The sequence below is a fragment of the Manis pentadactyla genome, chromosome X (genome assembly GCF_030020395.1).
Source record: "Manis pentadactyla isolate mManPen7 chromosome X, mManPen7.hap1, whole genome shotgun sequence".
NCBI classification, from domain to species: domain Eukaryota; kingdom Metazoa; phylum Chordata; class Mammalia; order Pholidota; family Manidae; genus Manis; species Manis pentadactyla.
In genome coordinates, this window is record NC_080038.1 from 49,321,664 (window position 1) to 49,393,752 (window position 72,089).

Sequence of the window (72,089 nt, forward strand, 5' to 3'; positions counted from 1 at the left end):
TGCCAAAACTATTCAGTAGGGGAAAAGAAGAGTCTTTGCAATAAATGGTGTATAAGAACTGGATATCCACATGCAGAGAATGAAACTGGACTGCTACCTTACACCATATGCAAAAATTAACTCAAAATGGATCAAAGACCTAAAATTAAGAGCTAAACCTATAAAACTCTTAGAAGAAAACAGTCAGAAATCTCTGTATCCTTGGGTTAGGCAATGGTTTCTGGCATATGATACATGAAGCACAAGGACCAGAAGAAAAAATTGGTTAACTGGACTTCATAAAAATTAAAAACTTTTGTGCTTTAAAGGAAATTATGAAGAAAATTAAAACACAACCCATAGAATGGGAGTAAATATTTGCAAATCATATATCTGATAAGAGTCTAGTTTCCAGAATATATAAGGGACTCTTACAAATTAACAAAATATGAAGACAGTAACCCAACTTAAAAATGTGCAATTTGAGGAGACATTTCTCCAAAGAACATATACAAATGGCCAATAAGTAAATGAAGAGATGCTCAACATCATTAGTCATTAGTGAAATGTAAATAGGAATCACAATGAAATGTCATTTCATACTCAGGATGGCTATAATAAAAAAATGGATTAATAAATGTTAGCAAGGATACAGAGAAATTGGAATCCTCATATGTTGCTTTTGGGAATATACAATGATTAAGCCACTTTGTAAAACAGTTGGGCAGTTCCTTAAGGCTTTATAGACACAGTTACCAAAATACTCAGCAATTCCACTCCTAGGTATACAGGTATCCAAAGGAAATGAAAATATTCGTATACAAAAACTTGTACAAGAATGTTCATGACGTGATTAATAATAGCCCAAAGTGGAAACAACCCAAATGTCTACCAATTCATGAATGGATAAACAAAATGTAGAAAATCTATACAACAGAATATTATTCTGCTGTACAAGGAATGAAGTACTTACACATGCTACAACATAGGTTAACCTTGAAAATATGTGTGATGAAAGAAGCTAGATACAAAAAGCCACATATTGTACGATTCCATTTATATGAAATATCAAGAACAGGCAAACTAGAGGCCATAAAGTGGTTTCCAGGGGCTGTGTGGATGGGGGAATCTGGAATGACTCTAAAGTATATGAAGTTTCTGTCGGGCATGATGAAAATGTTCTGGAATTAGCGGTGATGGTACACGACCAGGTGAGTATACTAAAAACCAAATAAGTCGTATACTTTATATGATGAATGTTATGGTATGTTAATTATATCTTTATCAAAAACAATTTTTTCCAAAGTATAGGAACGGATACACCAGGCAAATATTAAGCTAAATAAAGCTAATGTGTGTATACTTCACATCAGGACAAATTTGATTTTAGGGCAAAATGCCAATGACACTAGATTACCATAAATAAATAAATTTCCTTACACATAGATAAAACGTTCAATTCACCAGGAAAATATAGAAATTCTAAGTTTGTAACTACTTACAAAGCTTCAAATTTGACATAGTTACAAGGAGATTAACAAATTTCCCCTATCAATGAGCAGACAAAACACCATAAGAATGTAGAGCATTTGAATCAAATTAACAAATTGACTTAATTGAAAGATACACTACACTGAACACATTTTTTCAAGGACTTATGGAGCATTTACTAAAATGGCCATATGTTGGTCCATAAAGCAAATCTCAGAAGATTTCAAATAATTGTAATCATATAAATTTGGTTCTGTAACAAGTACGGAGTCAACCTGGAAATACAAGGGCACTGATCTGTCAAAACAGAAGCTGGCCCAAGAGCTGGCACCAATTATGGAGGCCTCCTGCTTTGCGAGGTATGAACTTAGTTGCTAGATAATAATCAATAGGTCTCAGCAGTCATGGGAAAGAGACTGAGGTGGTCAGGACAACTGGGTATGTGGTGGAAAAACTAAGAAAGCTCAGAGTAGTGCCTGTTCACCAGATAGTCTGGAAATATTTTAAAAATGTATATGCCCATAAAATTGTGCATCTGTGGAATATCAGCCCTGTTTGGTAGGTCAATTATAGCATTGGATGCTTATATTCAAAAAGAAGAAAGTCTGAAAACTAATGAGCTGAGAATCCAACTCCGGAAGTTAAAAAAGAACAACAGAACAAATCCAAAGAAAGTGAAAGAAACAAAATAATGATAAGGAAAAATTAAACAGAATATTATCTGGAAAAAAATAGTTAAAAAGCAAACAAAGACATAACAGAAAGAATCAAAAGCCAAAAATTGACTATTTTAAAAAACCTATAAACGTGACAAACTTCTGGAAAGAGAAGACACCAGGTTCAGATGGTTTTACCTGGAACTTGTGCCAATGCTATAATTGACCTACTAAACAGGGCTGATATTCCACAGATGCACAATTTTATGGGCATATACATTTTTAAAGAGAATAAAGAGATGATAGAAATAACCAGTAGGAGAATGAAAGACAGGATATAACTGCAAACGCAACACAGTTTTAAAATTTCAAGACCTTCATGCAAATAAATTTAAAAAGTGATGTGAAATAGAAAATTCCCAGAAAACAACAACTTAACAAAACTGACAAGTAGAAATAGCAAACTGGAATGATTCTCAACTATATATAAAAGATTGTATCAGTTAAAATTTTTCTTTTTAGAGAAGACACCAGGTTCAGATGGTTTTATCTGGAACTTGTGCCAAATATTTAAAGACTAGATAGTTCCTTAGACAACCTCTGTCAAAAAATAGAATGAAAGAAAAAAGTTCTCACTGTATTTTATGACTCCAAAATCAAACAGGGAAACATGAGAATGGAAAAATTACAGGCCAATCTTATTCATGCTAAATCTCAAAATGCCAAATTACTAAACAAAATATTAATGAACTAAAACCAATAGTTTTTATTTATCCTAGGACTGCAAGATTAGTTCAACACAATAAAAATTTCTAATGTAATTCACATTAACAGATTAAAATACAAATACAACATGTCACAGTGGATACAGAAAACATACTTAATCAAAGTCAACATCTATCCACCTCTTTAAAAATCCTACTGGTAAAATAAGAATAAACTGGAACTTCCTGAAATTGTTAAATGTTATCTCCAAAAAACTGCAGCAAATTTACTCAACGGTGAAACTTTTGAAGCAGTCTTTTTCAAATTAGGATCAGTATAAGAATGCACACTAGTAATATTTCTATTCAACACTGTACTGAAGATGGTGTGTGTGTATTGGAGATGGGAGGTACTAGCAATGCAGTAAATATAAGAAAAAGAGAGAAAAATGGTAAGTATTGGAGGGGAAAAAGAACTGCCATTTACATATAAGTTTATGAGAAAGGTTATTAGGTTTCTAGTTACAAATGCAATATATAAAAATCATTGTTTATATACCTTGACAATAAACTAATTTATTGTAGTAAAACTACAATAAAATGTTATTTTCTAAAAAGGTGTTATTTACAATAGGAACAAAAAATAAGCAAAAAGGTCTTACAGTGATGTGCAAACCCTTTTAAATTATAAAACTTCATTCAAATAACATGAAAAAGTCTAAATGGATGGAGACATACCATGTTTATAGAAGATTCATTATCACAAAGATGTTAACTCTCTCAAATTGATCTACAGATTGAATGCAATTTCAATCAAAATCCTAAAAGTTTTGTCTCTGTATGTTTGTGTTATTTGAAAAGCTGATTCCAAAATTTATGGGGACAAAAATGTTGACTGCAGTATTGTTAATATCCAAAAACTAGAAACTACCTAAATGCTCATCAACAGTAAGATGGATAAATAACCTGTGACATACTCACAAAATGTGATGTTACACAGCAAGGAGAATAAAAAAGCTACAACCGCATCAACAATAATATAGATGGCACACAAAACTTAATGCTGAATGAGAAAAACAAGTCAGATTAATATACACAGGTATTCAAGTACTTTACACATACTTATGCATTTTATCCTCAGACTAATGTCATTAAGTGATTGTGTACATTCCTTACCCCACTGCCTGCTTTGGAATCAGGCAGGTCTTCTAAAGAGGATGCACCAAGCAAGATGTGATTCAGATCTTTCTGGGGTAAACTTCAGCGTGGCCTCCCCAGCCACAAAGATGAGGCAGACATTGTCCAGGATGGAACTTGGCAAACACTATTTAAGTTTACTGCATCTGTGGTCTGACATAATTCACTCACTAATGAGCAGCTGACTTGAACACACATAGCCTCATGCTTAGCTATAGTGGGTGATCAGAGTGGAAGTAGCACAGTGACCATATACTGTGCATCTGCTATGTGCCAGGCTCCAAGTGTGATGCTGGGGATAAGGCAAAAGGACCATACACTTACTTTTTTTTAAATAATAACTAACATTTACTGAGCACTTACTATGAGCTGGACACTCTTCTAAGCATTTTATATGCTTAGCTCTCTGATCTTTACATCAACACTATTTATTATTCAGCTATTTTTATGTGTGAGGAGGAAGCACCAAGAGGTTAAGAGACTCATTCAAGTCACAGAGGCAGGAGGTGGTAGAGCTGGGACACAAAGCTAGGCAGTCTGGATCTAGAACCTCTGTTTAATCAACCCAACAACATGCTGTGATAGGTATTAATTCTGTTTTACAGCTGAGCAAAGAAATGTTCAGAACTAAAATGAGCACATATTTATTTTGCACCCTGTGTGTGATGGAGACTATATTGGGTGATTTATGTGTACTATTTCTCCAACCTGAAACACAGAGTTTCCAGGAATGTAAGGGTTGGAGGACCCAGGTATGTAGACAGTGGCTTGCCTGCTTGCCAGCTAACCCCACAACCCTTGGAAAAGATGAGGAGTTGTGGGGTGGGTTGGGGGTGTAATTCTCAATCTCATCCAGGCTCCTTAATGTCCGGATGAGTGAGTTAACTGCTGGTGGAGAGGAGGAAAGAGAACAGGAGGCTGGGATTTTCCCTCCTTCCTTTCTTTTTCTTCCACCCACACCCTACCTCTTACATACTATATTTAACATCCTGTATTCCTCTGGATCCTCTAAGCAACTATCTGTCTGCTCTCACTAGCTGTGACCCTGAGCCTCCTGTAGTATTAGCATAGTGGAAACTTGGTCAGCTGGTCTTGAGACATCTGGGTGCCATGATCCTGTGCTGCCTTATGTCCACCTACTTTATGGCTACTCAGGCCATAACCCTTGTGCTGGAAGCACGTTGGTGCACAACTGTCCCATTATCTATGGGGAAATGGTATACACCATTTTTTTAAAGTCTAGGTTTTGTTTCTTCTCCTTTGCCCCTGTTCTTTCTGAATTTTTCAAAGTGAACATGTATACCAGTAGGTTGTTCCTGAGAGAATGGGTGTCTTCTCTCTCAAATTTCCACAGCAGTAAAAGTACCTGTTATGTGCCAAGAAGGCAATGCAGGAGACAGGACACTCAGCATTTCACAACTCTGTCAGGTATAGGCTTATTAGAAGAGGCTTGAGAAAAGGGAGGAGCAAAACTGACCAATGACAGTGTAGTTCTATGTACCCAGAAGCACCTGTCTTCTGAGAAACAATACCATGACCATTACTTTATTTCCCCCAAGCACTATCAAAGAAGACCAATTTCATTTCTATACACTACTGAGGTCACCAAAATGAAACATTCTAGACTAACACTGAACATTTCCAAACTACAAACAAGAAGCATTTCAAGTAAGTTCCGGATAAGATAGAAAAAGTTCCTAGTCAAAAATCTCTCTGATGATGATGTTTACCTAATCCTCATTCTGTCTTTATCTCTCTCTTTTTCTCATTCTTTCTCTACCTTTTATGACATTAGACTCTTGTTATCCCACAGCTATCCTCTACACCCACTCTACCACCACCACCTTGAAGCCCGTGAAAGCAAACCCACTTACAGCCCCTTCTCCGTTGCAGCCTGCAGCTGCTGCTGTGTGGGATCCAGATCTTCTGCAACCTGGTTTGAGTGAGCTCTCCCATCTGTTGAGACATCTTAGGCATCGCAGATAATGACACCACTGTCCACAAGGTACTGGGCCTCATTTCCTGTCTTATTAGCTGTCTCTTCTGTGCTGTGGCCACAGCAGCAGGTAGACACAGTTGGGACAGCAAAGTGAAATCAGCTTCTGAGTCCCCTGGCAGCCTGTCTCCAGTCCCCTCTTCCTCTTTCCTAGTCCTTGCCTGCCTCTGCTCCTGGATGTACCAGTGGGGGCTTAGGTACAGAGAGGGAGAAGTTGAACAGAGATCACTAGAGGCCTCTGAACTCCAAGGACTGTGTACACAGGAGATAAGCTGGAATCCAGCAAGGAAGGCACCTAGTAAGACAGCCCAGGTATGGCCAGTCACTTCTCTCCAATGAAGAAAGGGCTAGTAGAGTATGCAAATAAAAGACCAAAGATCATGTGCTTACGTTCTCTGTGAGAGAGGCATGTCTAGGAAGCTTTGCAGCTTTAAATAAAAATATGAACCCAAGGAGACTATCACATTCCAAACCAGAAACAGAGATCCACATCAGAAAGTACAAACACACAAACACAAGTTCCCTACTGAAAAATACAATATTTAGAGCTAGCAATGAAACACCTGAACTGGAAGGGGAAGGTTCACTGCTTACTGCCCCACCCTCCCGACAAATGGCATTGAAAGCCTTCTCTTCCCCTGAATTCTGCTGCCTTTCTTACTGCAGGGCCTCTCATTCTTAAAATGTGCTGCCTGAGGTACTCTTGGAGAGATGGGCACTATCTGATCATCTTTATGATCTCTCCAGCCAAGATGAAATAAATCAGACTGAACCTGACACCTTAGGAAGAGGAGTGAATGCAGCCATTGCTGGGGGCAGATATGGCAAGCACTGCCCACATGGCTGCTAGCTCAGTCAGGTGCCTTAGGGAGAAAGGCTCTGATCCAGAACCTGGCCAAACCATAGGGATGGAGGCTTAGGGTGGAGGCTGCAGCAGGAAGAACTGTGGGAGCAGGGAGCAATAGCCTCAAAGTAGGACAACTCTTTAGGCCAGAACCATCCCACACAGATGGTCTGCTTTACCATCCCTTTCCTCTTGGTTGTTTTTGAGGCTTTTATGTGTAGAATTCATCTAATAGCACAGTTTATCTGGAAGATGTCCAAGTGTGGCTCGCTCTTTATTCTTCTGCAACCTTCTCAACTCCTGATGAGCCTCCATTAATTGGCTATGAGGAAGTTCAACTTTCTTCCACTGAGCTGGACTACACAAGGGCAATCTCTTGGAGATGGAAATCTCCAATCCCCGTTCTCCAATGTTCTCAGCTCCACTCTGCCCTTTAAGAAGTTCCTTAAAATACATTCTAAGTGTCATAGTCTTCACAAGGGTTTGATTTCCTCCAGTTGCTGTGTATAAATCATACCAAACTCAATTCATTTCAGAGCCTGCTCATCTAAATAAATCTACTGAGGCAATGGATCACAGTGGTTAAATGCAATGGACTGTGAAGCCATGCTACTTAAGTCAAATCCTACCTCTGCCCCTTGCTATAAGACCCTGAGCAGAAGACTTAACCTTTCAGTGCCTCAGTTTTTTCATCTGATAAGAGTACCTATCCGCTTAGGGTTGTTGAAGATTCACATATTAATATACATAAAACAACCTGGGTAATGCTCAAAATTTATTACCTAATGCTGTGATTCTCTTTGTGAAGTAAATGACCAGTCACCTCTTTGGCCAATCTGAAACTTCTAATGTAATGCCAAGCATACAGGAAACACGCAGTAAAGGAAATTTACAACATTATGACAGGAATTAACATTTATAATAAAGAGCTCCTGCCAACCAATTAGGAAGATGAATTCACTTTTGCTTTTTTGGTTTTGTGATACAGAAGCCTCCTAGAAATTATCTCATCCAAGCTTCTCAAATAAGAAAAGGGAGGCCTAGAGATGGGAAGTATTTTCCTAAGGTCCTGCTATGGAGTACGTTACCAAGTCAGGGGTAGAACACTGGGGACCTGATTTCTCCCAGTACAAGGCTTTTCTTTGGTTAATTGACAAGTCTAGCTTGATTTAAGAATGTGCTCTTCCAGATTAGCTCAGAATCTTTACAGTCTCAGAATTAGACTTTGGAAGAGATATAACTCTCTTAATTCTAATGTCTCCTAACTAGTATCACTCTGCTGGTGCTAATAATCTGAATAATAACCCTTTACATGTATGTTTCCAATGGCTTACAAAGCAGCAACATAATCCTTATCCTACTTGCTCCTCACAAAATTCACTAGCCTCACAGGGAAACTGGTATAGGGAAGAGAAGGGCCTTGGCTAAGGTAATTGAGCCAGTCACATAAACTCCTCTTCTATGTTTACAATTTTGTCCTCATGATTCTGCCAAGAGGCAGAAAGATAATCTAGCAACAGGAAATCTGAGATAGGAGGCTAGCAGGCTTTTAGTAGGTCTAAAAGGGTAAACCTGGTCCATGTTTGAAAAACAACATAAAACTGTCTAGAACTAACTGTTGGTTTGTTTCCACTGTTATCAATTCTGATCCCAGAAGCAGGAGAACTAAACAAGCTTTATGGAAAGGCCTTAGCCTGGTTCTTCTCAGTCTAGCTGCAACCTACTTCTCTAGTCATGTCTCTCTTTAGATCCCCATGCTTAAACTGCAGCAGCTGACTCACTGAACCACCAAACATACCCCATACTTTTGTTGTTGTTGTTGCCACTGGGCTTTTGCTAAGCCTGGAATGTCTTCTCTTTCTTTCCATTCTCAATGAAACCTGACTGATTCTTCATGGCCTGGCTCAATGTCCACCTCCTCTGGGAAGCCTTTCTTGTATCCTTGGGATAGGCTTTGTCTTTGGTTCTCATACTGCCTATATGCTTCCATCTGTTTTAACAAGTATCCACCAGTGTTTTACTGTTCTACTTCTCTACTAGACTGTGAACTCCTTGAGGATGGGGACCAGATTATCTGTGATCTCGGTTTCCAGTGTCCATCTCAGGGTCTGGTACAGAGGAGACAGTTGCTCAATCAGTGTTTGTACAATCTATATATCTCTACCCAGCTGAGATGCGCATGTGGACAAATAATCCCCATTCAACAAGGTAAATGTTGTAACAGAGAGCTATGCAGGGAACTGGTCTGAAGGTAAAAGGTGGCATCTAGAAAGTTTCTCAACCTTGAATGAAGCAGAGAAGAATAAATAAAAGAATTAAGCCCCCATGAAATGGTCCAATGACCTGGTTGCAGAAAAAGAGTTGACTCAATGTCAGAGACTCAAGGTCAAGAGCTGAGGTGCAAATTCTAAACTGATTTTAACGCTAGGGAGGAAAATCATACAGTATGACTTCCAGGGGCCCATGGATCGTGACAGTCCTCCCAAAGTATGGGGTGTGTGGGAGAATCCCATTAAAAAAGTATTAAAACAGTACTGATGGGTAAACAAAATCACAAATGGGGTCTCCCTATTGGTTTTTCTTAAGTATATGGGTGTGAGTGTATTTGTGGGGGGTTAGAATGTATGTGGGAGATTGGTCACATGCTTACAGGTCACACACACACACGAGTATCAAGCCTTCTGTGGCAACAGCTTAGGATCCACTGCCTTCCAGCCACTGCTCTGGCCCACTATTCCCCTACTATTTTCAGCCCCATGCCCGGGGCCCAGGGTTCACTGGAGCCTAGTCCTAGAAGTGGCTCTCCACAGTCCATAGTCACTCAGGGAGAAGAGCACATGCAGGGGTAACTGTGGAGGCTACAGAAAAAGCAGGATCACTAATCTCAGACAGAGCATGAAGTCCTCAGATACCTCCAAAGAACTTTGGTTCCTGTTCTCTCACTCTTCTTCACCTTGAGACAGCCCTCTGAGGGAAGTGGGTGAGGGGCGTCAATTTCCATTTTAGTGAGGAGGTGACTGAAGTCCAGAGAAGCTAAAAACCTCATTCAATGTGCCACAGCAAACCAGTCCCTAATTTATATACCAGTGTGCAGATAAGAGATATAATTTCTATCATCCAGTTTATTCAAAACTTGACTAGTCCAAGTTATAGAGATTTCTAAAGGTGCTAGGACTGCCCTTTGGGACAGTGTCCCACAAAGGCAGGTCAGAATGGATGATAAATAGATATAGATACCATCTTTTCCCCAACTCCCCCATACCTTTTAATATGCACTTCAAGTTACCATCTATGCAAAGAAAACTTTCCAGAGAGCTTGAAGAATGGATTTGGATTTGTGTAACTACTATTTCTGCTTCTGTCTCACCTACCTGTTCTCCTAGAGGTTTTCTCTTCCATTGCTAATTATCCAACACACAGCTCTCTTGCATTTAGACCACAAAGCAGTTCCAGTGGGTGGCGTCAAAGAGGGAGCCTGGAGGTGTTTGTTGGTTCCCAGAGAAGGCTGGGGAAGTACCCTTAGTTTAAGAGGGACGTGTGCTCTCCTGAAGTATCAGCTGTTGTAGTTGTCAAAGAAGTTCCTGAGCCACCGGGTGCCTTTTCTCTTCAGGCCAACCATGTGTTCACCTTGTCCCAAAGGTCAGAACTAATATTAACAAGCCACTGCTGAAGGGGAAATTAAAGCCAACAATGGAGACAGCAAGACCTGCATGCATGTCCTTGGGGCCGAGTTTCAGATTGATCTTCAGTATAAATGGGCAAATCCCTTACTGGAAAGCCATTTGGCAATATGAAGCAAGAGCAATAAAAATGTTCATTTCCTTTGTCCTAGTAATCCCACTGCTGGGACTCAATCCTGAGCCAATGACCATGAAAGCATGAAGAAGTTCAAATCACCAAAATTTTTATTTTAATTGAGAGCTATTTTCTGATAGCAACAATTAGAAGGTAAACCTAAGTACTCCAGGAGAAAAAGCAGTGCTCTGGGTGTTTTCTGCAGACATTGAGGACAATGGCTTTGGCTTTTGGTCATAGGCTATGGAATTCTGGGGAAAAAATAATTATGCTGCAATTCTGGGTGAGGAACCTAAGTATGCAAAGTTATGCTTCCATGGATATTGAGCATGTCTATTATTTCTATTTTTGTGTTCTCACAAACAAGTCACTAACCTGTTGATGCTCTTGCTATTGCTCTCTGTTAATTCATTCACTCAAAAATACTTAATGACTCCTAATATATGCTTTGCCCTATATTTGAGGATGGGGATAGTAAGATTAATGAGACATGGTCATTGCTCTCAAGTTGCTGGCAGTGTACTGACAAAGAAATCAATGGTAGCTGTGCACTGTGATAAGTACTGTGACAGAATGGACTATAGGGTGCTGTGGGAGCCCAAAGCAAAAGATCTAACTGGGGAGGTGTGTGGGTGGTTAGGAAAAACTTACTCAGGAAAGTATTCCTTGAGCTGATTGAGATAGGGCTTGAATCCTGGCTCTACCACCCTTGTGAAGCTGAGGTGAATTCACTCAATTTCTCTTGCTTAGCCTTAATGCTCCTCACAGGGTTGTCCTGAGAATGAAATTAAATAATGTATACGGAAGAGCCATGGGCTACAATGGGAGACAGTGCTGCTCTGGAGCTTGGATAGTCCACTTAAATTATGGGCTTTGATTTTACTCATTTGATAAATGTAGCCAAGCAGAAATCTGTGTCAGGCCATGTTTTTACCCAAGGCAAATGGCTACAGGTCGGGCTTGAGATAGCCTCCTCCCTCTCCTATCCCCTCCCCCTGTCGTGTAAAGCCAGAGGCCCTCTCCTAAATCTTATTCCACTAGGGCGCTTCTTACGGCTCCTCCAGCCGCGAAATTCCCTTCGCGCATACCTCCTCCCCTACAAGAGAGCTGGAGTTACATCAGCTACTCCCAGGGAGCCAGTGCCACAGCCATCTGAGCACTTGGGTAGTGGTCGGTCTCACTGGGGGAGGGGCTTCAGTTGCTGCGCGGTTCCGCTGCTTCAAAAGTGGCGAAATCCTGTTTGTAAATAATCGGAAGCACCGGGAGGACTTTTAAGACGAGAAGAAATGCAGTCAGACTCAGGTGCGTGGGCCGGAGTGCAGCGGGTGGAGGAGGAGTCCAGATGGAAGCCTTTTTCTCTCCATTCATTCCTCCTACATAAGTAATAGTCGCCTTTAGCTTCCGCTTCTCCAGCCAATGGGAACCGAGGGTCTCAAAGCACCGCCTTACGTGCGTCCTTCCGTGTTCTGGCACGCACGGAAACGTCTGCGCAAATGCGCGCGGAAGGCAGGGCCTGGCGGGCTTGGGACGTCCAGTTCGCTTGACCCTAGGTTCTACGCGAGCTAAAAGGCATTGCAGTTCGCTGTCAAGATGTTGCGCGTGGTGAGCTGGAACGTCAATGGGATCCGGAGCCCCCTGCAAGGGGTGGTATACGAGGAGCCTAGCAACTGTGCCGCCATGGCTGTGGGGCGCATTTTGGAGAAGCTGGATGCTGACATCGTCTGCCTTCAGGAGACCAAAGTGACCCGTGAGCGCTCAAGAATACAGGACCTTTACCATACTTTAGCCTTTCCACTAACTTTTGCTGCCCCCCTTTCAATCCCATTTTTCTATCCTTAGCGTCCTCCCCCTAGACCCAGCCCAGAATCCTGAAAGCCTCTCCCTTAAGCCCCTGTTTCTCACTCCAGCTAGATCTCCTGTAATTCCCACTTCGTCCCTTGCCCTCAGTAAAACCTTAATCCCCTGTCCCTTGCAACCTCCATCCTCACTCAGATCCCCTAATTCCCACTCATTCTCCCACCCCAGCTCGGTCCCCAGATTTCCGGTCCTGCCAAACTCTCCATCTCCTATTCCCAAGTCAGATCCCCCAGTTACCCCTTCCTTCCCCAAGCTCACACCCTCTAACACCACACTTTTGCCCCCAGCTCAGACTTCCCAGTTTCCTCCTTTTTATTCCTTTGATCCCCAGTCCCCCTATCTCCACCCCCATCTCTTCTCCCCAGCTCAGCTTCTCATCATTCCTACCTCATGTCCCACCCCAAACTTAGATTCCCCTAATTCCCTTTCCTTCCTAGCAATCTCCCACCTATAGCTCAATTCTCCATTCCTTCCCTCTACTAGGCATCCCCTCTGAGACCCCTTAACTATTTCTCTCTCCATCCTCAGTTCAGATATTCTAATTCCCTCTTTCACCTACCTCCTAACCCCAGTTCAGATTCCCAGTTTCCCTTTCCATATACCATTTCCCACCCCCAGCTCTTCTGGTTACCTAATCACCTAGCCTCCTCCCACCTAATTTTACCCCTCCCAGTCCATAGCCTCATCCCTCTTTGTAGTTTTGATATCAATTCCCTCTCTAGCCCCCACCTTTCTAGCTACTCCTCTATTCATAGATACTTTATTTTCCCTCCCAGCCCTGGCTCTGATGTGTGCAAGGAATTAGCCTACAAGTATAATTCCAAGCCTTTGTATGTCCTCGGTTCTAGTTTTATCTCTGACATATTCTTACGTCTTTTTTCCAGGGGATGTGCTGACAGAGCCCCTGGTTATCACTGAGGGTTATAACTCTTATTTCAGCTTCAGCCGCAACCGTAGTGGCTATTCTGGTAAATGGGGCTTTCTGGGGACTTTAAATTAGTGATGGAGGCAGGTAGGGGGAAAGGGTTTCCAGTGTTTGATTGGAAGGTAATATGAAATTTAGGCTTTTAGTCCACAGAACTTAAGCCACATAAATACGTGAAAATGTTATATTTAAAATTATCCTATTGGACCTCAGAAGCACAATAGTGTGGTGGTAATTGTATGAGAGCTGGAGCTAAATAGTCTTGGTTTGAATGCTACCTCAGTCCCTAACTGTGCAACCTCTGGCAAATTACTTAACCGCTTTATGCCTCAGATTCCTCAGCTGGGAAATGTGGATAATGCTCACCTAGGGCTATTACAAAGATTGAACAAATTAGTCCATGTGATAATAATAAAAATAGCTAACACTTTTTTAGCACTTACCTTGTAAAACACTTAGAATTTATTACATGTTATTATTCTGTAGTTGTTTTAGATGAAGGAGCTCTGACTCCAGGGTTTGAGTACAGTTGCCCCAGGTAGCCATCCATAGCCCTTGAGTTGGGAGAGTGGTCAATACAGCCAATCTTGATAAAGATGACCCGGGTGACCTGTGTGGGAACAACAGGCTGAGCAGTAGGCTGTTGACTGCCAGGCCTACTAAGAGTATCCTGTCTGTCTCCAGGTGTAGCCACCTTCTGTAAGGACAGCGCTACCCCAGTAGCTGCTGAAGAAGGCCTGAGTGGTTTACTTGGCACTCAGAATAGGGACGTGGGTTGCTATGGAAACATGGATGAGTTCACCCAAGAGGAGCTTCGGGCTCTGGATAGTGAGGGCCGGGCGCTCCTCACACAGCACAGGATCCGGTAATAGCCCATATCTTTCTGTCACTGACCACTGATGGTTTCTACTCTGTGAGTTTGATGATTCTGAGGCTTGCCTTATAACATGCATTCACCATGAAAAACTTACAAAATTTGCCTTTCCTGGACTATAGTCCTGCCTGGACTATTCATCATGTGACCCTGGGCCAATCATATTCCCCTCTGAACCTTGAGTTCTCCCATGTCTACATTGGGGGTCTGGCTGGGAGGTCCAGCTCTCTTACTATCACAGGTACCTCAAAAGCAACTTAGCCAATGCTGAGCTCACTGCCCCAAGTTGCTCTCTTTCTGAGTGTCCTATCTTTGTGAATGGCAGCACTATCACCTAGTTTACCTGGGTGTCATTCTAGAAGCCTCCTCCCTGCCGTAGTCAGTCCCCAAGTCCTGTGCATGCCAGCCCATTAATGTCTCTCTACCCCCTTACTTCATGTCCATCCAGTGAACAACAATTAAGTAAGTGGAAGCCACTTGGTGTTGAGAGGGGAGCCTCGGAAACAATCCCCCTTTCTTTGGTGGGGGTGTTCTCTTCTCTCCAGCACATGGGAAGGCAAAGAGAAGACATTGACCCTAATCAATGTGTATTGCCCCCACGCGGGCCCTGAGAAGCCTGAGCGACTGGCTTTTAAGATGCGCTTCTATCGTTTGCTGCAGATTCGAGCAGAAGCCCTCATGGCGGCTGGCAGGTACTACAAGCATGAGCAGCAAGGTTTGAGTTTGTTCTGGGTGCCCAGCCCTGTGTCAAGCTCCATTGGAAGGGATATGAGATCTTTGTCTTTTGAGTTTCTTCACAACCTAGTTGCAAGACACCAGCATGTCAACCTGAATAGGCTCAGTTCTCTAAGAGCTGTGAGGACCAGGGAAAAGTGACACAAACATGAGATTTATACTTAGATACCTTTGAGCGCCTATCCTGGCTCCTCCTTTTACTCACTGTGAGCCCTGAGACTAGTCCTGTCTGTATGTTGTCTTTAATAAAATGAGTGTATGAATCCCTACCTCACAGAATAGTTTTAAGGGTGAAATGAGATGAGGAAGGTAAAGTGCCTTGGGAGCAAATGAAAAGTCTTGTCCCAGAGAGGAACAGTATAGTGAAGGTGAATTAGAGTAATCAAGGGATACTTCCTGGAGGAAGTAGTATCTGACCTCAACTTTGAAGGACCAGAAAGATGCCCTTGAGTAGAGATCAGTGAGACGATTTTGCTAAACAGGAACTGTCACCTCTGGAGATGAGAATTGGGTTAGTCAGGCATAGAGGGCAGTGAGGTTACGGTAAGATTGGAGAGGTAGGCTTCTATGAGTTGATGTTGGCTTTCACCTTGGCCTCAAAGTGGGAGGTTGTCTGTCTGAGCTCTTGGACCGAGAATAAAGTAGATGGGCCAGGACTACTGCTTTCCTTTCTTGAAATGAATGATAATCCTTTCAGTATGATAATCCCACTTTGTGTTTTTCAGCCATGTGATCATTCTGGGTGACCTGAATACCGCCCACCGCTGCATTGACCACTGGGATGCAGCCAATGTGGTAAGGCTTCCTCTGGGCCCCTGGCCTCACTCCGGACTGTGGTTCTGTTGAGCCAGTCAAGCAACACTGTTTCTTTAGCCCAGGGATAGTTTCTTTCATGGAAAAGCAAAGCTTAGTTTGAAATAGTCTCAAGGCACTGAGAATTGCTTATTCATTCAATAGACATTACTGACTATACCTTTGACCTGGCCCTGAGCCACATGCTGGGGAGTCAGTTACCAGTCAGTTCTGGCTCTTGGCCCTTCAGAGCTGTTAGTGTCGTTGTGGCTATGGACACATGACCAGCCAATTACAGAATGGTGTCTACTGGTCTGAGGCAGAGGTGGCAGCCCAGGAGGCTAGGGCAGCTTGGACATGCGATTCCTGGGTCAGCCTGGAGATCAGGAGAGGCATCTGAAAATGGCTGACTCTTCAAGATAAGTAGAAAAGAGCTTTGGGGATGGGGACCAAAGCATTCTAGCATGAACAGAGGCTACAAGGTGAAAATTTATGTGATGTGCATGGTGAACTGTAACTTATTTTCTTGTTAGGGGGTGACATGGGAAGGGAGGTGAGTGGCAGGAGATGGGGCTGAAGAGTTCTTTGGGGGCTAGATTATGAAGGCCTTGAATGCCACCTTGCCTTCATTATATCCCTAATATACTTTCTTTCCTGCTCATGAAACTTCAATATCTCCCTCTTACCTCCATGATGCAGAGAAAGTGATCTAGGGCTCACATTCAAGGCTCTTTCTGATCTGTGCCCAGTCTCTATTTTCATCCTCAGTACCCCTACACACTCCATCCACACCAGCCAGGTCTTTACTCTCTTCCCATTATAAAATTTATTCTCATTTTGAGTTTTCCCACTGCATCCTGTATTGGTGGGTATCCCCTCCCATTCTGTTGTTTTTACTTGTATGAACCTCTCACCTCGGAGTGTCTCAGGGCAATGGTTCTCAATCCCCAACAGCACATTAGAACAAGGAGCTTTTACAAAAATATCAGTATTTTGGTACTGCCCCAGACCAATAAAATCCAATCTGTTGAGTGTGGGGCCAGGGTAACAGTATGTTTTAAAAGCTTCCAGGCTGTTTTTATTGTACAGTCAGGCATGAGAACCACTGCCCTACAGTCTACACACCAGTTTTTATCTTGGCTTGCCTTATAAGGGGAGAGATCATTAACTTATGCTGGCATAGTCCAACTCAGCATTGTGTGGCTCAAAGGAGGGGTTGCAGGAAGATTCCTTGATGAGTTTTCAGAAGAACCACATAAACATAGATGTAGCTCCTAGCTAGGAAAATAAGCAGAAATGAAAAGGAGAAAATGGTGATGGTGTGGTGATGGGGAAGGGAGTGTACCTACAAAGTGCAAACCTTCAGTCCCTTTCCACCTTATTCATCATAAGGCACTTACTCAGTCTGTTTTCTTCCTTAACTGAAGTATAGTTGGCATAACATTATTTAGTTGCATATGTACAACATAGTGATTTAACATTTCTATGCATTATTTAAATGCTCACCATGATAAGTGTAGATACTGTCTGTCACTATACAAAGCTATTGTATTATTGACTATATTCCCCATGCATACTTTCATCCCTGACTTATTATTTTGTAATTGGAAGTTTGTATTTCCTCATCTCCTTCAGCTGTTTTTCCCACTCCCCCCACCTCCCTTCCCCTCTGGCAACCACCAGCTTATTCTCTGTACTTATGAGTTTGTTTCTGGGTTTTTGATTGTTGTTTGTATGTTCATTTGTTTTGCTTTTTAAATTCCACTGAAGCTCCTCAGATCAGGATAGAGGGATGGTCAGCGAGAGCTTTGACACACACAAGTGTAACCATGTGGTATTTGCTTTCTCTATCTGACTTTGTTTACTTAGCAAAATACCCTCTAGGTCCATCCATGTTGTTGCAAATGGCAAGATTTTATTCTTTTTTATGGCTGCCTCTTTATCCATTCATCTATCAGTGGACCCTTAGGTTGCTTTCATATCTCGGCTATGGTAAGTAATGCTGTGATAAACATAGGAGTGCATATATCTTTTTGAATTAGTGTTTTTGTTTTCTTTGAGTAATTATCCAGAAGTGGAATTACTGTATCATACTATATTTCTATTTTTAGTTTTTTGAGGAATCTCCATACTGTTTTCCATAGCCTAGTAGCAAAATGACAATAAATAACAAGTGTTAGCAAGCATGTAGAGAAAATGGAACCCTGGTGCACTGTTGGTGGGAATGTAAACTGGTGCATCCACTATGGAAAACAGCATACTTAGTCTGTTTTTCTGCTTCCTGTGATAGCATCGTTTACCTTTATGCCTTCTCTCCTTAGTTTAGAAGTGTGTTAGATCTCTCAAGTGCACCTCTAACATTCTTCCTTCCCGGAAAAGGGAATTAATACCAGGTCACATGATAAACAGAGCCTTTCCAAAATAGCAAAATATGTCCACTTCCCACAAGACTGGCTCTTTCAGTCTTCTCATCTCCCTAAGGAGAGCCATCATCACCTTGGTTGCCCCAACCAGAAGCCTGGGAATTATGTTATTATTGTCCTTCTTTTCTACTCCACCTTCCCACATTCACTTTGTCAACAAGTTCTGTTGATTCTAGTTCAAAATCATCTCTTAATGTCATTTTTCTCTGTCTCCACTCGCACCACCCTATTCTAACCATCATCTCTTGCTTGCATGGACTATGATAGTCATCTCCCACTGGTATTCTGGCACCTAGTCTGCCTCCCCACAAGTCTTTTGGTTATGGTGCTCCCTTCCTCTACAGTCCCATCGCAGAGGCTGTTCTTTCAATTTGTGACACACTGCCTGTTTTACCCCTGCTCAGCCTTCACTTCCTGAAAGAAAGCCTCGTTGGTCCCTCTTTAGATCAGGTTCTCACTTTGTCCTTAGCATCAATCCTGACACATACTTAGTGTCCTTTGGACATCTGTTGCATTGAATAAGTGGGTGGGTGGATTGGATGGATAGATGAATTAGAGATCAAAGGAATCCCTGATCTCTTTGGATCCCTGAAGCCTCTAAGCTCATGGATCCCTGAAGCCTCTAAGCTCAGGATAGAGGGATGGTCATGGAGGGATTTGACACACACAAGATAAATTAAGTAGTGCCAAAGAGTTTAAATGAAAAGGTAAACAGTCTTTTTAACTCCTAACCCCACCATGACTTACTAGGTAACTACTTTTAGCTTCCTATTTTCCATTCCTTTGGTGGGCAATTCTGAGAATTGGTTCGATTAAGGAAACAACAAGCTTTCAGATTTGGCATTATGGACCAGTACAAGGCAAATGTAGCCTGATGCAGGTACAAGCATGGGCTTTTAAATCAGTAAGGATGAAAATTGAATCCCAGTTCTGCCAGTCTGTACTGTGTGATCTTGAGTAGCAGTCTTCTTTGGAGCAACCAGATTTTCTTGTCTGTAAAATTCTTGTCTGGTCTAAATCCCTTACAGTTCTAGGCATCTAGTTCTGCCTCTCTCTCATCCCCCTCCCCCTTTCGCAGGAATGCTTTGAAGAGGACCCAGGGCGCAAGTGGATGAACAGCTTGCTCAGTAACCTGGGATGCCAAGATGTGTCCCATAGAGGGCCTTTCATTGATAGCTACCGCTGCTTCCAACCAAATCAGGAGGGGGCCTTCACCTGCTGGTCGGTAGTCAGTGGTGCCCGTCATCTGAACTATGGCTCCCGGCTTGACTATGTGCTTGGGGACAGGACCCTGGTTATAGACACATTCCAGGCCTCCTTCCTGCTGCCTGAGGTAATGGGCTCTGATCATTGCCCTGTGGGTGCAGTCTTGAGTGTGTCCTCTGTGTCAGCAAAACAGTGCCCACCTCTGTGTACCCGCTTCTTCCCTGAGTTTGCAGGCACCCAGCTCAAGATCCTTCATTTCCTAGTACACCTCGAAGAAGATCCTGTGTTCAAGCGGTCGGCACTGCATCTCAGTCATCAAACTCAGGTACAGTTGCACCAAAACAAAGCCCGTGTGCGCTCAGCCAGGCCTCGGCCAAGTCAGACTGGCTCAAGAAGAGGCCAAAAATACCTGACTAGCTATTTCCAGCTCTCCTCCAGCCGTCCTCAAGCATCTCCTGACTTGGACCTTCCTAGCCTTGGCACCCTTGTGACCCCAAAAACCCCAGAAGACGAGGTGATGGCCAAAGTGGTGGAGGAGCAGGCCAAGGCTTCAGAGGCCAAGGATGAGAGGGACATACAGACCTCATTCTGGAAGTCTGTGCTGGGGGGGCCTTTGCCCATACCCCTCTGTGGGGGCCACAGAGAGCCATGTGTGATGCGAACTGTGAAGAAGCCAGGACCCAACCTGGGCCGCAACTTCTACATGTGTGCCAGGCCCCAGGGTCCTCCCACTGACCCCTTTTCCCGCTGCAACTTCTTCCTCTGGAGCAGGCCCAATTGAACCAACCCAGGCCTAGGCATGGTCAACCCTATACGTGATCTGAGGCCAGCTCCCACCTAAGTTGCCTCTTCCTCTCTCAAGGCCTCCTTTTTCTCCTCCTCTTGGTCCAGCTTCAAGGACCCTTCCCTTTCCTCTTTATCTTCCTTCTCTATGGCCTCTCTTCCTCTCTTCTTCCTGTCTAGCTCCTCCTCACTTGTGGACTTCTTATGCTTTAATGCTGTGACCCAGTCCACCCTACATCCCACCTTACCATCAGAAGTCCACTGAAACCAGTTGCCCCAAGTTGTGATAATAAATCCCTTCCTTCCTTACTTGGAAGTGTATCTGTACCTAAATAGAGTCTGTGTCTTTGTTTTAGCATACTACGTCATGGAAATTTTGATGTGCTCCATGAAGTTGAGTCAGAGATGCTATCTTAATACTGGGTTTGTCAACTGCCTGTAGCCTGATGACATAACTAACTCCCTGGGAGAGGGGAGGAAGGAGCAGTGATGCTCACCATAAAGGTGCTCTGCTTAGTTGTAGGAGTTCCCTGTACTGGTGATATTTGATCAGCAAGGGAGATCGGTGTGGTGTGGCAAAAAGCTCTGGTAGGCTGTACAGCCTTAAATCAGCACTTACCAACTGGTACGTCCCACAGCTGCCACAAATGAGTTATAGGGTGGAAAGAAATGGATCCCTTAGGCTTAGAGTTGCCAGACAGGGCCAACAATTACACAAATGTCAGGAAACATTGCCTCCTAGGCAAGTGGTATTGCTTCACCCAAGTGTCCCATGCAAATATTCTCTGTGTGTTGTGACCTGGAAAGGCCAGGAACATTGCCTTGAACAAATTGCTTGCTATAGCCAAGCCTCTTTTATACCTTGAAAATGGAACTGGTGAGTGGTATTCGATAAGGTATTGTGGGAAGGAAAGAGGACATCCATTTTCTCTGCTGGAAAATACTTCTGAAGTCTTGGGGAACCATTTATCTCCCCCAAGCAGTTTAGTTAGAGCTGACTCCTTACAGAGGTTACATGGGCCCTGGTTTCCAAGTCTACCAGTGAAGAGTCAATCCCTAGATTTTTATTGAAACCATTGGGAAAGAGCCATTTCAAGTAAACCTGCCAAATATCCTGGATCTTTGTGCAAATCATTGTATAGTTTTTGGCTATCTTCCTCTTTCTGGATCTTGGTTTCCCTATCAGTAAACGAGGATGGTCAGACCAACAAGTGATTTGTGGTTTCCTCATGTCTCTGCCACTTGTCTGAGGGAGTCAGGTGTAGTGCAGTTGCCTGTTCTCTAACAAAGGGCTACAGATGCTGTAGTTTGCTCTTTATTTTCAGACTCAAGTCAGCTAGAGGCATACAACAAAGCAGAGGACAGGAGGAGGCCCAGTCATAGGTGAAGTGCAAGTGGGGTGGGGATGTAAGGCAGCTGGCTTCTCAGGCATAGGTGGTGACATACTGGGGCCCCATGTTCCCAAAGTAGGAACGTTCCCACTCACTCATAAGCTCAAAGTGCACAGGACGGTGACAAAAATTGCAGGCAGCCATAGACACATCCTGGAGGGGCAGCCCCACTTCAGTCCAGGCTACCAGGAGCTTCTCTGAAGGTGGGGAAGGGGAAGGAAAGAATTGGTTAGATTCAGTCTTAATTCCTGTATGACAGGACAGATTTGCCAAGATACTGATCCCCTCAACCCTTCAAGATATCTCAGAACCTGAAGTAGCTTCCTGTGTTTGCTCTACTGTGTGCTGTAAATGTTACTATTTTTGTATGAGTGCTATGATGTATAAAAGTTTGGAAAGTACTCATTCCACACAATTTGAAACTCTACTGGCTTGGCCTGGACCACTTCCTAAGTATAGAGCAAGCTGTGCCCAAGAATGAATCCATTTGCTTGGAAGCTCAGCCTGGTGAAGATGTCAGTAACCATAGCCACACAGTGTCATCACTGTTGTGACCTGGGAGCCTGTGTGTGTTCCTGGAGTGTGTGGAAAATTGATCCGACTGTTGGAAATGCCTCAGGCTATGTGCTGAGACTCTGTCTTGGCTCACTCCTTAGGTGGTCTCGTGTCATGGCTTTAAACACTGTTATATGTTGATGATTCTGAACTTTTCATCTCATCCCAGACCTCTCTCCTGAATTCTAGACCCATAAGTCTAATTGCCTTTCTATATCTCCACCTGGATGTCTAATAGGCATCTCTAACTAAACATGACCACAACTGTGCTGATTTCCCTACCTTCTACCTACTCTGCTTTCAGCCTTACCCATCTTAGTTGATGGCCATTCCAGGTGCTCAATCCAAAAGTTTTAGAAGCATCCTTTATTTTTCTCTTTTTCTCCTATCACACATCCAGTCTATCAGCAGATACTATTGGCTACCAACTTCTCATCACTTACAATATGTCATCAGATCTGAGCTTACCATCAACTTTTACCTGGAATATTACAGAAGCCACTAATGGATCTCCCTGCTTCCACTCTTTATCCCTTTCAGTCTATTCTCAACATAGAATTTAAAGCAGTTCTGTTACCTGAGTCATATGTCACTCTTCAAATCCTTCACAAGGCTCTCAATTTCAGAGTTAAAGAGAAAATCCTTCCAGTGGCCTACAGTACCCTATGCAGTCTGGCCTCACATTGCCCCTCCTCAATTTTCTATTATTTTCCCCCTATTGCTTATACCATTCAATCCACTCTCATCTCATTTTTCCTCAAATATGGAAGGAATTTCCTGTGTTAAGGTCTTCCCTGCTTTAAACTGTTCATTCTGCCTGGGATGCCCTTCCCTTAGGTATCTGCCCACCTAAGTCCTTCAGTTCCTTCATATCTGCTCAAGAGTCACCTCAATGGTCCCTACCCTTAACACTTCATTTAATGTTACAATCCTACAAACTAGCCCCTTCCCCCACTGCCAACACTTCCTATTCTTACCCTGCTTGATTTTTTTCCATAGCTCTCAGAACTAACATGCTATATAATTTGGGTATTTATTAAAGTTTTATTTATTTAATTTTTTACTATTTCCTTCCACTAGAATGTAAGCTCCAGAAGGATAGGGATTTTGAGTCTGTTTTGTTTACTATTGGCTCTCCAGCACTTAGAACAGTGTCTAGCACACAGTATATACTCAATAAATATTTATTGAAAGTATTAATGAAAGGATGCCTGATTAAGTCTGAAAGATGAAGTAAGCCAGAGGAAGTGGTGAGGGAGAGCATTCCAGTCAGAAGGGACCATGATTAGCAAGGTCCTAGAGATAAAGAGTAGAGCAAAATGTGGGAACTGCAAGTCATTCCATTTAGCTGGAAAAATAAATTGAATGTCAGCAAGAGATGAGAACATAGAGATCACCACGTTGAAGGCACTGAATGCCATGCCAAGGAACTTTGACTGTTCTGCAGGCCAACGGTCTCCAAATTTTGGACTATACATTATCAGCACAAATGTTTTAGCATGTACCTCCACATCTATGTATATTTGTATATATACTGAATATGTGTATCATATATTAAGGATCAACATCAATAATGCTTAATATCCTATTTTAAGAAAAGAAGTAAACAAAATTCCAAGAAACCCCCTCAGCCTATGATCATTTTGCATACCTTACCTTGGAGGCCACTGCTCTAGCCTAGACTTTAAGGAATCATGAAGAGGTTAAAGAAAAATCCCTCTGGTGGTCAGTATAGAGAAGGGATTAAAACAAAGCAAGAGAGGAGCTGGAAAACTAGGAAGAAATCACATTGACGTGGATTAAAACGTGGAAATGGAGAAAAGAGCAGTTTTGAAAGAGATTGTAGAGAACATTTGCAGAATTTCAAGATGGTTTAGCTGTGAGGTTTGAAGGATTAGTGGAGTCATGGTGGATGCCTCTCATATTTCTTTCTTGCAAAAGCCCAACATAAATGGACACTCAGAGAACTGAGAGTATTGAGAGCTCTATAATTGAAGAACAGAGCAATTGAGAGGACTAAGCAAAAGGTCCAGAAGTCTGAACCATCAGCTCAGAGAGGTAATAGTCCTAGTGATTATAACTATGGACAGACTTCCCAGTTCAAATTTAGGAGCTGTATGACTCTGGATCAGTTACTATATATTTGAATGACTCAGTTTCCACATATATAAAATGGAAAAGCTAATAATAGTATCTCTATGCCATGAGGATTAGATGAGTTAATAAAGTGTTTGAAATAGTGCTTGGCACATGGTAAGTACTTAATAAATGTTAGCATTATTCAATATTCTTGAATGAATGAGTGAATGAATGGTACCTATCTATCTTGTCTTCCTTGAACTCTCATATTGCCCATGGTCCAGAGAAACAGAATGACTATTGCCAAATAGAAAATTTTCTGCTTTCCTATCTCTAGGTCCTTGCTCATAGAATTCCCTTATTCTGGAATGTCCTTACACCATACGAGATATACATCAAGGTGCAGCATAAGGATTTTCTCACTCACAAATCTGCCTTAATTTCATCCTTCCTATCCTCTCCAGCTATAAATGTATACTGTCCCTTCAGTTCCCACAGCACTGGAGCTCATCACACTGGACCAGTATCATCCATGTGTATGTCTGTCTCCTCTGCTAGACCATGAACTTCATACATGTCTTTTATCCAACTGACCTGGAATGAGCACCTGCTTTATGCCAGGCCCTAAGCTAAAAATTTCACCCAACAGGAGTCCAGTTAATAGGTGAGTTGACTAAACTGGAATGTTTCAGGATAAAAGCCGCACTACTCAGTCAGCTCTACAAGCTTCTAAATCCAGCCCATCTTGTGTTATCTTTGCAGACTCATAGATATTCCTCTACCCTACTCCATTCCTACTACACTACCATCCAGTAACACCTGCTTATTTTTCTTGATATATTCTAGGCTGCTTCTCACCCTCCTCCTTGCCTTTCTTCCTCTTTCCTTGTAAGGAATACCCCTTCCACACTCTCTTTCTTCTCTTGATGCAATACCACTCACCTTGCAAGATTCAGGTGTCACCTCCACTAGGAATCCTGCCAGGAATCCCACAAGTTGTGTTAGGCCCCTCTTCTCTGCTCCAACAGCTACCCCCTGCACTGTCTTTGTTTAACTTTGATCATCTCTTGAAGTCATTGTGTTTGCTATGTCCTTCTGAACCAAATTAGAGCTCTACAAGTCTAAGGACTGTTTCTTATTCATTTATGACCCTAATATAGGGTCTGGCACAGAATTGATGTTCCAGAAATATATATTTAAACTGAATAGCATCTACTCTCTCAACTTCTTCAGATCCTGGAGTTGAAGGGAGGGACGGTGCTATAGGCACCCATGTTGAGGACTTACCCACAAAGTCTTCCATCATCTGAGGGCTGTGGTGGGGGGAGGGTGCCAGGCGCAGCAGCTCCTCACCCCGAGGGACAGTTGGGTAGTTGATGGCCTGCACATAGATGCCATGCTTGGAGAGCAGGAGATCACATATCTTGCTATTCAGAGCTGCATCACTCACCTAGGCTCAGGAGAAAGGCCTATCAGTATCTGTCACCCTGGCCCCATTATTACCAGCTCTATTAAGCACCAAATCAAGGAATGCTACTGAATTATGGAACAGATGTTTTCATAAGAGGCTTAGTGGAAACTCCAGAAATTCTGTTAGGAAGTTGCTCAGAGGTAGCAGTCAAATTTAAAGGGGGTGGGATGGAGGCGGTGCTAGGGACCTTGTCTTAAAGCTGTTTGTAGAGCATGCACAGTGGTTTTACTTAGCTAGTATGTTAACTTGAGGTAGTTCTGGGCAAGAGGATAACCCCCCCCAAGTCACCTCTGGGGTACTGTCACTGGGTTAATACAAGAAAATAGATATTAACAAAAGCATTCTTTCAAGGGAATATTGGGTTAGCCTAAGGAGCAGTGACTATTTTATGTCTGTAAAACTCAAAAAAGGCGTCCTTCCCACATCTAGGTTTACCAACACACACAAATAGATGTCACTTAAGAAAGATGTAACATTTCATTTTTAAAGGTAATAGATACTCAAATGCAATTGGGAATCCAAAATAGCATCTAGTTCCATGGCTTTTGATTTTATATGTTCTGACTTCAATTCTCAGTAAGAAATATATTTCATACCATGACCATCCTATACATATATACATACACACATACATGTACATATACAAATATACAAAACTGAAATTTCTCATAAAATGGTACCTTTACAATGTGTCATGTACTCTAACACTTTCTATTCTCTTCAATTTTTTAATGCTAATCATAACCCCCTAAACTGATATCATGACTCCCTAATGGTCAATCCCCAATTTGAAAAACAATGAATTATAGGTCATGCATACTCAGTATTGTCAGGGTCAGGACTGTTTAATAAGCATGAGATAATAGCTAAGGGAAAATTTTTCTTCAATAACTGATTAATACAGAATAGCTGATAATTTTTCAAAGAAGATAACAAAGCTGGGAATAACAGGAAAACAGAATTAATGACAGGAGCAGGTGTCAGTTTCCTGGGTCTGGGAATACTGAGAAAAGAGAGGTGGGGAGGGCAATGGGCTGGGTGGGGCTCTCACCCGGATGGGGATGATGTGGCTGGGGCAGGGGATGACAGGAAGGCCCCTGTCCATTAGTAGCTGGCGCATATGCTTGACATTACGCTGGTGGGCTCGCCTCAAGGCTTGACCCTCCTCTCCCTTGAGCAGCCGCACAGATTCCAGAGCCCCAGAGAGCACCATAGGAGGCAAGGAAGTGGTGAAGATGAAGCCAGCAGCATAGGAGCGCACCATGTCCACCAAGTCACGAGTGCTGGCAATGTAGCCACCCACACAGCCAAAGGCCTTGCCTGGATACAGGGAGAAGAAAGATGTGTACAGACCCCATTATGAATCCCCAGAAGAATAGGATCATGCCCCAGGTAACACAAGGAAGTGCACCAAAAGCTGGAACTCTAGACTCCCTTCCCAGGCCTCTGCTCATCTCTTCTATCCATGACAAGACAGACAGAGCTGATAACTCTGCTGCTGAGATAGGGCTTTTAAGGTTTGCCGTATGCAAAGACTAGATAGGCAGGAGCTGGGTGGGGACCTTCCAGCTGGTTAGGCCCCAAAGTGGAGCTAAGATGAAGCTTGGGGCTAAGGTGAGGTAGGATTTTAGAACCACAACTCTCTACTTACTGAGTTGAACCTGGCTATTTGGCCCAGCTCAAAGGTCTTCTCAAGAAAACCTTTTCAGATTTTCTCAGTAGCTCTACAGTGGAATGAAAATGAATTAAGGAATCCAGGAGTTCTGCAGACTGTGGCTGTTAATTCTACCCAAATAGCTACTGCAACTTTGGGGAAGAGGAAGAAAAGGGTCTTGTAGGGGGCCTCCTTTCTGTATTTGTGTATAAGGGCAGTCTAAGGCACTCACCAAGAGTTCCAGAAATGATGTCTATCTTGTGCATAATTCCATCACGCTCCCCGATCCCAGCACCCCGGGACCCATACAGTCCTACAGCATGAACCTCATCCACAAAGGTCAGAGCTCCATACTGGTGGGCCACATCACACAACTCCTCAAGGGGACAGATGGCACCTGAGCAAAAAGCCAAGGAATAGAGGTAGATCATAACCCTTTTCCAGCTCCATCTCCAGTATGGAACTGTGTGTGTGTGTTTCCCAGCTTGAGATCAAGGCTTGCCTGTCTATCTTTCTATTTTAACTTTATTCTGACAATATCTGTCTTCTTGTTTATGCCATTTTCCAGCCTCTCTTTGCTTCCCTTGTTTTTTTCCTTACAAGTCTGCGTATTTTCATCTAGGGTTGGCACTAGCCTATATGATGACTTTGTTTAAATAAATTGAAAAAAGTCACCTCTTGCTCCAAGTTAATGCAGTCCTGATTTCAGATCCCACTCACTCATTGAGCCAGGTGCTGTTGATAATGCTGTCAATATCTTCATTCTTCACTGGTACCCTGTATCTGTCTTTTTGGCTTTCCATCCCTGTCTCGCTTTTTGTGGCCATTTCCATCTTTGTTTCTATGTGTATTTTTCTGTCTCTTTGTTTTTATATTTTCTCTCCCCTTCTCCCCTCTTGTCTCTCACCCTCTGCTTCTCTGTTTCTCACTCTTCATGTCCCTTTCTGTCTTCCTATCTGTCTCTCTGCTTCAGATTCTTTCCCTGTTCCTTTGTGTCTTTTTCTGAGTTTCTTTCTGCCTTTGTCTCTGTCTTTTCTGTGTCTCTGTGGGAGTGTATTTCTCATCTCTGTCAATGTTGTTATCTGAGGGCACCCTCCCACAGTCTCAGTCTTAATCTATCAAATTAAAGGGAATTATAAATAATATGTATGTTCCTCTCCATTTTCCATACAGATTTACCATTTTCCCATGTTATTCTAAGCATCTTCTATGCTGATAGTTATAAGGTCTTCACATGGCTGTGAATCTCATATATAGACTTTATGGCCACTCTGCATAGTCAAGAATCACACCTTCTGCCAGTCCCCGTCCCTGGAAACTGCTGAGGTGCAGAGAGTTGAATACAGAAGAAACTTCTTCAGGTGGGAATAGGAGCTCCAGTTTAGGACTAAAGAATGTGAGCAACTGATCGGACAACATGAGGTGGAGACAACTACAGGAAGTAGAGTCCAAGACAAAAAGAACAGTATGATAGCTCAAGCATCATTTCAATGGGAGAAATTCAGCCCTAGGATTGACAGTTTAGGTAGAGTTTCCACCAACAAAATAAGGAACTATTCATTTGCAAATGTAAGGAAGTAGAATATTCCCAACATGGTTTCTACTAGAAAAATAATGAATTAGAGTAGTCTCAGTTGTAGAAATATAATCATGGGATGGTTTTACTTTTTTGCTATTTACAGAAATGTGGGAGTGCACACGAGTCCTTCACATATATTAATTCTCACAGCTACTGTCTTATAACCACCTCCATTTTTCAAATAAGGCAACTGATACAGAGCAATTAAGAAACCTACCCACACTAGTAAGCTGTCATGCTGGGATATGAACATGCATAGTCTGGTTCCAAAGCCTGTGCATCACCATTATATGATGCTGGTGGCACTTATATTGACTAAACCAGGGAATATTATGGACTCTCCTTTGTTTTAGTTGGAAAAGTGACAAATCGAAATGAAGTAAGGACCTCTTCCCTTAATAAATCTAGAAATTGATGCCTAAAAGCACAGGATTTCTGCTCAAGAGGGGAAACAATAGAATGATTTAGACATTGTTTCAGTTGGAAGAAAAGAAGTAGGAAGACAAGGGTCATTTATTTCTATTTAGATCATAATAAATGGAATGGCTTTCATCATTTCTAATTCTTAAAGCCAGATACTTTACCCTGGGGAAAATTGAGGCTCAGAGTTAAAGAGTAACCTAAGGTCATAGAGCAAGTAACTTCCAGGGTGGGATTTGAACCCAGGTTCGTTTGACTTGAATACCTCTTTTGATTCTAATGCTTCATACTAGACCTTGAAAAAACTCTGAGGCAATGGTTTGTGAAATTTTCCATTGCAGAAACCAGACACTAGGGTAATTGATTTGCATGTCATTTCTAATTGGGGCTGTGTCATGTGAAGGAATTGGAGCCATACATCCTCGGGTGCAAATACTCACTTTGGCATCAGTTTATTGAGTGACCAAAACAAATTGGGTGCTGTCTTTGACCTTTAATTCCTTAACCTATAAGATCAGAATAGTAGCTGGCTTCATCCTTTGTCATTTGCTGGCTGTGTGACCTTGGGCAAGTTACTTCACTTATTTATGTTTCAGTTTCCTCATGTAAATAAAAAAATAATAATAGCACCCACCTTATAGAATTGTGAAGATTAAGTGAATCAATACATGTAAAATACTAGTAATATGCACTCTATAAACACTGTTATCATTATCATCATGGTTTTTGTGTTATCAATAGTAAATATACAGTCATACATTTACGTACCATCCATGGAATGAACAGTCTCAAAGGCCACAATTTTGGGTGTCTCAGGGTTGGACTTCTTTAGAAGTTTCTTCAGGTGGTCAGGATCATTGTGCCTAAAGACAAACTTGGCTGCTCCACTGTTGCGGATACCTTGGATCATTGACGCATGGTTGCCTGCATCTGAGTAAATCTCACACCCTGAGGAACCAGATACATAGCTGTTAAGCTTTTGTCCCAATATTCGCTTTTCAACCTCTGGACTGATCCTAGCCCCCCAAATTGCACTAACATCAAGGAACTGTGCCCTTTCATTAGAGTAAGTGATCACTTCTATCTGATGAAATCAGACATGACTTCCTGGAAGACCTTCTGTGAAGGACAAATAGACTGGAAGTTTTTTGAGAGCAGGAACCACATCTTTTTATCTTTCTGTCTCTGGAAAGGTTAAGTATACAGTAGAGGCTAAACAAACATTTCTGAATGGATAGATGAATAAATAACTGATTTATAAGTGAGTAAATTTGTATGTCAGTGAATATATTACTGAATGAAAGAGTGAGAGGAGGAGTGTCAAAAGGTAAGGATGAAGAAGTAGGTAGGGGCCAGATTATTGAGGCCCTTAAAATGCATGATAAGAATATGCAATTGGTTCTAAGGCACTGGGGATATATTAAAGTTTTGGGCAGGAGAGTAACAAAGATAAGTTTGTATTTAAAAATATTCTGACTGCTGTGAAGAATAGGATGTAGGAAGGAAAAGGTGAAATCAGAAAATGATATTCCTCTAGGCTAGGATGGTGGCAATGGAAATGGAAAGAAGTTGAATTCTAATGGTTGAGAAGGGGGTGTGGTTTACTGAAAAAATTCCCAAAGATGTCTGTTATAGGGAGGAGAGAGAGCAGTAGCTAGAGAGTGATGAAGGGAAATGGTTTTTTGAGATGCAAGAGACTTCAACATGTTTAAGGAGAGGGAGAGAGGGAATTTTAATATTAAACTTCCTGAGCAGATAGAAGGAAATGGGACATAGAGCATCAGCAGAAGGATTAGTTAACATGAAAAGGGCTATGACAGGAGCGAAGGACTGAAGAGGGAACATGTGGAGATGCTTGTGAATTTGTGAGTAGTTTGTGGCAAGGAGTTGAAGAAATTGCTCTCTGAGGTCTTCTGTTCAGTGCAGTAGGAGGTGAGGTCATCTGTTGTGGGTGCGGATTAGGTGGAGATTTGAGAAAGCTGAGAAAGTTGGGGGTTTGGCAAAGCTACCTTGGAGACTAGGACAGATGACCATGGAAACTGGATCGCCAGACAGCATAGAGGACCTGGTAGAGATTAGGAACAATCTAAGCAATTATATAAGCCCAAGATTGACATAGATGTGGTAGAGAGTTTTATCCTACAGGGTTTGGACTGTGATGGAAGGACAACAGGCATATGAGTTGAGAGCATCACTGCCTGTAGAAAGTGGAAAGATGGGATTCAATGTACAATTAAAGGTATTGGGTTTAGGAATAGGACAGATATGCCTTCAAATTGTAAAATTAAAGAAAGAAAGAAATGTGGATGTACAGTCTGATAAATTTGTAAGTTTGGTGGGCTATAAATTAAAGAAAGTCAGGCAAGATGTGGTGTTATTTACTAAGAGTAAATAAGGAGGTAGTCACAGGTTTTAGAAGCTGATGTAGGACATTAGAGGACTGTTAATGAATGTTAAGAGCCCAATTAAGTCAGGAGGTGAAAAATTTATGGTGTTACCCTTTTGTGATGTTGGGTGATATTCCTCAGTAGTGTTCTAAAACCTAATTGCAGAAATGGAGGAAGGAGAAGAATATATTGATCATTGCTGAGTAATACAAGGTGAGTAATAAGGAAGGGCAATAGGAAAAAGTGAACTCAGAATAGAGGGAAGGAATGATGGAGGGAGTGAGACCATATGCTGTAGTGCAGGATACCAACTCCAACTCTGAACAAAGCTCAGGCCCCAGGCTTACCTGGCAGGATCTTGGCTAAGGTGAAAAGAGTAGAGTCATTGGCCACAAAGCAGGAAGAAAAGAGCAGGGCTGAGTCCTTCTGGTGCAGCTTAGCCAGCTCCTCCTCCAGCTCCACATGAAACTTACTGGTACCCGAGATGTTGCGAGTACCACCAGCTCCAGCTCCATGACGCTGCAGGGTCTCCCTGGCCAGTGGAAAACAGAAGGGATTCAAGGAGAAGCAGAAACCTGTGTCAGACACTGAAGAACTGAACAGATTTGTCTTCCTTGCTGGGAGTCAGTATTGATTGAGTGAACCTATATAAGCTGGGTTCTATGTGACAAAGTAGAGGACATGATGGGAATAATGGGGAGACATGGACCCTCTTTCTCAGGCTGAAGGCACCCAAGGTTGTGGGGAGAAGCTAGGTTGGACTTGAAGAGCTTGGAAGACCTTCTAGAAGAGGTCACATACCATCCCTGCCAATATTCATTCCACAGCCAGAGTAAGAGCTCATGGAGAGTGAGCCTTACTTGGTCTCCCATCTTCTGCTCCATAGCTCTGGAGACCCAAGAGTTTGGAAAACATGGTTCATTGACTGACTTAATTAATATCTGAGGAATTGAAATGCTGGAGAACCTTGGACAAAAAGGGTAGTGGGTGGAGTCCAGGTTTCCACTGCCATCTCTGCCTTTTCCATCCATGTGTGGCTTTGACTCTTCCTTGGATCTGTCCCACAGCTCACGGCCCAGACCCTACTACTCACTGTGTGGCTTGCAAAACCTGAGGGTGCCGGCTCATGCCCAGGTAGTCATTACTGCACCAGACAGACACATCTTTTGAAGCCATAGATGCCTCAGAGAAGTGTTGGGCAAAGGGGTATGCATCTGCCCAGCGGTTCACAGTCTTGAACACACGATAGGTGTGGTCCTGTTTCTTCTCCATGATCTTGTCCCTAAAAAACTGGTCATAACCAAATACATGGTTTCCTACAGAAGTAAGATGGGGCAAAAAGAATTAATTTTAAATCACTTCCTGGCTAGTCCATATTTTATTCATACTGTTGTTTTGAGTTCTCCAGTTTCTGTTTATTCATTTATTTGATCAGTTTTTAACTTCTTGGGCCACATTAACTCACCACTACTTCATTCAACCATCCTGTTGCTTACTCTCTGGCTCATTCACTCAGTAATTTATTCATATATTCACTCAGGTTTCCTATGCCATGCAAGTCCTCATCTCTTGCAAGGTTAGTGTGGCAGCATCCTTACTGGAATCACTATGTTCAGTTTCAGTGGAAAGAGTATTGACAAATCTAGTTTCTAGTCTTTACTCTGCCACTTTCTGATTTTGTGACCTTGAACAAGTCATGAATCCTGTCTTAGTTTTAATTTCCTCATCTGTACAATGAGGCTAATAATACATTCCTTGCAGAATTGGGAGCATCTGATGACTAACAGAATGTATTACATCCAAACTGGTATATGTTTTGTGCTTAGTATTATCATTATGACTATAGCAATAGTAGAAGTAGTAGTAATAGTAATAATAATAGCATTTAATTATATCATTATGGCCAACATTTAATGAGTGCCTGTTACATGTAATGCCTTCTCTTAGGAACTTTATAAATATTATTTCATTTATTATTAGTATCTCCATTTTGTAGATGAGGAAACCAAAGCATAGAGAGGTTAGTTAACTTGCCCAAGGTCATGCTACAAGTAAGTGACTTAGAGTCCACTTCTTTAACCAGTAGTACTACAAAATGGAGCAACCCTATTTTCACAATAAATTGAAATATTGTATGCCAAAGGGCTTGTCATACTCTAGGATTCTATACATAAGATAGAAATCATGATTGTTGCAGATGGCAATTTATGTGGTAGAGGTGTGAGTTGGTTACATCTTTGCTGTAGGGATGTTTGGAAATATGTCTCAATAATTTTTAAAATGCACACACTGATATACCTATAGAAGTATTTGTAGCACACTAACAAAAAATGATTGATATCCAGAATTAATTTTTTTAAACTCTGAAGAATTACTATTAAAAAATTTAAATCCAGTAGAAAAATGGGCAAAGAAAGTAAATTCAGTAAGTGTAGGAAAAGATGCTTAATAAAGGAAAAATCAAACTTTAGAAAACAAATTTTCACCCATCAGTTACTAAAGACTTTAATTTTGATAATATCAAGTGTTGGAGAGGATATGAGCATATGGATACTCTCCTTGATAACTGATGCACCACTTTGCCACTTTGGAGAATCAATTGGCAGTATTTCTTAATATTGAAAATATACATACCCTGACACTCTGAGAATTCCCACCTCTTAGTGTCTATCCTACAGAAACACCTATGTGCGTGAAGAGGTACATTCAAGGATGTTTGTTGCACCATTGTTTGTAATAGGAAACATTGGAAACAACCCAGTACAGGAATAGCTAAATAATCTCTAGTATATCCATACTAAATCTAAGATAATACTATATTTTATCTTGGGTACATTTATATGTATATAAAGCCAACATACAATATAAACTGGAAGAATACACACACAAAATTAGAAATAATAACCTGAATTATAGTTCTTGAATAACTGAATGATGTTGCATCTATGCTACAGAACACACTTCAACCATTCATAATTATTATGCAGCTCTAAGTTTAGGGACATGGAATGATGCTCATGACATACTCACAAGTGAACAAAACAAAATAACAAATTCTGAATAAAATAAGATCACATTTTTATTAAAATGTGTGGAGGAGAGTGTAAGGAGGTGTGTGTGTGTGTGTGTGTGTGTGTGTGTGTGTGTGTGTGTGTGTGTGATTGTGTTTAGTCATAGGAAAATATCTGGAAGAAAATATAACAAAAAGTTAATGGTGGATAGTGGAACTCTGAATGATTTGAATTTCTCTCTGTACTTTTCTGTATCTGTTGAAAAATATTTTACAATGTATTTCTCATATTTAGAAAATAAAACATTCTATTATGAAAAATGAATATTAATAAACACATACAAGAGAGGGGAAAAGGCTCTCTATGAAAAATGAGAGTTTTTGAGGGAAGCATGGAGAAGAAATAAGAGGAATAAGCCTAATATTTAATGAGGCCTCATAACAAGCTAGAAACACTTCCATAGATGTACTTTTATTTCCTCCTCATGATAAACTGTTGAGACAGGTATTAAAATCCCACTGAAGGGGAGTAATTTACTTGCCAAAGCACACAGAGCCAGCAAGTGCCAGCATTATACTCCCTTTGGTTCCAAAGTGCTTTCTTGCCATTTCCTCTACTGTGTTAGATGCCCTTTCAGCACAACTTCCAAATTTCTTAACCCCTTTATTTCTACTTGAGCAAACTCACCAGCCATGTTGTTTTGAATCAGATGTATGACCTTTTCTGAAATTTGTTCTGACTCCTGGGGACTGGAGAATGTCTTCCTCAGGTTGGTTGAGGCCAGAGAGATGGGAAGGTCTGAGAGAGAGTGTGAGATTCATTGGCCATGAATGGGGGCGGGGGGGAAAGAAAGCGTGTGCTGTCCTTTTAAAACTCAATACAACATATGAAAATTCAAGTTTATGAAGTAGGGAAGCTTCTGGGAGAACAAAGACATATCCTGCTGGAGATTCCTATGTCAGGAAACCTTCCATTAGGTGAATCACACTTCTCCCCGCAGGACTTCCCCTTGGATGTGGTAACTGTAGTAGTCACCCTAGGTCTTGCACTTGGGAAGTAGATGCAGGGCAGTGTACCTCACTCTTCTCTGAATGTCATTAAAGTTCAGTTTTGGAATTTTTACCCTTAATGATATACCAAAAGCACCTATGAAAGATGTCAACAGTGTGGTCATCTCTAAGTGTGATTATCTTGAGTGGTATGCACCAGCTGAATTGACCTGGGGCTCCATACCCTTCTAAAGGATGTACCTGCTTCTAATACTTACTCTTTCACGCAAATCCAGATTGTCATAGAATGGTACTGCTTAAATGTGGGAACTCGGCCTGCTGAGATCTATTTAGCCACTTGGGAGGGAGGAGGAGGAAGAACTCTAGAGGGCTCATTTTAGACTAATGGTTAAAAAGTTACAGGAGCTAATGCATGTATATGTGTTGGATAGGGTGCATTTCAGTGTACAGTGTAAGCTATTGCCTACCATGGTTCCCCTAGAAAAGACTGGACTTTCCATGACAATTTGTACTAGCTTCCCTTAGATTAGCCTAGCTCGGGACTATGATGAAGTGAGTTCAAGCATTAGGAGTAGAGGTTGGGTGAGGTAGAACCTGAATCCAACCTGTCTTCACATCTTCCTGGACTTCTGGAGTTGCCCACTGCACAATCTTGCTCTTCCCATCCTGGAGTTCTGACAGCATGAAGGGACAGTGGCTCTTGGCCCAAGATAGTGAGTCTATACAAAGGTAAGAGAGTAAATGGCATTGCATTCCTGGCCATAAATTTAGTTTAACAATGATTACTGAGATTTACTGTATCCCAAAGTTCTGTCTCAGGCTATGGTAGAAGACACAGAGATGGATGAGTCTGGTCCCTGCACTTAGGGGGCCTCCAAGGCTGGCAGAAATGGCATACACTGGAAATATATTATGAACAGTGCTGGGATGGGAGGGAGGAATGTGCTGTAGAAGTCTAGAAGAGGGAGGGTATATCACCCAGAATTGGAATTGCACAGGCTAGAGGTCTAGGTAGGCTTCACACCTTAAATGTCACATGAGAAATGTAAGATACTTTGGTAAAGGTTATGGGAAAGGGTCATTTCACAGGAGCAAAGACACAGAAGATCAAGACAATTCAGCTGATCCAGGCAATTTTAAGTAGTTTCAGCATGGCTGAGTCTGGAGCATGTTCACATGCTTCACATGACTGTGAAGGACATGAGAGTGAGAATCTTTTGAGAGATACTGGCAGAAGTCAGATCCCAGGTATATTTTTAGGCCAGCCCATTCTGTTTTGGTACTTTTCACATAAATCTTCCCAATTATTAGGTGAGGATGGCTAGTATGACTTGCAACTTTGTTTCCAGGACATTCTCCCCCACTTGGCAGTAACCTCTTCTTACCTCCTCCAGCCTTGGTTGCCTTAAGGTGGATTTGAGAACAGGTTGGTCCTTGGGCGGCCAGGATGGGACAGCGTCCGATACCAAACAGAAACTGGTGAGTCTTAATCACCTTGCTCAGGAAGCCTGTGGGGCCCTGGGCAAGCACCGGGCAGCACTGTAACAACATGGCTGCTGACACCATTTTGAGCCCAAAGTCCTACAAAAGACGTGGAAGAGATGAGATTCCATTATGAAAATCTTGCCAAAACCAAGGGCCATTCCTGTGTTTGATCCTTTGCCTTTAGCTTCATACCCAGTGCTTGTTGCCCTCACCAGAAATACTTTTATTGTCCTCCCAGGGTAAGAATTTTCTCAAGGTTAAAATGCACCAATAGAACATCAGAGAGAAAGAAATAGGAAACTGAACATTATATAATGGGGTGAAGGAAAGAATTCCAACTGGAAGTCAGAAAGCCTGAATTGTGATTCAGACTGCCACTGACCCCCTCAGTGATAGTGAGGATCATTGAAGTGGGATTGTGTGTGGCAGGATGAGAGTTGGTAACCCACCAACCCTTGACCAACACTTAAGGCAAGAATCTTTCTAAGAATATTAGTTTGAGCCAAGTTAAAACTCAGTCTACTAATGCAGACAGATACCATTGACCAGGACTCCTGAGGCTTTAGTCCAGAGCGTTTCCTGAGCAGGCCCAGCCAGAGAGGGAGAAGGAGCTTGAGGCTACAGGTACCAGCTTAAGTAGATTTAAATAATAATACAGAATGGCAGGCCCTAGGTCCTACCGACCATGTGTTACCAGGCTGGTATTTTACTGTCTTCGGTTTTTGGATTTGTTGCTTACTTTTGGAAAAGTACAGTTAGAGAAGGAGGTGAAAGTAAGATACAATGAGTCTAGGAAACAAGTCTACAAGTGAATGAAAAAGGTGGAGGCTAAGACAGAAGTGAGAAAGGATACAGGGAGATGATCAGAAAAGAAGAAACAAAATACACATAGTAGGCAGTCAATAAATATTTGTTGAATTTGGCAGTAAATTAATGAATGAACAGAGGCTCAAATGGGGGAAAGAGAATAGTAGGGGATGGGAGTCAGAAGAAGAAAAATTAGGAAAGATAAAAGGAGGAAAGTGAGAGGAAATAAAGTTACAGTGGTAGTAGTTGAGTAGAAAGATTAAAGTCAGAGAAAAGGGAGACAGGGTAGAGATAAGAACAGGGAGAGGAAGGCTGATACAGAAAAGCAGAGAACAAGAAGGTGATGGAAAATACGGAAAGATAGGGAAAGAGACTGAGTTGAGAGAAAGAATGAAAGAGAGGCTGAGTGACAGAGCAGGGTAGAGGCAGAGGCAGATGGACAGAAGGACACAAAAGGAAGATGAGAAGAGATCAAGGAACATAGAGAAATATACAAAGACTCAGAAAACTGAGACCAGGAGAGGAGGGAATCCAGCAGGGGCAGAGAGTCAGTCAGGCACAACTGTAAAGCAGAAATGCTGCCAGAAATTGGGGGGCTGGGGGGAAAGCAACAAGAAAAATTGGGGGAAGAGGAACTCAGCCCTATTGAGTTTCTCTTCCCTATTGAGGAAAGTGATAGAAAGACTGAGCAACAAAGAAAAGGGAGTAGAGACAAGATCAAATGATAGAGTTGTCTAAGGTGGGTTGAAGGTTGGGATGAAGGGGGAACTGAGAGATACAAAGAGAAAGAAAGAGCAAGAAAGAGAAACATCAAAAGAAAAAGGGCAAACTGGAGATCCAGTGTCAGAAGGTAAGACAAACTTGATATGGCACAGGATGACGGGAGAGATTTGGAGGAATATGCAAAGAATATAGCCCTGGCGCCACCAGGAGAGCTACTGAATAGAATTTAACAGTAACTCTAATATTTGGGGCCTTGTATTTAAGGAACAAGTGAACAGGAAAAGCCTGTGCCTCTGTCCTTATATGGCAACCTTCTTCACCCCTTCTTTCACCCTGTTACAGAGCAACACCTCTCCCTTCCAGATCCCACAGAGCAAGTACCTTCCCCTAACTCACAAAACAATCACTTCTTCTTGTTCACTCCAGAGCATCCTCCCTCCAACTCTCAACAGGTTACTGTAGGAACATAGGTTGGTATGTGGGACGGGGCATGTGGGCCCTGAAATTGGGAAAGGCAAAGGGGTGTTGAAAGGACTAAATGAAACTCATCTTGAGCGTTTAGGAGAGTGCCTGGCACATAGTATATTTTCAATAAATGTTAGATATTTTATTTCAATTGCAACTTCCCAATTCCCTGTTGGACATTTTTGGAGACTCATTTCCCCCCTCTGGGTCTCAGCTTTCATCAGCTGTCAAATGTAAGGTAATTATGCCTACCTCATATGGTAGGTAATGAATTGGATCCAATGCTTACCTTGTATCTGGAGATAAGAATTTCCCTCCCCCTGCCTGCCCGCAAAAGCTAAAGCACTTGGGGCTGAGCCTGCAGACCACAGATAAAGTTCACAGAGTTTATCACTATTGGTGTCTGACCACTCCCCATACTGAGACCAGGGTGTGGAAGAGAAGAGGAGCTCCTTTCTAGAATCACATCTGAGCATCTGGCTGGGGCTGACCCTGGCTATTGGTAGTGAGAAGGGGTGGATGGCCCAGGGAGAGACAGGCAAAGCAGATGGCCAGGTTCCAGGCTCCTGCAACTCCTTTCTCCAACGTCAACACCACCACCAATAATGACAACAACATTAGGGTGTGTAACAGAAAGCAAAGACCCCAAGATTAGAAGCAAAGTCTGGTCCTACCTTAGGATGATAGTGGATTAAGTCCTACTCCTGCCCCCAACTACAAAAGCAGAAGACTTTCACTATAATCACATCATCTCTAAGAGGCTTTTGGTCATGATATTTTCAGGGATCTGGGAAAATACAGACTATTTATTGGAATTTATTACATTATCAAGTTCTTTCAAACTTCAGTTCCAATTTCTCTATTTTAATGCTCCTTTCCTGGAATTTTTCCTGCCTCACTCTGCCTGCCCATCTTTATGACCCATAACCTCATAGTCTAGTTACCTTAGGCTCTGTTTCCATTCCATCCCACTAACTGTTATGAGATTAGAATGAGTAAAATTGAATCAAGGAAGTATTTTATGCAATTTAGGGTATCAACAGCCTCTGGAGCCAGACTACTTGGATTTGAATCCTGGCTCCACCCCTCACTAGTTCTGAGAACTTAGAAAAGATATGTATCTGCTTTATGTCTTATATATATATATAATTAGGTAATAATAAGAACAATCTACTTCACAGGGATGTTGTGAAGATTCAATAAGATAATCTATATAAAGTATATATAAAAGTGCCTATCCCAGAATAAATACTGAAAGAGTGTTAGCTATTATTTTTACTTTCTACATTTTCTATATAGTGAAAGTGAAGGTAGGGCAAAGGGAAGTCACATCATGAATAAATACACCAGACCAGGTCTGAAAAGCTGATTCTTGTCTCAGTCCTGATTTTTGCCCTTATTCTGTTACAATTTACTATGTGAACTTGGGCTCTGTACTTTCCTTCTCTGGGCCTCAGTTTCTATTCAGATATTGGACTAGATGACTTCATAGATTCCATATGGTTCTAACAGTCAAACACTCACAGAGTACTCACTGTGCCAGACCCTGTTGGAAGTGTTTCACATGAGTTGACTTATTTAAACCTCATGACAACCCTGTGAGGTAGACACTAATATCAGCCTTATTTCAAAGATGAGGAGACTGAGGCCCCAAAAGACTAAGATCTGCCTAGGTCATAAAGCTAGTAAGTAGGATAACCAGGATTCAAACCTAGGCAATCTGGTTCCAGAGTCTACTAGCTTGGCCACTATGGATTTATGATTCAAATATTGCTATATATTTTCTTGACCAAGAGCCTGACTCCAGACATCAATCCCCTCTGCTTCACTAATAGGACCTTTCCAGGACATTTGATTTGAACTGTGACCAATGCCTTTACCAAAGGAACAGATTTGTAACTGAAGTAGAATTTCAGGCACTGGTGAACATTTGCTGATTCATTCCACCATTTAACAACTTATTCACCCATTGTGTTGCAGTCCTTGCCAGGGGTCTTCTTAAAACAATGCTTTCCCTCAGAGATAATGGTGATATTTCAGACCAAATGACAGATCATTACTAGAAGATTTTTCCTGCACTTTAAATTCCTCTCTGATGCTGGCAACCAATCTGCAGTCCCAGAGATCAGAAGGACCAACCACAACTCTACCTCAACAGAATGCCAGAAACCACTCAATGTCACATTCCTTGACCTCTCTTTTCCCTTTGTGGCCTGCTTTGCAAGGTTCAGTTAGGTATGGATGGGATGTGGTCACTGCTCTTCAGGAGTTGGAAGCGTCAGACCATTCCTAGCACCCTCTACCCATCATGGAAGAATCATAGAGAATTTTAGAAACCTGAAATCAGAGAATCAGAAATCCTTAGAAACAGAACAACTTAGAAGACCACAAGATAAAAATTAGAAGAGGTTGTGGGAATCATAGGCCATGCCCTTTTTTCAGAAGGTGAACAACTTGTGTAGTGTCTCACTGTGAATTAGGGTGAGAACACAAATCTATTGACTTTCAGCAAAGGTCCTTTCAATGACATAACATTCATCTTCCAGCTTCTTCCCTTGTTTCTGCTAATTATTCATCTCTCAATTCCTTCAAATCTCTCCATACCCAATTCATCATTCCCATCATCCCCACATTCCCTCAGTTTTCTGTCCCTCCCTCTGGCCTGCTAGGCTCTTACCCATTGAGCTTCTGTCAGCCAGAGCAGAGAGAAGATGCCAAAGTGAGGGAAGAATGGAAAATTGCTGGAAGAAATACCAAGATATCTTCCTGGGAGGCAGAGACGAGAGGGGATAGAGAGACAAAAAGACAGATACTGAGAGGTACAGAGTATAAGAAAGAGATGGAAAGGTAGAGAGAGAGAGAGAGAGAGAGATTTAGAGAAAAAGACAGAGGAAGAACTCAGATAAAGGAAAAATAAGAGAAAAATAGTGTCAGAGATGAAGTCAAGTGATTGTCTTGAAAAACTAACAAAGGAGAGAAAACAGAAAAAAGAAAAGAAAGTTGGAAACAGGGAAAGACAAGGAGAGTCATGGGAGAGAAAAAAGGAAAAGGACAGAGACAGATTCTAAAAAACAAAGTCAGATCTAGTCAGTCCAGAGTCAGCATGTGGAGCCTTGAGGTGGGTAGGCAAACCAGAGAGGGCATCAGGCTGAAAGCAACTCTTACCTGTTGCCCTGCACTGAGGACGAACGAACGATGGTGGGTGTGTGGGTCAGGACGTGGCATTTATCCTTTCCCCCTTGGCTCAGCTCCACCCACTCCGCCTTCTTCTTGCCGGGCCCTGCTTTGGCCCCAAAGGTATTTCAGGCGCTTGTTAGAGATAAAACCCAGTGTATTCCCTCTCGCCTCCCGCCTCACCCAGCACTGGCTTTCCCCTCTATACATTTTTCTCCTTTCCCTCTGGAGTAGTAAAATGAGCTCGCTGGGCGTTGGAATCAGACCACCCATATATAGCCAGGGCACCTTGAGTAAAAACACCTCTCTGACCCTAAGTTTCCTCAACTATAAAAGGAGGGCAATAAAACTCAGAAACTACTGTAATACAAATGGTAAGTGCTTTCTTACAGTTAGCTTCCATACAACCAGGTGCTTGTAAACAATTCAATAACATAATGTATAGAAAACACTTTCCTTAATGCCTGGTACAAAGAAATAACAGCTAATATTAATTGACAGCTTACTGTGTACCAGACCCTTCATTAAGTGCTTTACATGGATTAATTTAGCCCATTCTAATAAGGCCCTCACAAGAGAGCTACTATTATTCCCATGTTACAGATGAAGAAACAGGTTCAGAGAGGTGAGGTAGCTAACTGATAACCTAGCTAGTATGTACAGAGCCCAACTATGAACCCAGGTAATCTGGTTCTAGAACTCACACTCTTTAAGCACTATCTCCCTTTCAAAATATCCAGTTAAATTTTTGAAGTTCCCTATCTTCTCTTTTCTATTACTCTCTCCTTATCCCTTTTTAATTTTTCTTCTCCTCTTCTTACTGTCTTCTTTTCCTTCCCTTCTCAAATCTATGGTAGCAGGACTATGTCATAACAAGGCAGTTTCATCTGTGGAGCAGATTATCATCATTAATATTATATTTACATAAATGGTATACTCTTCACATTGATCTGTAATTTCCTTTTTTTCCATTTGACCATATGCCAATATGCCATGTAAGTCTTTCCGCATAAATTATTTCTGTTTAGTGGAGTTACAATATTCCAGCACCTGAATGCTACCATAATTTATTCAAACAGACCCTTACTGATGGAAACTTAGGTTACTTCGAGGGACTTTTCCCCCTCCATTTTGAATAGTGTCACAAACATCTTTGAATATATATGAGAATATTTCTTTATAGGGTATTATCCTTTAAAAAAAGAGTTTCTGGCCAAAAGGTATATAGATATTTAAAATTTTGACACTGCTTATTTTCCCTATACATCCCTACCGTGCATAAGAGTGTGCATGTGTCTGTTCTCTCACCAGTTTACTAACACTGCTTATCACTTTAAAAAATCTTTGTTAATCTGATAGGCACTACAAGTGGTATCTCAGTGTTGCTTTGATTTGTTTTTCTTTAGTTATTAATAAGATTGAGCATCTTTTCATGTTTGCTGGTCATTTGACTACTTCCTCTTGTGAATTGCCTGATCTAATTCTTTGCCCATTTTTGGGATGGGTTGCCAGTAAAGGGTATTGGGCTAAAAGTATGAGCTCTGGAGTCAGATTCACCCAAGTTATCTTACTCAATAGCTGTGTGGTTCACTAAGCTTCAGATTCCTCTCCATAAATAGGACAATCATAGACCCTACTCCATAGGATTGTTGTGAGGATGAGATGTAGCTATTATTGTTGTTGATTATAGTCTCCTTTTGAGTTGGAGCAGATCTTTGAATAGTATGGATACTAACCCCTTTCTGTGATACCTGTTGTTCCACCTGCATTCATTAATTATTCAACAAATATTTATTGAGTGCCTACAGTGTGTCAGGCAGCTGCATAGGATTGGAGGTTATTAGTATAGCATGTCATACTTAACCATATTTTTAAATTGAAGGTTGTCTCCAGTTCTTCTGGAAGGCATTCCAAATACACCTGAAAAAAGAAACCATCAACAAAATGAAAAGGCAACCTATTGAATGGGAGAATATATTTGCAAATGATATGTCTAATTATGGGTTAATATGCAAAATATATAAAGCACTCATGCAATTCAACACCAAAAAGACAAATCACCTAATTAAAAAATGAGCAGAGGACTTGAATAGACATTTTTCCAAAGAAGACCTACAGATATCCAACAGATACATGAAAAGATGCTCAACATCATTAATCATTAGGGAAATGCAAATCAAAACCACAATAAGGTATAATCTCACGCAAGTCAGAAAAGCAAGTATCAAAAAGGCAGGAAATAGCAAGTGTTGGGGAACATGTGGAAAAAAGGGAAACCTCATAAACTGTTGGGGTGAATGTAAATTTGTTCAGCCACTATGAAAAACAGTATGTAGTTTCCTCAAAAAATTAAATAGAAATGCCATATTACCCAGTAATTCCACTTCTGGGTATTTACATGAGGGAAACAAAGACACTAATTAAAAAACATATATGTACCCCTACGTTTGTTGCAGCATTATTTACATTAGCTGAGGTATGGAAACAACCAAAATGTCCATCTATAGATGAATGGATAAAGATGTGGTATACACACACACACACACACACACACACAGGAATATTATTCAGTCATAAAAAGCATGAAATCTTGTCATTTGCAACAATATGGATTGACCTAGAGGGTACTATGCTAAGTGAAATGTCAGAGAAAGACAAATACCATATGATTTTACTTCTATGTGGAATCTAATAAACAAAACAAATGAACAAACAAAAACAAGTAAAATAGAAATAGACTCATAAATACAGGGAAAAATACTGGTGGTTGCCATAGGGGAAGGTTGGGGGAGATGACTGAAATAGGCAAATGGAATAAAGAGGTACAAACTTCCAATGGTGAAATAAATAAGTCATGGGGATGAAAGGTACAGCATAGGGGATATAGCCAATAACATTGCAATAACTATATGGTGAAAGATGATAACCACTTCTTATGGTGAGATTTCATGATACATATAATTGTCAAACCACTATGTTGTACACCTGAAACCAATATATTTATGTATATCAACTATGCTTCAATTACAAAAATAAAATCAGTGAAATAAAAAAAACAAATTACTAGCAAGGATTAAAAAAATGAATCCCATAATTATGTAATCAATAACAATTATATATCATATCTTGTAAAAAGATTGATTTATTAAGTATAAACTTTTAAAATACACTACAAAAATAGTACACCTGCAATAACTTTGACCACTAGCTCTTTAGCTGGCTAACCATTTGTTATTTTGGAAACTGAGCTCAGATACCATTCATCACCTCTAGGAAGTCTTCCCTAACTCCCACAGTGGATCTGGTCCTTCTTCAGGCCTCTCACACCCCACTGCCATCATTTATTACACTATATTATCAGTGTCTAGTTTTATGTCTTCTCCAGCAGACCTTGAGCAATTTGATGATAGGATCTGGAACCATTGGTAGGAGGGGCTGTCAGAAATATTTGGTGCATTCGGTTGCATTTTCTATGATCCCTCCTCCTATTCTGCCCATACCCAGGAATGGAATTGGGTACCAACCAAGGGTGGTGGCAGACCCCCGAGCTATTCTAAAGAAGCACATGAAGTGCCCTGAAAGTATCTGGGGCTTCCCAAGGCATTAGGACGGATGCTTAGGTTGAGCACTACTGTACTATGCTTGGTCCTGGTGAGTTCATGAGGGTTGGTAGCTGTGTTTGTGCCCGACATCAGCTCTATTCAGCAGTAAAGTGTTTCTTTTAAATTTGGGGTATGCAGGTCTGATCTTCATGGGAGGCAATGCAATCTGGGGGTGGTGAGTTCCAGTGCCAGGTACTCATATGGCACCTCTTCAGGAAACACTTCCCTGACCCTTCTTTCCACAGTTTCCTGTCTACCTGAATAGATTTGTTCTCTCTTGGCTGACTTCCACCTGCCTGAGAATTCCTCTGTGGTCTGAGTCTGTATGTGATCCATTTCTGCACACCGAGGGTTAATATGCAATGAGTAGATATTGAGATGATGTTTGATTGATTAGACTTCAATGATTTAGGTGTTTCGACTTTCACTTTGCATTTGCACTGTGATAAATATCATTGTGCTTCAAGCTTTTTCTGCATCTTAGATTAGTTTCTTAGCATTGATTTTCTGTAAGTTTTATTAAGGTGTGTTTTAAATACTATAAAATTCACCCATTTTACATGTATAATTCAGTGATTATTAGTATAGTTTCAGAACTGTTTAAGTATCACTACAACCAAATAATACTATTGATTATTTGGAATGGAATTACTTCATTAAATAATGTAAATTTTTAAGATTTTTCTCATGCATATTGTCAAATGTCTCTCTAAAAGCCATAGCAATTAATGATGGGCCCAACCATATGTAGTGAATTGGGGTTAAGAAACATACACAGAAATTTGTTGGGTTACTCCCCAAAGGGTTTGTCTCATTATCACCATCTTTCCTCCATTAGCTATACCTCTTGCTCAGATTTTTTAATGAACCTCAGAAAGCAGCTTGTATCTCCACGATTTCTGATAGCCATGTCCCAGATGTGTTGTGGCTACTACTACTTCTTGTAAGATTGGTTTGTAGTTTCTAATTTAATTTAAATCTATTATTTTTAAACCTTTAAATATATGTTTATTTATTTATTTATTGGAGTGTAGTTGACATACAATACTGTATTAATTTTGGGTGTACAATATAGTGATTTCACATTTATATTCATTACAAAGTGATCACCATGTAAATCTAGCTATCATCTGTCAACATACAAAGTTGTTAACTATATTCCCTGTGCCACTTACAGGGACATTGTATCCCAATGTCTCACATATTTCTTTGTAGTTATCAGTTTGTATTATTTTAATATTTAGCCATTATGATATTAAAATATAATTATTAAATAATGTTGATTTCAGCATGCATACCATTTAGCAGCAACCAAAGATCTGTTAGTGCCTTTGTTTTTTCAATGAATACATAATAATGAAAAAAGGTGTTTTTATTGAAGTATGACTGATATACAATATTCTGTTGATTTCAAGTATAAAATGTAGTGATTGACAGTTATCTACATTATTAAATGCTCACCCCAATAAGTGTAGTTATGATCTGTGAACAGAAAAAGATATTAAACCATATTATTGAATATATTCTCTGTGCTGTACATCCTCATGACTAATTTACATTATAACTGAGATTTTGTACCTTTTCTGGGCCATATGGTGTTTCTTTTTTAAATTTTTTGAAGAACCTCCATACTGTTTTCCACAGTGATTGGACCAATTTACATTCCCAACAACAGTGTAGTAGGATTCCATTTTCACCACATCCTCACCAGCACTTGTTATTTCTTGTCTTTTGGATGGTGTCCATTCTAACTTCTATAAGGAGATATCTCATTGTGGTTTTCATTTGCATTTCCCTGATGATTAGTGATGTGGAGCATCTTTTCATGTGCCTGTTGGCCATCTGTATGTCTTCTTTGGGAAAATGTCTATTCAGGTGCTCTGCCCATTTTTAAATTAGGTTATTTATCTTTTTGGTGTTAAATTTTATGAGTTCTTTATATATTTTGGATATTAGCCCCTAATCAGACATACCATTTGCAAATATATTCTCCCATTCAATAGGTTGCCTTTTCATTTTGTTGATTGTTTCCTTTGCCGTGCAGAAACATTTTTGTTGATTTAGTGCCACTTGTTTATTTTTGCTTTTCTTTCCGTTGCCCAGGGATGTGTATCCAGAAAAAAAATTACTCATGCTAATGTTCAAAAGATTCCTGCCTATATTTTCTTCTAAGAGTTTTATGGCTTCATATCTTATATTTAGGACTTTAATCCATTTGAGTTTACTTTTGTGTACAGTGTTAGACAGTGATCCAGTTTCATTTTCTTACATGCAGATCTCCTGTTTCCCCAACACCATTTATTGAAGAGATTGTCTTTTTCCCATTGTATATTCTTGCCTCCTTTGTCATACATTAATTGACAGTATATGCATAGGTTTATTTCTAGGCTCTATATTCTGTTCCATCGATCCATGTATCTATTATTGTGTCAGTAGAACACTGTTTTAATCAATGTACCTTTATAGTATAGCTTGAAATCAGGGAGCATGATATCCCAGCTTTGTTCTTTCTGAACATTGCTTTGGCTATTGGGGCCTTTTGTGGTTGCATATACATTTTAGGATTATTTTCTCTAGTTTCATGAAAAATTAAATTGGTATTGTGGTAGGGATAGCACTGAATCTGTAAATTGCTTTGGGCAGCATGACCATTTTTCAATATTAGTTCTTCCTATCCATGAGCATGGGCTACCTTTCCATTTATTGGTGTATTTATTGCCATTCTGTTAATTGTTTTCTGGTGTTTTTTTAGATTCTCTCTGTTCCTTTCTTCCTCTCTTGCTGTCTTCAATTCTGATTTGATGACTTTCTTTAGTGTTATGCTTGGATTCCTTTCTGTTTGTTTTTATTCTGTATCTGTTAAAGGCTTTTGGTGTGTGGTGTATAGTTAACTATAAATTTCATATATAGCTTCCTGTATATATATATATATACAGGAAGCTATATATGAAATTTATATATATATATATAACAGTCCATATTAAGTTGATGTTAATTTAATTTCAAACACATTCTAAAAGTACTTTTTTATTCTTATTCCTCCTCTACATTTTATTTTTGATGTCATAATCTACATTTTATTTTTGTATCCCTTGACTAATTTTGTGCATAATTGATTTTGCTACTTTTCTTATTTTAATTTCATTCTCACTGTGGAACTGATTGGTCTCCTCCCTTTACTGTAGGTTTATTTAATTGATGAAAAATATTTAAACTTAAAAACATTTCCATTTGAAGAAGTCCCTTTAAACATATCCTGTAAGGATGATTTAGTAATGATGAATTCCTCTAATAGTTGTTTATCTGGAAAACCTTTAAACCTTTATTCTATCCTTCAGACCTGAATAATAACCTCATTTGGTTGTCACATTTTTCCTTTTCAGCACTTTGCATATTTCATGCAACTCCCTTCTGGCCTGTAAAGGTTCTCCTGAGAAATCTTGCTGATAGCCTTATAGAGTTTCCTTTGTGCATAACTGCCTTTCTCTTGCTACTTTTAAGACTTTTTACCTTTAAACTTAGCTATTTTAATTACTAAGTGTCTTGGTGTGTACCTCCATGGGTTCATTTTTTTAGGCACCCTCTGTTCTTCTGAGACTTGAATGTTTGTTTCCTACCCCAGGTTGGGGAAGTTTTCAGCTACAATTTCTTCAAATAGGCTTTCTATCCCTTTGTCTCTCTTTTCTCCTTCTGGGACCCCTATTATATGAATATTGTTTCATTTGGAATTGTCACCCTCTCTTTGCATCTTCTCATTGTTAGAAATTATTTTATCTCTCTGTTACTTAGCCTGGTTATTCTCCAGTGCCCTTTCATCTCACTAATCCATTCCTATGCATCCATTAGCCTTCTATTTATTCCATGTTGTATTTTTCATTTCAGTTATTGTATTCTTCAGCTCTGAATGGCTCTTTTTCATATTTTCTATCTCTTTGTTGACCTTCTCACTGTGATTATTAATTTTTTCCCCCAGTTCAGTGAGTATCTTTATGATCCTTTCTTTAAATTATTTATCAGGAAGGTTGCTTATGTCCATTTCATTTAGCACTTTTTCTGTGTATTTTCCTAGTTCTTTTGTTTGATACATATTCATATTTTGTCTGCATCTTTGTGTTTTTTCCTTTTTATTGCATAGGTCAGCTATGCCTCACCATACTGAAAGTTATGGCTTATGTAGTAGGCATCCTGTGGTGCCCAGAAGTGCAATATTATTTGCACATCAGAGCCTGATTCTGTGTTGTGTTGAACCATGGCCACTGTTAGTGGGCTGTGGACAGGGCCTGCCTTTCTGCCTGCCTGCTAGGAATGGTGTATTTCCAATGCTAGCTTCTGTGTGCCTGTCTGCCAGTAATGGCAGATCTATTCTGCTAGCCTTTTTGTGCCATTTGTATGATGTCTGGCATTTCTGCTGGGATGTGTTGTGGGTGGGGCCACTTTCTGCCTTTCTGTCATTAATACCATCCACTGTTAGGCCAAGTGTGCAGGTGTGACAGGTCCACCACAGAATGTCAAGGCTAAACCAGTGGGGCAGGTGGAGAATTTTAGAGCTGGGTCACACTAGCATTGGCCAACTGGTCTGAGTGAGATTTGGGAAATTGTCATCTGCCTGCCCTTTCTCCTCCAGAGAGAGCTCTCTCAGATCCCTGCCCTCTGGCGCACTTCCCAAGGCTAGAAAATCTTTCTAACTGCTGCCTCTGCATTGGGTCCCAGAAGGATTAACAGAGCACCCCAGTCCTCCATAAGTGACTGGATTCTCTGCCCCTCATAGTACTCCAACTATTTCTGGTGTCCAGCTCTGTTAATCTTCAAGCCCAGTACAATTGGGACTTGTCTTCCTAGAGCAGATTCCAGGGCCAGGTGTTCCAGGTTCCTGTTTATCCCCTCTAATTCTGTTTCTCTCCCTTTTGCCTGTGGGTTGGATTAGGGAAAGGTGTTGGACCCTGATCAATCATGGCTCTGCCCCTTTACCCATCTCAATGTGGTATTGTCTTATTCATTATGTGTATATGATCTGTTCTGCAGTCTTCAGGTCATTTTCAGAGTTACTTGTACTTTATGTGGTTGTTTCCTTGCTGTGTACATAGGAAAAGGTTATCACAGTGACCTCCTATTATACAATCTTCCTCCCAGCTATTCCTCCTTTGCTTTTTTCAACTCGCTTGAGCCTGTCACTCTGCCTCTCTGTGCACTGCCTGCTGATTTTCCTCCAAATAAACATCTCTCTCATTTATTTTATAGCTAGATTCTTGTCCCTTATAATCCCCTTCTCCTATTTTACCCATCTCTCCACATCCCTCTCCTCTGACAACCACCACATGGGTCTCTGTATCTGATTGTTTTTGTTGTTTTATTGGATTCCACATATCAATAAAATCATATATTTGTCTTTGACTTATTTCACTTATAATATTCTATATGTCTGTCCATGTTGTTGCAAATGGCAATAATTCATTCTTCTTTATGGCTGAGTAATACTCCATTATATGTATACATTTTTTCACCCATTGTACATGTATAATTCAGTGACCATTTATCCATTTGTCTACTGATGGACACAGGTTGCTTCCATATCTTGGCTATTGTAAAAATGCTGCTATGATCATATAGTACATATATCTTTTGAAGTCAGAGTTTCATTTTCTTTGGATAAATATTCAAGAATGGAATTGCTGGATCACATTTTTCATTTAAAAATATTTGAGGAACCTCTATACTGTTTTCCGTAGTGTCTGTAACAAATTACATTACCACCAACTGTGTGTGAAGGTTTCCTTTCCTCCACATTCTCACCAGCACTTATTCTTTCTTTCATTTTTCAATTGGCATTCTGACAGGTATTAGTGATATCTCAATGTAGTTTTGATTTGCATTTCCTTAGTGTTGGACTCTTTTCACATGTCTGTTGGCCATCTGTATGTCTTCTTTGGAGAAATATCTATTCAGATCCACTGCCAATTTTTTAATTGGATTTTTTAATAATGAGTTGTGTGAGTTCTTTATATGTTTTGGCTAATAACCCCTTGTTTATATAATTTACAAATATGTTCTTCCACTTAGTAGGTTGCATTCACATTTTTCTGATGGTTTCCTTCACTTTGCAGAAGCATTTTATTTTTATGTAGTCCCATTTGTTTATTTTTGCTTTTCTTTTCCTTGCATTTAGACACAGATCCAACAAATACTACTCATAGTGATGTCCAAGAGCTTACTGCCTATGGTTTTCTCTAGGACTTTTATGGGTTTTGGTCATACATTTAGAAGTCTTTAATCCATTTTATGTTTATTTTTTGTATGTGGTATAAGAAAGTGGTCCAATTTCATTCTTTTGCATGTAGTTATCCAATCTTTCCATCATCATTTATTGAAGAGACTGTCTTTTACCATAGTATGTTTGTGCATCCTTTGTAAAAGATTAATTCACCATACAAGCATGGGTTTATTTCTGGACTTTATTCTGTTTCATTGATCTAAGTATCTTTCAATACCAAACTTTTGATTACTACAGTTTCATAGTACACTTTTAAATCAAGGAGCCTGCTACCTCCATCTTCGTTCTTTTCAAGGTTTCTTTGACTGTTCAGGGTCTCCTGTCATTCTAAATAAATTTTAATATTATTTGTTCTATTTCTATGAAAAATACCACTGGTGCTTTGACAGGGATTGCATTGAATCTGTAGATTGTTTTAGGTAGTTTTTATGAATATTTTAACAATATTCTTCCAAGTCAAGACCACAGTGTATTTTTACATTTATTTGTGTAATCTTCAATTTATTTAATCCATTTCTTACACTTTTCAGAGAATAGGTATTTCACCTCCTTTGTTAAATTTATTCCTAGGTATTTTATTCTTTTTAATATAATTGTAACTGGGATTGTTTTCTTAATTCCTCTTTCTGTTAGTTCATTATTAGTATGTAGAAATCCAACAGATTCATTTATGTACATTAATTTTGTATTCTGAAACTTTAGTGAATCTATTTATTAGTTCTAATAGCATTTAAGTGGCATCTTTAGGGTTTTCTATATATAGTATCATGCTGTATACAGTGACAGTTTTACTTCTTTCTTTCTAATTCAGAGAACATTTATTTCTTTTCCTAGTCTGATTTCTGTGTCTAAGACTTTCAGTACTATGTTGAATACAAGTGGTGAGAGTGGGCATTCTTGTATTGTTTCTAATCTTAGAAGAAAAACTTAGCTTTTTATGATGGAGTATGATTTTGGCTGTGGGTTTGTAATACAAGGCCCTTATTATGTTGAGATATATTCTCTGTATGCCCATGTTTTTGAGAGATTTTATCATAAATGGATGTTTGATTGATTCAAATGCTTTTCTGCACTATTGAGACAATGGTATGATATTTATTCTTTTTTGTTAATGTGGCATATCATATTGATTGACTTGCAGATATTGAACCATCCTTGCATCTGTGGAATAAATCCCACTTGATCAGGATGTACAATTATTTTAATGTATTGTTGAATTTGGTTTAGCTAATATTTTGTAGTCGATTTTTGCATCAATGTTCATCAGGTATATTTACCTATAATTTTCCTTTTTTGTGTGGTGTCTTTTTCTAGTTTTGGTATCAGGATAACAATGCCTCATAGAATGAATTTGGAAGTGTTCCTTCCTTTTCAATTTTTTGGAAAAGTTTGAGAAGAGTGATTATTAATTCTTGAAAAGTTTGGTAGAATTCCCTTCTGCAGCCTTCTAGTTCTGGATTATTGTTTGCTAGGAAATTTGTCATTACTAATTCAATTTTATTACCAGTAATCAGTTTTTCAGATTTTCTATTTCTTTTGGTTCAGTCTTGGGAGATTGTTTTATGAGTTCATACATTTTTTCTAGGTTGTTCCAATTTTTGGCATATAATTCTTTGTAGTAGTCTCTTGTAAGCCTTTGTATTTCTGTGGCATTAGTTTGTAACCTCTCTTTCTTATTTTTATTTGGGCCCTCTGTTTTATTTTATTTTTTGATGAGTCTGGGTAAAGTTTTATTAATTGTATTTATATTTTTGAAGACAGGTCCCTTATTTTATTTGTATTTCCTACTTTTTTTTGAATCTGTATTTCAGTTACACTCTGATCTTTATTATTTCATTCCTTCAATGAACTTTGGGCTTTGTTTGTTCTTCTTTTTCTAGTTTTATTAGATATAAAGTTACATTGTTTATTTGAAATTTGTCTTGTGTCCTGAGGTGGGCTTGTATCACTATAAACTTCTTAATTAGAAGTGATTTTGCTGGTCTCTTGGATTTTCAGCTGTTGTCTTTGCATTTTCATTTCTCTCAAGGTATTTTATGATTTTTTTTCAATATTTCTCTTGTCAAGTTTTTTTTCTCTATCCTTTTAATTTTTTTGGAATAAAGTTGATATACAATATTGTATTGGATTTCAGATGCACAACATAGTGACTCGATAATTACATACATTACTACATAGTTGCCACAATAAGTGTAGTTACCCCATTTCCATACCAAGCTATTACAATGTTATTGGTTATATTCTCTGTTGTACTTCCATTCCATTCCTATGGTTAACTTATTTCATAATTTGCAGTTTATCCTTTTTATTCCCTTCACCTATTTCATCCATTTCCCCACCCCTCCATTTGGTAACCAAGAGTCTGTTGTCTATATGTGTGTTTCTATTTCTTTTTTGTTTGTTTAGATTCCACATATAAGTGAAATCATATGCTATTTATCTTTCTCTGCTTGGCTTATTTCACTTAGCATAGTACCCTCTAGGCCCATGAAAGTTGTTTCAAAAGGCAAGATTTATTTCTCTTTTATGGATGATTAATATTCCATTGTGTATATATACCACATTTTTATCTGTTAATGGGCACTTGGGTTGCGTCCATATTTTTGCTATTGTAAATAATGCTGCAATGAACATAGGTGTTCATATAGCTTTCCTTCAGGTAAATTCCCAGAAGTTGCTGGGTCACATATTATTTCTATTTTTAGTTTTCTGAGGCACTTCCATACTGCTTTCCATAGTGGCTACACCAATTAACATTCCTACCTTCAGTGTAGGAGGGTTCTCTTTTTACCACATCCTCACCAACACTTGTTATTTCTTGTCTTTTGGATAGTAGCCATTCTTACTGGCATGAGGTGATACCTTACTGTAGTTTTGATTTTTCATTTCCCTAATGATTATTGATGTTGATCATCTTCTCATGCATCTGTTGGCAATCTCTATGTCTTCTTCAGAAAAATGTCTATTCAGGTCTTTTGCACATTTTTTCACTGGAATATTTGTCTTTTTGAAGTTGAGTTTTATAAGTTCCTGATATAGTCTGGATATTAGCTCCTTATTGGATATATCATTTGCAAATACATTCTCCCATATGGTAGGTTGCCTTTTTGTTTTGTTCAGGGTTTTCTTTACTGTGCAAAAGCTTTTTAATTTGATGCAGTCCCACTTTTCAGTTTTTCTTTAGTTTCCCTTGCCTGGAGAGATGCGTCCAGAAAGAAATTTCACATGCTGATGTTCATGACATTCTTGGCTGCATTTTCTTCTAAGAGTTTTATGGTTTCATGACTTACATTTAGGTCTTTAATCCATTTGAAGTTTACTTTTGTGTATGGCATTAGTGATCTAGTTTCAATTTCTTATATGTAGCTCTCCAGTTTTCCCAACACCATTTACTGAAGAGGCTGTCTTTCTCCCACTGTATTTTCAAGGTTTCTTTCTCAAATATTAATTGACAATATATGCATGGATTTATTTCTGGGCTCTCCATTCTGTTCTATTGATCAATGGGTCTGTTCTTGTGCCAATACCATACTGTTTTAATCACTGTAGATTTTGCAGTGTAGCTTGAAATCAGGGAGCATGATCACCCCAGTTTTGTTCTTTGTCAAGATTGGTTTAGTTATTTGGGTTTATTATGGTTTTGTATAATTTTAGGATTCTTTGCTCTACTTCATTGAAAAATGCCATTGGTATTTTTACAGGTATTACTATAAATTGGTATAGTTTATAGGTAAACTACAAATTGCTTTGGGCAGGATGGCCATTTTGACAATATTAATTTTTCCTATCCATGAGCCTGGGCTAGCTTTCCATTTATTTGTGTCCTCTTCAATTATCTTCATTATTGTCTTGTGCTTTTACGAGTACAGGTCTTTCAGCTACTTGGTTGGGTTTATTCCTAGGTATTTTATTCTTTCTGATGCAATTGTAAATGAAATTGCTTTCTTAATTTCTCTTTGTGCTATTTTGTTGTTAGTATATTGGAATGCAACAGATTTCTGTATATTGATTTTGTATCCTGCAACTTTACCAAATCCAGCTAGTAGTTATCATCATTTTTTGATGGAGTTAGGATTCTGTCAATACAATATCATGTCACCTGTAAATAGAGACAGTTTTATGTCTTTACCAATTTGGATGCCTTTTATTTCATTTTCTTACCTGCTGTGGCTAGGACGTCCAGCACTATGTTGAATAAAAGTGGGGAGAAAGGGCATCTTTATGTTGTTCCTGATCTTAGAGGAAAAGCTTTTAGCTTTTTGCCATTGAGTGTATTGTTGGCTGTGGTTTTGTCATATATGGCTTTTATTATGTTGAGGTATATTCCCTCTATATCTACTTTGTTGGGCAGTATTGTCATGAATGGATGCTTAATATTTCAAAGGTTGTTTCAGCATCTATTGAGATGTTCACAAGGATTTTATCATTCCTTTTGTTAATGTGATATATTGCATTGATTGATTTGTGGATATTGTACCATTCTTGCATCAATGGAATAAATCCCACTTGGTTATGATAAAGGATCTTTTGATATATTTTTTAACTCAGTTTGCTAATATTTTTTGGAGCATTTTTGCATCTATGTTCATCAGTGATATTGGTCTATAGTTTTCTTTTTTGTAGTGTCTTTGGTTTTTGTATTAAAGTAATGTTGACCTCATAGAATGGATGTATTTCCCCCTCTTCTATTTTCTGGAATACTTTAAGAAGGATAGGTATTAGCTTGTCTTTAAATGTTTGGTAGAATTCATCCATGAAGCCATCTTGTGTTGGACTTCTGTTTGTTGGAAATTTTTTTTAAATTACAAATTCAATTTCATTACTAGTAATTGGTTTATTGAGATTTTCTGTTTCTTTGATGGTCAGTATTGGAAACTATATGTTTGTAGGAATTTATCCATTTATTCTAGGTGATCCAATTTATTGTCATATAATTTTCAAAGAATTATCTTATAATTCTTTGGGCCTCTGTGGTATTGGTTATAACTTCTTTTTCATTTCTGATTTTGTACGTTTGTGTCCTCTTTCTTTTTCTTTGTGATATGTTTGGTTAGGGGTCTATTTTGTTTATTTTATCAAAGAACCAGTTCTTGATTGCATTGATTTTGTCTGTTTTCTTTGTCTCTATTTTATTTATTTCTCCTCTGAGCATTATTATTCCCCTCCTTCTAGTAATGTTGGGATTTGTTTGTTCTTTTTCTTGTTTCTTTAGTTATAAGGTTAGATTGTTTATTTTGGTTTGTTGTTTCTTCCATTAGGTGTGTATTACTATGTGTTTTCCTCTTAGAACTGCTTTGCTGCATTCCACATATTTGAACCATTGTGTTTTGTTTTTATTTGTCTCCATGTATTGTTTGATTTCCTATCTGATCTGTTTCTTGATCCATTGAATACTTAGAAGCATGTTGTTTATCCTCCATGAGTTTGCATTTTTTTGCAGTTTCTTGTAATTGATTTATAATTTCATACCATTCTGGTCTGAGAATTTGCTTGATAAAATTGAAGTCTTCTTTAATTTATTGAGACATTTTGTATCCTCATATGTGATCTATTATTGAATATGTTCCATGTGCACTTGATAAAAATTGTATTCTGTTGCCTTTTGGTAGAATGTTCTGTAAATATCTGTTAAGTCCATCTGGTCTTGTTCAATGCTTGTGTTTCCTTATTTATTTTCTGTCTGGATGATCTATCCATTGATGTAAGTGCAGTGATAACATCCCTATTATAATTGTGTTGCTGTGAGTTTCTCCTTTTAGGTCTGTTAGTATTTGGTTTATGTATTTACGTGCCACTATGCTGGGTGTATAGATGTTTATGATTGAAATAGCCTCCTGTTGGATTGACCCCTTTATCATTATGTAATGTCTTTCTTTGTCTCTTGTTACTTTCTTTGTTTTGAAGTTAATTTTGTTTCAGTATTGAAACTAGATGGGTCTTGTTTTTTTATCCATTCAGTCACCCTGTCTTTTAATTGGACCATTTATACCATTTACATTTAAAGTAGTTATTAATATGCATGTACTTCTTGCCATTTTGTTAAATGTTTTCTGGCTGTTTTTGTTGTTCTCCTTTAATTCTTTTTTCCTCTTTTGCTCACTTCTTCTAATAACACTACATTTCTTTCTCTCCCTCCTCCACATTTTATGTATATATGTTCTTTTACAACATTTTATTAAGTGATTCCCTTAACTAATTTTTAGATATAAATTCATTATTTTGTCTTTTTGAACTTCATACTAGTTTTCATGTAATTAATCTACTATGTTTGCTCTGTTAGCTTTACCAGTGGAAACTCTTCCCTTTCTTAAATTTCTTGCTTCCAGTTAGGGTCTTTTCTTCGTAAAAAAGCCCCTTAAATATTTCTTGTAAGGCTGGTTTAGTAGTGAAGAAGTCTTTTAATTTATGTTTATCAATGAAGCTCTTTATCTCTCCAATTCTGAATGATAAACTTGCTGTGAAGAATATTCTTGGTTAGAGACTTTTTCTGTTCAGTAATTTGAATATATCATACCATTACATTCAAGCCTGTAGAATTTTTTCAGAAATATCAGCTGATAACCTTCTTGTGGTTCACTTATATTTGTTGCTTTTCTCTTGCTGCTTTTAAGAATCTCTCTTTCTTTGATCTTTGAACTTTATATTACAATGTGTCTTGATGTGGATCTCTGTGGGTTCATATTATTTGGAGCTGTCTGTGCTTCCTGGATCTGGTAGACTGTTTTTTTTCCCTTATTTTAGGGAAGTTTTCTGCTATTATCTCTTCAAATAAATTTTCTACTCATCTCTCTCTCTCTTCTCCTTTTTGGACTACTATAATGTAGACATTAGGATACTTGATATTGTCCCAGAGCTTTCTTACCCCATCCTCATTTCTTTTAATTATTTCTTCCTTTAGCTGTTCAGTTTGAGTGCTTTCCATTCTCTGTCTTCTAAGTTGCTGATCCATTCTTCTGATCCTCTAGTGTGCTCTTCATTTCCTCTACTGTACTTTATATTTCATCTGTTGAATTCTTCATCTCTGAGTGGTTCATTAGACTTTGTGTCTCTTTGTTATATTCTGCCTTGAGTTACACTATTATTTTCACAAGTCCGGTGAGTATCTTTAAAACCACTACTTTAAACTCTTCGTCAGGTAGATTGGTTAACTCTGTTTCATTTAGCTATTTTTCTGAATTTTTTTCTCATTTGGTCATTTGGAGCTGATTTTTCTATCTCCTCATTTTGTATGACATTGTGTTCTTGGTTCCATGAATTGGTTGAAAAGGCTCACTTTCCTGGTTTTGAAAGACTGGCCTTATGTTGGAGAGTCTCCTGTGTAGACTGGGTGTGCCTTGTGGCTTTGGCAAGTTGGAAGGCAAGTGTGAGATGGTTTTTTCTGGTTGTGGGGCTCCCAGGATGTGGTCCCATGGGCATGGCTTTGGGAGACCTTTAGAAGAGCTCTTAGGTGGACACCTGTAATTTCTGCACTGGCTGGTGGAGGGCAGTGGGCTAGTGGCAGGTTAGGGGTGTACTCCAGGTAACTCCCAGATTGGGCCAGCTAAATCTTATGTTCCTCCTCCTCCATATGCCCATGATTACTCTGGGCTTCTTGGGACCACTAGGGAGAATTCTTGTATTGGGCACCTACCAGGTCCTGTTGGTGGCATGGGGTCAGGCTCCATGCACATTCTCCCTTTTCTCTTAAGCTCTCTGGACAGCTCCTGGGAATTCCTGCATTGGCACCCACAGTCTCTGCTGGTAGCCACAATGAGGCACTGTACACATTAGGCCCCTGCAAACTCTGGGCTGCTTTAGGAAATTCCTGCATCAGTGCCTGCTGGTTTTGCTGGTGGCTGGGCTCAGGCACCCTGTGCACATGTTTCCCCATGGTGCTTGTGCTCTCTGAGCTGTTCTGGGGATTTCCCTCTTCATTGCCCAACAGGCCCCACTCATGACCTGGGGTCAGTCCCAACACATGCTTTCCCTACTGTGCTCTGAGGAGTTGCCTTGGTGGCACAAGTTGGCAGATTTTTGCACCTTCCCTGTGATAAAGGGAACATTCTGGTCCTGCTGATGGGGGCTGGACCAGTGGACAACAGCAAGCAACAAGGCAGGACTACTGGATCACACCCAGATTCGGCTCTCAACTACCCAAAGATGTGCAAAAGGAACTCAAACAGTGGTGCTGGCTGGCTCTTCCAATCTTGGATTGCACCCATGGTTTCCTTGCCAAGCAGTGAATGTTTAATTCTGAAACTTAGGTTCTTTCACTTATGGTCTAGTTTCATTTTAAACATCAAGACTGTTTTTCTGCACCTGTGGGCAGGGAGTCCACACCTAGATCTCCCAGGGATATCCCTCCCCCACCCTTCTGCCAGTGGCTCTGCTGTGGATGGGGTTCCCACAGTTATCATGTCTCTATCTCTCCTGCTGTTTGGGCTTTTAAAAAGTTTTATAGAAGGTGTTCACTTTGGGCTCCATTTTTCTTCAGGATGAAATACTGTGTATGTGCAGATTTGGTGTGTATATGCAAGAAGGTGGATTCGGGCTCTCTGTACTACACCACCTTCCCAGAATCCTCTATAACCATTGCTTTAAATTCTTTTTCAAGTAGATTTTTTTCCCCTTTGTTGTGTCATTTTGAGCATATTCCTCTATCTCCTCATTTTATATGACTTGCTGTGCTTGGTTATTTATATTCAAATGGCTCTCTCTACCAGTCTTGAAGGGCTGGCTTTTGTAGGAGATTCCACTATGTAGACTGTGTGTGCCTTGTGGTTTTGGAAAACTGAAGGCTAAGTAAGTGTGAGATAGGGTTTATCTGGTGCTGGGGCCTCCAGAGCATGGTCCCAGAGGCATGACTTTGGAGTCCCATTGGAGGGGTTCTTGGGTATACACCTGTGAATTCTGTGTTGTTAGGGGAAAGGTGGTAAGCCATCAGTGGGTTGGTGGCACACTCCAGGTTACTCCTGGATTGGCACCAGCTTAGTCTCCATGTCTCCTCACTCACTCATATGCCCATGCATGCTCTGGGGCAGTTGGGAATGCTCTGAGGAATTTCCAGATTAAGTGCCTACCAAGTTTCTCTGGTGATGTGGTGTCAGGCTCCTTGCACATTCTCCCTTGTCCCTGTGCACTCTGGGCTTCTCCCTGGAATTCTGGAGTCAGCACTCCCTGACCCTGCTGGCAGCCAGGATTAGGCACTGTGCATGTGCATATTCCCCCTGTACATTTTGAGTTGCTCCTGGGAATTCCCACATTGGTGCCTGCCAGCTTTTTTGATTTTTTATTTGACTCCTTTAGTTGTTCAGTTGCATATTATTTTGCTTTTTTTTCCAGCTTCCTTTTTGTAATTGGTTTATTATTTCTTGTTTCAGTATGAAAAGGTACTTGATATGATTTCAACCTTCCTAAATTTATTGAAACCTGTTTTTTTTGCCTAACAATCAATCTTACCTGGAGAATATTCTATGTGCACATGAAAAGAGTATGCATTTTGTTTGAAATGGTCTGTATATCTCTGTTAAGTCCATCTGGTCTAAAGTGTCATTGAATATCACTGTTTCCTTATTGATCTGTCTGGATGATCTATCTATTGATGTAAGTAGGGTGTAAAGCCCCTACTATTATATTTCTCCAGTATCTTTCTTTATGTCTGTTAGTATTGCTTTATGTTTAGTAGCCCTCTCTTTTGTACATAAATATGTACAAATGCTATATCCTCTTGTTGGTTTTATACTCTTGATGATTCCTTTATGGTTATGTAATGCCCTTCTTTGTCTCTTGTTACAGTCTTGGTTTTAAGGTCTATTTAGTCTCATGTAAATATTGCTACCCCAGCTCTATTTTCATTTCCATTTGCATGGAATATCTTTTACCATCCCTTTACTTTTTGTCTGTCTTTAAATCCTATGTGAGTCTTTGTTGGCAGCATATAGATGGGTCTTGCTTTTTTTAACCATTCAGCCACCTTACGTCTTTTGATTGGAGCATTCAGTTCATTTTATATTTAAAGTAATTATTTATAGATATGTATTTATTGCTACTTTGTTTATTGTTTTCTGGCTGGTTGTTTTTATAGTTCTTCTCTGTTCTTTATCCTCTTGCTGTCTTCCCTTGTGATTTGGTGACTCTCCCTAGTGTTTTAAGTCATTAAATTCAACAATTAAGAGGAAGTGAACAAATTCCTGGAAGAACAAAAACTACCAAAGCTTATTGAAGAACAATGGCATAACCTAAATAGTCCATATATGTATTTAAAAAATTGAAATTGTAGTTAAAAACCTTTCAACAAAAATCTCCAGGCTTGGAGGCAGAGCCAGGATGGCAGTGTGAGTAGGACAGTGGGAATCTCCTCCCAAAAACATATATATTTTTGAAAACACAACAAATACAACTATCCCTAAAAGAGAGACCAGAAGATACAGGACAACAGCCAGACTACATCCACACTCACGAGAACCCAGCACCTCGCGAAGGGGATAAGATACAAGCCGTGCCCCGGCGGGACCCAATCGCCCCTCACCCAAGCTCCCGGTGGGAGGAGAGGAGTTGGAGCAGGGAGAGAGAGGGAGCCCAGGGCTGCTAAACACCCAGCCCTAGCCATCCACACGCAGAGTGCAGACACACAGTGCAAAGAGTGCAGGAAACTAGTGAAACGGGACAGTAAAACCTGCGAGCAGGTCCCTGCAGCCAGCGACCCTGGGACAAAGAAAAACGAGTGCTTTTTGAAAGTCTTAAAGGGACAGGGACCCCACACCTGGACAGAGGCATCCTGGGACACTTAGCCCAGCAGCTGGGAATCTCAGGGAACTCCAGGCACCCTAACCCCCTGGGCAGCAGCTCTGAGATCCCTCAAGGTGAAAAACACTCCCCCACCTGTTCCCCCTCCAGCACGGCCCCGCCATAGCAGAGCAGCCTGAGTGCACAGCAAGGGAGCTTCCTCAATATCGGCCTAGCAAGAAACAGAGACCAGTCTACACACAACTGCCCAACACAAGCCACTAGGAGTTGCCGTTGTCCCAGTAAGAAAGGCCAGGAGCAAGTGGAAAGGTTCTCCCAGCTGATAGACAAGTCAACAGCATACCACTGCATCTATCAACATGAAAAGGCAAAACAATTTGATCCAGACCAGACTAACCCAGACATCTTCCACATCGTTCCCTGAGAAGGAATCTGGGAAGATAGATTTAACCAATCTTCCTGAAAAAGAATTCAAAACAAAAGTCATAACCATGCTCATCGACTTGCAGAGAAATATGCAAGAACTAAGGAGGGAGAATACAGAAATAAAACAATCTCTGGAAGGACTTCAAAGCAGAATGGGCGAGATGCAATAGACCATTAATGGACTAGAACTCAGAGAACAGGAACGCAGAGAAGCTGATGCAGAGACAGCTAAAAGTATCTCCAGGAATGAAAGAATATTAAGAGAAATGCGTGACCAATTGAAACAGAACAATATTCGCATTATAGGAGTACCAGAAGAAGAAGAGAGAGAAAAAGGGATAGAAAGTGTCTTCGAAGAAATAATTGCTGAAAACATCCACAAACTGGGGGAGGAAATGGCCTATCAGACCACAGAAGCACACAGAACTCCCATGACAAGGGACCCAAGGAGGGCAACACCAAGACACATTATAATTAAAATGGCAAAGATCAAAGACAAGGACAGAGTATTAAAGGCAGCCAGAGAGAAAAAAAAGGTCACCTACAAAGGAAAACCCATCAGGCTATCATCAGACTTCTCAACAGAAACCTCACAGGCCAGAAGAGAATGGCATGATATATTTAATGCAATGAAACAGAAGAATACTGTATCCAGCACGATTATCATTTAAATATGAAGGAAGGATTAAACAATTCCCAGACAAGCAAAAGTTGAGGGAATTTGCTCCCACAAACCACCTCTACAGGGCATCTTAGAAGGACTGCTCTAGACGGGAGCACTCCTAAAAAGAGCACAGAACAAAACACCCAACATATGAAGAATGGAGGAGGAGGAATAAGAAGGGAGAGAAATAAAGAATCATCAGACAGTGTTTATAATAGCTCAAAAAGCAAGTTAAGTTATACAGTAAGATAGTAAAGAAGCTGACCCTGAACCTTTGGTAACCACAAACTTAAAGCCTGCAATGGCAATAAGTACATATCTTTCAATAATCACCCTAAATGTAAATGGACTGAATGCACCAATCAAAAGACACAGAGTAATAGAATGGATAAAAAAGCAAAACCCATCTATACGATGCTTTCAAGAGACTCACCTCAAACCCAAAGACATGCACAGATTAAAAGTCAAGGGATGGAAAAAGATATTTCATGCAAAGAACAGAGAGAATAAAGCAGGTGTTGCAATACTAGTATCAGACAATATAGACTTCAAAACAAGGAAAGTAACAAGAGATAAAGAAGGACATTACATAGTGATAAAGGTCTCAGTCCAACAAGAGAATATAACCATTACAAATATACATACACCCAATACAGGAGCACCAACATATGTGAAACATATACTAACAGAATTAAAGGAGGAAGTAGAATGCAATGCATTCATTTTGGGAGACTTCAACACACCATTCACTCCAAAGGACAGATCCATCAGACAGAAAATAAGTAAGGACACAGAGGCACTGAACAACACACTGGAACAGATGAACCTAATAGACATCTATAGAACTCTACACCCAAAAGCAACAGCATACACATTCTTCTCAAGTACACATGGAACATCCTCCAGAATAGACCACATACTAGGCCACAAAAAGAGCCTCAGTAAATTCCAAAAGATTGAAATCCTACCAACCAACTTTTTAGACCACAAAGGTATAAAACTAGAAATAAACTGTACAAAGAAAGCAAAAGGGCTCACAAACACATGGAGGCTTAACAACAGGCTCCAAAATAATCAATGGATCAATGACCAAATTAAAATGGAGATCCAGCAATATATGGAAACAAATGACAGCAACAACACAAAGCCCCAACTTCTGTGGGATGCAGTGAAAGCAGTCTTAAGAGGAAAGTATATGGCAATGCAGGCATATTTAAAGAAGGAAGAACAATCCCAAATGAATAGTCTAATGTCACAATTATCGAAATTGGAAAAAGAAGAACAAATGAGACCTAAGGTCAGCAGAAGGAGGGACATAATAAAGATCAGAGAAAAAATAAATAAAATTGACAAGAATAAAACAATAGAAAAAAATCAATGAAACCAAGAGCTGGTTCTTCCAGAGAATAAACAAAATAGATAAGCCTCTAGCCAGACTTATAAGAGAAAAAGAGAATCAACACACATCAACAGAATCAGAAATGAGAAAGGAAAAATCAAGACAGGCCCCACAGAAATACAAAGAATTATTAGACAATACTGTGAAAACCTATATGCTAACAAGCTGGAAAACCTAGGAGAAATGGACAACTTTCTGGAAAAATACAACTTTCCAAGACTGACCCAGAAAGAAACAGAAAATCTAAACAGACCAATTACCAGCAACAAAATTGAAGTGGTAATCAAAAACTACCCAAGAACAAAACCTCCGGGCCAGATGGATTTATCTCGGAATTTTATCAGACATACAGAGAAGATATAATACCCATTCTCCTTCAAGTTTTCCAAAAAATTGATGAGGAGGGAATACTCCCAAACTCATTCTATGAAGCCAACATCACCCTAATACCAAAACCAGGCAAAGACCCCACCAAAAAAGAAAACTAGAGACCAATATCCCTGATGAATGTAGATGCAAAAATACTCAACAATATTAGCAAACCGAATTCAAAATTACATCAAAAGGATCATACACCATGACCAAGTGGGATTCATCCCAGGGATGCAAGGATGGTACCACATTCGAAAATCCATCAACATCATCCACCACATCAACAAAAAGAAGGACAAAAACCATGTGATCATCTACATAGATGCTGAAAAAGCATTCAACAAAATTCAACATCCATTCTTGATAAAAACTCTCAACAAAATGTGTACTGAGGGCAAGTACCTCAACATAATAAAGGCCATATATGATAAACCCACAGCTAACATCATACTGAACAGCAAGAGGTTGAAAGCTTTTCCTCTGAGATAGGGAACAGGACAGGGATGCCCACTTTCCTCTCTGCTATTCAACATAGTACTGTAGGTCCTAGGCAAGGCAACTAGACAAAACAAGAAATACAACGAACCCAGACTGGTAAAGAAGAAGTTAAATTGTCACTATTTCCAGATGACATGATATTGTACATAAAAAACCCTAAAGACTCCACTCCAAAACTACTAGAACTGATATCGGAATACAGCAAAGTTGCAGGATACAAAATTAACACACCAAAATCTGTGGCTTTCCTATACACTAACAATGAACCAATAGAAAGAGAAATCAGGAAAACAACTCCATTCACAATTGCATCAAAAAGAATAAAATACCTAGGAATAAACCTAACCAAAGCAGTGAAAGACCTATACCCTGAAAACTACATGTCACTCTTAAGAGAAATTAAAGGGGACACTAACAAACGGAAACTCGTCCCATGCTCGTGGCTAGGAAGAATTAATACCGTCAAAATGACCATCCTGCCCAAAGCAATATATAGATTTGATGCAATCCCTATCAAATTACCAGAAACATTCTTCAACGAACTGGAACAAATAGTTCAAAAATTCATATGGAAACACCAAAGACCCCAAATAACTAAAGCAATCCTGAGAAGGAAAAACAAAGTGAGGGGTTCTCACTCCCCAACTTCAAGCTCTACTACAAAGCCACAGTAATCAAGACAATTTGGTACTGGCAGAAGAACATTGCCACAGACCTATGGAACAGAATAGAGATTCCAAACATTAACCCAAATATATATGGTCAATTAGTATTCGATAAAGGAGCCATGTACATAAAATGGGGAAATGAGAGTCTCTTCAACAGATGCTGCTGGCAAAACTGGAGAGCTACATGTAAGAGAATGAAACTGGATCACTGCCTAACTCCATACTCAAAAGTAAATTCGAAATGGACCAAAGACCTGAATGTAAGTCATGAAACCATAAAACTCTTAGAAAAAAACATAGGCAAAAATCTCTTAGACATAAGCATGAGTGACCTATGCTTGAACATATGTCCCTGTGCAAGGGAAACAAAAGCAAACATGAACAAGTGGGACTATATGAAGCTGAAAAGCTTCTGTACTGCAAAGGACACCATCAATAGAACAAAAAGGTGGGAGAATATATTTATAAATGACAGATTAGATAAAGAGTTGACATCCAAAATATATAAAGAGCTCACACACCTTAACAATCAAAAAGCAAATAATCCAATTAAAAAGTGGGCAGAGGAGCTGAATAGACAGTACTCTAAAGAAGAAATTCAGATGGCCAACAGACACATGAAAAGATGCTCCACATTGTTTGTCATCAGAGAAATGCAAATTAAAATCACAGTGAGATATCACCTCACACCAGTAAGGATGGCCACCACCCAAAAGACAAACAACCACAAATATTGGCAAGGTTGTGGAGAAAGGGCATCCCTCCTACACTGCTGGTGGGAATGTAAATTAGTTCAACCATTATGGAAAGCAGTATGGAGATTCCTCAAAATGCTCACAATAGAAATACCATTTGACCCAGGAATTCCACTTCTAGGAATTTACTCTAAGAATTCAGCAGCCCAGTTTGAAAAGGACAGATGCACCTCTATGTTTATTGCAGCACTATTTACAATAGCCAAGAAATGGAAGAAACCTAAGTGTCCATCAGTAGATGAATGGATAAAGAAGGTGTGGTATGTATACAGAATGGAATATTATTCAGCCATAAGAAGAAAATAAATCCTACCATTTGTAACAACATGGATGGAGCTAGAGGGTATTATGCTCAGTGAAATAAGCCAGGCGGAGAAAGGTAAGTACCAAATGATTTCACTCATCTGTGGAGTATAAGAACAAAGAAAAACTGAAGGAACAAAATAGCAGCAGAATCACAGAACCCAAGAATGGACTAACAGTTACCAAAGGGAAAGGGACTGGGGATGATGGGTGGGAAGGGAGGAATAAGGGCAGTGGAAAAGATAAGGGGCATTAGGATTAGCATGTGTAGTGTTTTGTGGGGGTACGGGGAGGGCCGTACAACACAGAGAAGGCAGGTGGTGATTATACAGCATCTTGCTTCACTGATGGACAGTGATTGTAGTGGGGTGTGTGTGGGGTACTTGGTGAGTGGGGGGAGCCTGGTCAACATAGTGTTCTTCATGTAATTGTAGATTAATGATAGCAAAAAAAATATATCCAGGCTTAAATCGCTCCAGCCCTAAAGTACTAGAAATGAAAGGAAAAATACACCTTTAAAAATCTATTATGGTTCTAGAAAACAGGAAGGAAGTTCCTGGTAGACTAGAAATTATGTGGAATTCCATAAAGGCAGAAGGATTTTGAAGTATGAATGACAAAATCATATGAAAATCAGGCATAGGGTATAACTTCTGTAAAATTTAGGCCTGTCTGACAAATCTGGGAATTACCCAAGGGTTGCTTCAAGCTTGAAGGTATAGGTCATAAAAGCAAGGAATAAGTCTTGGCCACAGGATTAGGCAACTGGTTGGGATGCAGCAGTAGAAAGAGTAATAAAATCATCTAATACAGCCATTTCTCTCTACGTAGGGAGCAGACAAGTGTTGGTACTGGTGCCTCTGGTTCAGGGTCACTCCTTGTTCTCTGGTGCCCCTCTTATGATATATGTGAACAGCAATCTCATGTATGCTGCACAGGATACAGGACATCACTGTGTCATTTAAAAATTTTGTTAAGTTTAAGATGTTTTGTTTTCCATGACAATCTCTTGTGAAGCCTGAATGGACCTCAGACTGTGCAAATTAATGTGATAATGATTCTTCTATTGTGATACTATCAAAGAGCTTGAGAGTTAAAAATGACCTTGCCAGGCTTGTCTCAGAATCAGTGGAGTAGACAGAAAAAAAAAAGACTTCTTACTTTTAACTGAAAGGTCTTAGACTGAATAGGGGGAATCTGTGTGTGTGTGTGTGTGTGTGTGTGTGTGTGTGTATGTATGACAATGATCATAACAGCTAGCACAAACTGATTGCATTTTTTTTTGAGAGGGCATATCTTATATTTATTGATCAAATGGTTGTTAACAACAATAAAATTCTGTATAGGGGACTCAATGCACAGTCATTAATCAACCCCAAGCCTAATTCTCAACAGTCTCCAATCTTCTAAAGTATAACGAACAAGTTCTTACATGGTGAAAAAATTCTTACACAGTGAATAAGTTCTTACTTGGTGAAGAGTGCAAGGGCAGTCATCACAGAAACTTTTGGTTTTGATCACGCATTATGAACTATAAACAATCAGGTCAAATATGAATATTCGTTTGATTTTTATACTTGATTTATATGTGGATCCCAAATTTCTCCCTTTATTATTATTATTATTATTATTATTATTATTATTATTATTATTTTTAATAAAATGCTGAAGTGGTAGGTAGATGTAAGATAAAGGTAGAAAACTTAGTTTAGTGTTGTAAGAGAGCAAAAGTAGATGATCAGGTGTGTGCCTGTAGACTATGCGTTAATCCAAGCTAGACAAGGGCAATAAAACATCCACGGATGCAGAAGATTTCTCTCAAAACAGGGGGGGGGAGAAGTTCTAAGCCTCACCTCTGTTGATCTCCAATTTCTCACCTGATGGCCCCCCTGCGACTGTGCCTGTCTTAGGTTGTTCCTCCCTTGAGGAATCTTACCCGTCTCTGGCTAACCAGTCATCTTCCTGGGCCATACAGGGAGATGTAAAGTTGGTAAGTGAGAGAGAAGCCATATTGTTTGAAAAGGTTAGCTTTTTACTTCTTTGCAGATTTATGCCCTGTGGCTTCTATGCCCAGCATTTGTCTTGAGGTATCTTTAGCACTTGGAGGAATTATGATACTCTGTAAATTCGATATGAGGCACAAATTCTATTTAAGGGTTGTAATTAGGAAGGAAGAAGAAAAGCTATAGAGGTAGCAGACGGAAGAAAACATGGGAAGATTGATTATTTCTTTGACATATCTTCTTGTAGAGTAATTTAAGCATGTATAGGTTTTAAACTACTAATTAAATTGCACACACACATTAACATAATAGGAATACAGTTACATAACCAAAGCAGATCTATAATTACCAGCCATCTCCAGTGAGGCCAAGAAAAGCAGTTCGGCACCCTAGGCATTTGTGAAAATGTGTCTATGATATGATGGATATTGTCCAACTGTACTTGAACAGTCTGAGAGAAATCAGACAAATTAAAACAGCCCATTCCTGGGAACTGTTCACATCCCATATGTTCTTTTAACAGTAGATAGTCTGTAGTTGTAAGATTTTGGAGTGCTAGTACTTGTACTTCTCCTAATTCTTGGTTGAGTTCCAACAGTGTAGATCCAGTCAAATTTGTTGTTTTACTGTATGCACAGGCCAGCTTAGATATCTCCTTCTTCATTCCAATGGCAAGTCCAGGAACCGGTGGGATGAATGCAGCTACAACTGCAGCATTGCCTGGATCTTTGTTGAGGTGTTTTGATGATCATCTTCTGGAATGACTCTTCCAGAGAGTGTTGATGTAGGAAGTTCTTCTTCATATCGTATCTTAGTTCCTTTCCTGGGTAGCCAAATTAGGCTTTGATCCTCTGTATAAACGCAAACAGACCCTTTGCCCACACTTTGATCTGCCCTTTATACCATTGTGTAGAACTCATTGGAGTTCACCACACAGGAACTGCTTTTTTTTTTTTTAAGAGAAAGGAATATTATCAGAAAAGTGTACCTCCATAGCCGATCATCTGACACCCTTTAAGTGATCAAAGTTAAGGATATTTAAAGCATGCATTAATCGTTGATTTACAGTTAGTTTTATCCTATCTGGAAGTAATCCCCCTTTTCTTTCTTTTTTTTTTGTTACCTTTAATATAAACTTACATGAAGAATATTATGTTTACTAGGCTCTCTCCTATACCAGGTCCCCGCTATAAACCCCTTTACAGTCACTCTCCATCAGCATAGCTAAATGTTGTAGAATCACTACTTGTCTTCTCTGTCTTGTACAGCCCTCCCCTTTCTCCCACCCCCCCATGCATGCTGATCTTAATACCCACCTTATTCCTCCCACCAGCTTATCCCTTCCTACCCACCCATCCTCCCCAGTCCCTTTCCCTTTGGTACCTGTTAGTCCATTCTTGAATTCTGTGATTCCGCTCCTGTTTTGTTCCTTCAGTTTTTCCAGATGAGTGAAATCATTTGGTATTTCTCTTTCTCCGCTTGGCTTATTTCACTGAGCATAATACCCTCCAGCTCCATCCATGTTGCTGCAAATGGTAGGATTTGCCCTCTTCTTATGGCTGAGTAGTATTCCACTGTGTATATGTACCACATCTTCTTTATCCGTTCATCTACCGATGGACATTTAGGTTGTTTCCAATTCTTGGCTATTGTAAATAGTGCTGCAATAAACATAGGGGTGCATTGGTCTTTCTCAAACTTGATTGCTGCTTTCTTAGGGTAAATTCCTAGGAGTGGAATTCCTGGGTCAAATGGTAAGTCTGTTTTGAGCATTTTGTTGAACCTCCATACTGCTTTCCACAATGGCTGAACTAGTTTACATTCCCACCAGCAGTGTAGGAGGGTTCCCCTTTCCCACAGCCTTGCCAACATTTGTTGTTATTTCTCTTTTGGATGGCAGCCATCCTTAGTGGTGTGAGGTGATACCTCATTGTAGTT

At 39.9% G+C, this 72,089-nt stretch overlaps 2 protein-coding genes across 4 annotated transcripts; one reads left to right on the forward strand and one right to left on the reverse strand.

The window, feature by feature from the left end:
- The first annotated feature begins 12,117 nt into the window (after nt 1–12,117).
- On the forward strand, nt 12,118–20,566 carry APEX2 (apurinic/apyrimidinic endodeoxyribonuclease 2). Of its 3 annotated transcripts, XM_057495500.1 has the most exons (7): nt 12,118–12,409; nt 13,404–13,487; nt 14,129–14,309; nt 14,864–15,010; nt 15,779–15,848; nt 19,347–19,799; nt 19,902–20,566. In XM_057495500.1, the coding sequence occupies exons 1-7, from the start codon at nt 12,253–12,255 to the stop codon at nt 20,253–20,255; spliced, it is 1,446 nt and encodes a 481-aa protein (XP_057351483.1). In that variant the 5' UTR covers nt 12,118–12,252; the 3' UTR covers nt 20,256–20,566. The 3 variants fall into 3 exon arrangements, with proteins under 3 accessions (XP_057351483.1, XP_036786755.2, XP_036786756.2); XM_036930860.2 differs by having other exon boundaries at nt 12,119–12,409; nt 19,347–20,566; XM_036930861.2 differs by lacking the exons at nt 12,118–12,409; nt 14,129–14,309 and having other exon boundaries at nt 19,347–20,566.
- A 993-nt stretch (nt 20,567–21,559) lies between these two features.
- On the reverse strand, nt 21,560–42,549 carry ALAS2 (5'-aminolevulinate synthase 2). Its single transcript, XM_036930858.2, has 11 exons — nt 42,460–42,549; nt 37,200–37,395; nt 36,420–36,533; nt 35,492–35,602; nt 32,887–33,109; nt 32,141–32,325; nt 30,175–30,354; nt 27,640–27,804; nt 26,805–27,073; nt 25,570–25,732; nt 21,560–21,845 (listed from the first exon to the last, which is right to left on the reverse strand). Exons 1-11 carry the CDS (start codon nt 42,517–42,519, stop codon nt 21,682–21,684), a joined length of 1,830 nt encoding a protein of 609 aa, XP_036786753.2. The 5' UTR covers nt 42,520–42,549; the 3' UTR covers nt 21,560–21,681.
- Nucleotides 42,550–72,089: the final 29,540 nt, after the last annotated feature.

What these genes read in the sequence shown, in the direction of transcription:
- APEX2 (XM_036930860.2), top strand. Translation starts at nt 12,253, where the DNA reads ATGTTGCGCGTGGTGAGCTGGAACGTCAATGGGATCCGGAGCCCCCTG. An exon ending in CAACCGTAGTGGCTATTCTG is followed by an intron (nt 13,488 to 14,128) that starts GTAAATGGGGCT and finishes GTCTGTCTCCAG; the next exon opens with GTGTAGCCACCTTCTGTAAG. An exon ending in GCCCTCATGGCGGCTGGCAG is followed by an intron (nt 15,011 to 15,778) that starts GTACTACAAGCA and finishes TGTGTTTTTCAG; the next exon opens with CCATGTGATCATTCTGGGTG.
- ALAS2 (XM_036930858.2), bottom strand. Translation starts at nt 42,519, where the DNA reads ATGCCACGTCCTGACCCACACACCCACCATCGTTCGTTCGTCCTCAGT. An exon ending in TCCTCAGTGCAGGGCAACAG is followed by an intron (nt 37,396 to 42,459) that starts GTAAGAGTTGCT and finishes CGTCTTTTGTAG; the next exon opens with GACTTTGGGCTCAAAATGGT. An exon ending in CAGGTTTTGCAAGCCACACA is followed by an intron (nt 32,326 to 32,886) that starts GTGAGTAGTAGG and finishes TCCACTGGCCAG; the next exon opens with GGAGACCCTGCAGCGTCATG.